The sequence below is a fragment of the Nicotiana tomentosiformis genome, chromosome 10 (assembly GCF_000390325.3).
Source record: "Nicotiana tomentosiformis chromosome 10, ASM39032v3, whole genome shotgun sequence".
NCBI lineage: Eukaryota > Viridiplantae > Streptophyta > Magnoliopsida > Solanales > Solanaceae > Nicotiana > Nicotiana tomentosiformis.
Genome location: NC_090821.1, coordinates 78,420,371 through 78,492,459, shown reverse-complemented (window position 1 = coordinate 78,492,459; position 72,089 = coordinate 78,420,371). Strand labels below are relative to the sequence as shown.

Genomic DNA, 72,089 nt, shown 5'->3' with positions numbered 1-72,089 from the left:
ATATAGCGAAGCTGATCAAGACCTTAAATCACTGAACGGGGTGTAAGTTCTTAAAACGACAAGTCGGGTCGTTACACCTACTTATGCAAGTAAATGCAATTTTCTAAAGTCTAGACACCAACAAAGATGTTATATGTGTTCATTAGGGGTGGTTTGATAGGATGTATTAGAAAAAATAATGCAAGCATTAGTGCTAAAGCTCAATTTCACATTTTAATCAATTTTTCACATAAAAACTTTTCGAAAAAATTTACGAACTGCACACGCAAGTCGAGGAATGCTGAAAGGTGCTATTCGAGGTCTCAAAATACAGAAATGAATGTTTAAAATTAAAGATGACATATTGGGTCATCACAAATCTAAACTCGAATTAGAAGAATGAAGAAGGCATAATCTTTCTTTAAAAACTCAGCGTCAAATATAGTCACTTTTACCTAAAAAATATTTTTTGGAAGTTTTGGCTCCAACCGTGAATCACACTTATTTTAGGTGATATTTCTAATCTCTAGATGCCCCAGTTCAGGAAAAAGCCGCAAAGAGAGCCGGATATAAATGAAATTACCTTGTCAAGTATTCGTCACTTTCAGAACTTTCCAAACATTTTGCAATTATGGTCCTATTTATACAAGTAAATGCAATTTTCTAAAGCCTAAACACTAACAAAGATGTCCATGTGTTCATTAGGGGTGGTTTGGTAGGAGGTATTAGAAAAAATAATGCAAGCATTAGCTCTAAAGCTCCATTTCACATTTTATTCAATTTTTCACATAAAAACTTTCCGAAAAAATTTACGGACTGCACATGCAAGTCGATGAATGCTGAAAGGTACTATTCGAGGTCTCAGAACACAGAAATGAATGTTTAAAATTAAAGATGACATATTGGGTCATCACAGATCTAAACTCGAATTAGAAGAATGAAGAAGGCATAATCTTTCTTTAAAAAACTCAGTGTCAAATATAATCACTTTTACTTAAAAAATATTTTTTGGAAGTTTTGGCTCCAACCGTGAACCACACTTATTTTAGGTGATATTTCAAATCTCTAGATGCCCCAGTCCAGGAAAAAGCCACAAAAGAGAGCCGGATATAAATGAAATTACTTTGTCAAGTATTCGTTACTTTCATAACCTTCCAAACATTTTGCAATTGTCCTACTTATGCAAGTAAATGCAAATTTCTAAAGCCTAAACACTAACAAAGATGTACACGTGTTTATTAGTGTAATGTTAGTTCTTTTTTGAAGGATTGTGACTTTTAATAAAGGAATATGAAGGATGTTCGGACTATATGAAAAGTGAATCAAACGGAATTGGGGGTTGCTAACGGGAAGCAAAGACCGAAGAAATATATTCCTGTAAGTAGGATATTAAATTATTGTTTGGAAGGACATTTTAATAATTCAATTTTTGTTTTAGGGTTTCCACTTTAATATAATTAGTCTTACAACTTGTTTGGATGGTTGTTACCCATTGTATTGTATCGTATTGTTACTTTAAATATGTTGTTTGTTTTGATTGTTACTTAAATTTTATTGTATCATATCGTTAAATCCGCCGTTACATAATGACGAAATGTGCCACTTTATGTAACGACCGATTTGGTGTGGTCGCGTCGTTATCTTGTCTTTTTATCTCAATCTCACCCTTCATTATTATTAAATAATTTTATTTTATTATTTACCCTACTTTTTTATATAGTAATTTTACCTTGTATCATAATTTTTCTTTATAATATTACAAGTTTATTCTTCATATTGCTGGTATATGATATCTTGAAATGATGGCAAACGACACAATCTATCCAAACATTGTATTTATCAAATGATATAGTACAATACAATACAGTACGATACGATATATTATGAAACGATACGTAACAACCATCCAAACAAGCTGTTAAGATACGCGCGTTGCGCGTGTACCCATGTTAATAAAAATAAAATTTTTAAAATAATATAAATGGTATATTTAAAAGATATTTGTGATAAATAAAAATTAGCAAAAATATGCTTTCCAAAGATAATTCTTTTAACCCACACTAATTAACTTTTTCAAAAGCCAAAATTCTCATCATCTTGTGATAAATACGTTTTCTTAGATTTTTGTAATGCTGTTAAATTTTAGGACATATTACGCATTTTGATGTTATAATTATATTATTTTTTTATTAGGCGAATATGTTATTTGATATTTTGTATTCTGCTTAACGTATATATTTGCTGATAAAGTAATTTTGAATAATTGAAAAGAATTAAAATTGCTAGTATTTGGCCATATGAAAATAAAAAGATGAAGAAAGAGAGAAGAATAAAAAAAAATACTTTTTATGCCCAATACCTTGCTTTAAATTGATCTAGTATTTGGAGCCAGATTTCACATTTTTTTTTTGTAAGAAAGCACAAAAAGAAAAAAAGAAACTAATATTTTTCAAAACTGATCTACACCAAACAATGTTGATGGAAAACCTCGAGAAGACATAATAAGCCGCCGACCTCGAGAAATTTTTCAATGTTTATTAGGATTTTTAAAAGTAAAATCATACTTGATTTAAATTTTTAAAATTAGGTATTCGTACATTTTTCAAATAAAAAAATTTAGAATCTTAATTTTTAGAAAAATAATTAAATTACTATTCTTAAATATTAGAAAAATAATTAAATAACTATTTTGTCTAGTGAGTAGTGTCCATAATCAAAGATTTAGAGATCTAATATATGTTACACATGTATGTGTCTGTATATTTTAGAAGGATTTAGAACAAACATTAACAATACAAAAATTTCTTTTTAATTTAGTACAATACATTAATCGTTGGCAGAAGGTTACTCTTCTTAGACTAGGGGTGGCAACTGGGCCGGGCCCGGTCCTAAGTGGGCTTCGCGGGCCCGGTCCTACGTGGGCCGGTTCTAAGTGGGCCGGTCCTATACGGTCCGGTCCTAAACGGTCCTGGGCCTCGCGGGTTTATTGCTGTAACCGGCCCGGGACCGGGACCATGAACTAACGGGCCTGGGTTTAGTGGGCCGGTCCCGGTCCGGTTCCGGGCCTAAACGGGCCCAACAGAAACTTTTTATTTTTAATTTTTTTTTTATAGAAGTTAGAGAAAAAAATAGTAATAAAGATATATAAGCTATATTCGATTTATATACTATATATACATCTTAATATATATATATACACATAGTATACATCTTAAGATATACTATATATATATAGTATAGTATAGTAGATCTTAATATATATATATACATCTTAAGATATATATATATATATAGTAAGATGTATATATAGTATATCTTAATATATATCTACTATATATATCTAGTAGACTATGTATATATAGTATATCTTAAGATGTATATGTAGTATAGTATATATAGTATATCTTAAGATGTATATATAGTATAGTATATATATATATATATATCTTAATATGTATATATATTATATCGAATATAGTTTATATATCTTATGAGATGTATATATAGTATAGTATAAATATAAGCTTATATATATATGTGTGTATACTATACTATATTATACTATATATACATGTATATCTATTATATATATATCTAGTATATCTAGTATATCTAGTATACTATGTATATATAGTATATTTTAAGATGTATATATAGTATATCTTAATATGTATATATAGTATAGTAGATCTTAATATGTATATATATAGTATAGTATATATAGTATATCTTAAGATGTATATATAGTATATCGAATATAGTTTATATATCTTATGAGATGTATATATAGTATAGACTATAGTATAGTATAAATATAAGCTTATATATATATATATATATATATATATATATATATATATATATATGTATACTATACTATATGTATAGTTTAAGATATACTTTATATACATGTATATCTACTATATATATCTAGTATACTATGTATATATAGTATATCTTAAGATGTATATGTAGTATAGTATATATAGTATATCTTAATATGTATATATAGTATAGTATATATAGTATATCTTAAGATGTATATATAGTATATCGAATATAGTTTATATATCTTATGAGATGTATATATAGTATAGACTATAGTATAGACTATAGTATAGTATAAATATAAGCTTATATATATATATATACTATACTATACTATATTACACTATATGTATAGCTTAAGATATACTATATATACATGTATATCTATTATATATATCTAGTATATCTAGTATACTATGTATATATAGTATATCTTAAGATGTATATATAGTATAGTATATATAGTATATCTTAAGATGTATATATCTACTGTATATATCTAGTATACTTAGTATATCTTAAGATATATATATAGTATATCTTAGTATACTTAGTATATAAGCTACATTCGATTTATATACTATATATACATCTTAAAATATACTATATATACATGTATATCTACTATATATATCTAGTATATCTAGTATACTTAGTATATCTTAAGATGTATATGTAGTATAGTATATATAGTATATCTTAAGATGTATATATAGTATAGTATATCTACTATATATGTCTAGTATACTATATATATATATATAGTATATCTTAAGATGTATATATAGTATATCTTAAGATGTATATATAGTATAGTATATATAGTATATCTTAAGATGTATATATAGTATAGTATATATAGTATATCTTAATATGTATATATAGTATAGTATATATAGTATATCTTAATATGTATATATAGTATAGTATATCTACTATATATATCTAGTATACTATGTATATATAGTATATCTTAAGATGTATATATAGTATATCTTAAGATATATATATAGTATAGTATATATAGTATATCTTAAGATGTATATATAGTATATAAATCGAATATAGCTTATATATAGTATACATATATATACTAAGATATACTATATATACATCTTAAGATATACTATATATACATGTATATCTACTATATATATCTAGTATACTATGTATACTATATGTATACTATACTATATGTATATTATATCTAGTATACTATGTATATATAGTATATTTTAAGATGTATATGTAGTATAGAGATATTCAAATCAATGCATTATATTTTTATTATAGCATTAAAAATCATGGCAATATCTTTCTTAGTCTTCCTCCCCCCTATGGAATGAGCACAACAAGGTGCTAATACCACCATTGAGAACAAAAAGAAACTAATCAAGATGTGCCAAAATACAAGTTACATATTAATTTACATGGTATCTCTTACAAATTTCATAAATCCTTCAAGGTTCGGAGGAATTTCCGTTGGTGGTGGCGGAAATGAAGCTTGCTCATCACCGCTTCCAGGCGAAGCATCATCCTCCGCAAGTTCAGCTAGCATTTCTTCATAAGCTTCGTCTACCTCTGGTTGTGATTCAGCAAGTCCAAAATTTCTTCTTTCCGAACGGATCCAATCTCTGAAAAGTACTGATTTTTCCAAGCTCTCCCTCATAGACGCTCTGTAATCACCGAGTTGAAGTCTTGCTTGACTGAAAGCGCTCTCTGATGCCACTGTTGAAGCTTGGATAGTTAAAATATCTAGGGCCATCCTTGAAAGAATTGGAAAGTGTTTTTCTTTGTCCTTCCACCATTCCAAAATATTAAAGGAGCCGTCGGGATTCACTTCCTCAATTCCCTGTGACAAATAAACTTCAAGCTCATTTAGTTGTGAAAAATCACTAGTACTAGGACGGGTAACATGTTTGGGTCGTGGAGCCGGGGGAAGTGGAGGAGGAACATATTGGCCACTAGATTCACCAATCTTCGATTTTCCCTTATTTTTACTAAACATATTTTTTAAGGAATAAGCCATCTTAATTAATCAAGCAAAGTAAATAAAACAATAAAAATTATAATATTAAAACTTAAGAGTTGGAACGAGTTTACCGAATTGACGAACAACTTGTTGGAAATTGATTATCGTTGAAGACTTCAATTCACCAACTTCACAATTGTTTCACAAATTGTAACAATAAAGTAAGCAATAGTAGAAGTAAATTAGAGAGAGATTGATGATTTTGTAAGAAAAAATGAAATAATGATAGAGTATTTATAGTTGAAAATAGGGAAAAAGTGTAATTATAAAAAGTTTGGGATTAAAACAAAGTTGAGGGGTTAAATGGCTATTTCATAAATAGCCAACGGCTATTTTTTACAGCCCAACGGCTATTTTTTTTACAGTCAAACGTTTTAAAAAAAAAAAAAAATTAAAAAAAAAATAGCCGTTGGGCCCGCTAGGCCCGCTAAGGGCACCGGGCCGGTCCCGGTCCGGTCCCGGGCCCTGGCGGGCCAAGCGGTCCCGGGCCTAGCGGGCCAAATCAGAGGACCGGCCCACGAGACCGGACCAGGCCCACTAAAACCGGACCAAACGGTCCTGGCCCGTTTAACCGTTTGGCCCGTTTGGCCCGCGGTCCTGGGCCGGTCCCGGGCCTGGACCGGCCCACTTGCCAGGCCTATCTTAGACTATCAACTACATTTACTTTATAAATTAATATGCTTGATTTTTAAATACCCAATAGAATAACAATGTTTATATTTAGCGTAGAAAAGAATATCAACTAATTAATATAGCCTAAACCTAAAAGGAATACAAAGTGGAACAACTTTGTATAGGTACGCGCGCGCACCATAATTTAATGAGTAAAACTTTTAAAATTATATGAAAATTTGTGTTTGACTAATAAAAGAAAAGTATATTTTTATGAAAAAGATGATTATAGACCTTATATAGCTAACTCAATAAAGAAAATTATCATATAGAAGTCCTTAATCATCTGTTGATATGTTCAACTTAGAATTTGTTTTGGTTTTATAATTTTATCACTTTAATTTCACAGGCCATTATGCTTCCTTTTCAATTTCAACAAGAATACGCAATCCTTGAAGATTTAAGATTGGAAAAAATTTAAAGTATGTTTTGAAGTATTAGCTTAGAAGAAGCTTACTTGAGAATCTGACATTACCAAAAAAAAAAAGAATTATTAGTCTAAAATAGATATTTACTACCCGAGAAACTTATTTACCATCACAATTTAAGATTCTTTTTTTAAAAAAAAATTATAAAATAACTCTCTTTCGTAGCTTCACAAAGATAACTATTGTCCCATAATAAGAAAAACAAAAGCTTATTTAAAGAAGAAAAAAAACAAGAAGGGCTGAAAAATATGTTCAAAGTGAAATAAAACAAATATGTTGATTTTTCTATCTTAATAATTTCTTTGAATATAGATCAATTCATAGTAAGTTTGATTTAATAAAATTTAAAGAGAATACTTTATTATATATTTTATTAAAAAATTATACTATCAACATATTTCACTATGTCCTTTATATTTCTATCATATTGTGTATAAGTTATATGAATTGTGTAGAAAGTTAGCACTATCATGTAACTTATAGATAATTACATGTAATCTCTTTATAAACATAGTAATTATATTAAAAATATTACCTAATAACTATCAAAGGTTACAATTTACTAACATTATAAAAAGAATATGAATACTATACAACTTAATCCATATCACAATCACCAATGTATTAAATCTTTACAGATGTACTTTTCTAACTTAATATAGTTATTAATTTATGCATGATTAGGAATAGGATACCCAAATTTAACTGTATAGATGACATAAAACTAACGGATAATTAGTATGTGGTATATTTTATATATTTATTGGTACAATGATATTAAGTTTTAACTAATAAATTTATTGATAATTAAGTTAGTTTAAGTTAGTTATTTATTGGTAATAATTAAATTAACTATAACAAAGTAAGAAAAGGAAAAAGAATAACTTGGGAAGAAGAATAATCTCACTGATCAATACGTTCAACAAATTAAAGCTCTTCCATATCGAAATTCTAAATATTTGAATTTTCTACCTAGTTAAAACAAGGAATGAGCAAAAATTTTATTGTTTTCAAAGCCCTAATATATTAAGAGAATAAGTAAATGATAACGTTGAACTTTATTTTTTAAGGATATTCGTATGATAGAAATGATAAGTTTTACATTGCCTATCTACCACAACCTTCCTTTTTTATTCAAGTTTGAGATGGACAATGTGAAAAAGCTCATACGAAGGGAGTTAACAGAGGAAAAGAAAACTTGCTTTGACTAAAAGCTGGATCAAGCTTTCTCCTTCATAACTCTTATGCTTTGAACTCTAATTAAAGCCATTGTTGTAATATTAGAAGAAGAAATAACAAACCCCTAATCATATTATTAATCCTTTGATCACAAACTGACGTTTTCTTGGAAAAAATGTCAAGAATATGCTAACAAAGAGGAAGAATAATTTCGCTGCCGTTTATTTTGGACAAAAGTTGATTATAAATGTGGGAAAATGCAAACATATAATTTTTTCAACACAAAAAAATTATGGCTATTTTTGGGTTTTGGAAGACTTTGAATTAAGTAGTTTCTAGAAGTCATAAGTTGAATGATGAAGTGTTGGCAGACATTTTAGATTTGGGGAGGAAAATGAACATATCATTTTCTTTCAAGTATAATATATGATATAGTTAACCTTTTTCTCAGTCCAAATAATTTTCTTTTGCACGCATTAGTTATCTGAGATTATAATACAATGATTGCTTATGTGGTAATTAATAATTAAGAGATTGTCAGAACAATAATCAGAAATTATTACAATGATTAATCCTTCATTAAACTTAGCTCCGCCACTAGAACCAGCTATCTCGGCTACCAACTAATGCGAACCTAAAAACTTGCATTTAGCAAGAGTATGAAATTTTAGGGAAGAATATAGAGAGCGATTGGAACAATTTCATAGCTTGTAGTTTCGAATGTAACATACTATAGCTCTTACACTAATTGGTCTATAGCTTATTACCATTGATTGTATTTAACTAATTGTATATCTAAACAACTACAGTATCTATTAGGCAATACATGCATGCAAGATTGACATGAAATTGGTGTAATTTCAATCATTCATTTGAATACTATACCACAAGATTTATAACTAAAGTTATTTCTTAATCCTTACTCTCCCTCCCCGCCCACAATCATTATTCTTGGGAGGATCAACAATGATTGGTCACCACCATTTTTACTTTACCTGGTAAGTCGAACTCTTAGTCTTTATAATTTGCAGGAGCAACTCTCATAAGTTATATACGATTAAACGATAACAAACGTTATAATTTAGAAAAGAAATGCCTTATTTATTTTTATACATTTATTTATTTATCACCGTTGTTATTGATCTTTTGTCTCTGAACCGATGTTTTCTGAAAACAGTCTCTCTACCCCTCCGGGTTATGAATAGAGTATGCGTACGTTCTACCATCTCAAACCCCAAGATTATTAATGGATTGTTGTTGTTGTACATTTATTTATTTATTTATCTGCCTATCAAATGTTGTATCCTGTTTCTTTAATTTGATATATTCTGAAAGGCATATGTTAATTGTTCGCAAAATCAGGAAAAGGGAAGTGAAAAATAACCTATTGTGGTCACCCTGTTAAACCATATAGACCAAAACAACCACAAATTCACATAATTGGAGGACTATTTTGTTAAAACAAAAGTCTTCACAGAAAGCATTAAGCTCCGCAAAAGCTATTTGCTACAAAATTCCTTGCATACCCCAAAATTTCAATGTTTAAAGTTCTTCCTTTCACTGCAATAGTCCACCCTAATGCAATTACAGCTCCAAGGTTTCTTTAAAACCCCTCAATTTAACCCAGAAGCAACAACAAAAAAAAGGATTCTTGAAAATCATGTTTTTATTTTTGTTATATACTGATAAAGATTGTTCTTTTATGCAATTACAGCTCCAAGGTTTCTTTAAAACCACTCAATTCCACCCAGGAAAAAAAAAGTCTTGAACATCATGTTTTTATTGTTTTATACTGATAAAGATTATTCCTTTATGAGTTTCTGATTAAAATTTGTTTGTAAATTGCAGATTGGTTGTGAAAATGTCAGCAATAGCCACCAAAAATGCAGTGGAGTCATTTGTAGTGAAGCCACCAGCACACCCAACTTATGATTTAAAGGGTGTTATTCAACTTGCCCTCTCTGAAGATGCTGGGGATATAGGTTTGGTTTTAGCTTATATTGTTTTTTAATCTTATGTTTGTCAAATGGGTTTCAATAAGTTTTTATACGTGGGGAAATGCTGTTAAAGAAAACTAATGGTAAACGTTTTAATTAATTGGGAGGTGCTTTATGAAGTTTAGCTATAGTCTATTTTTTTTTTGTGAACTCCAAGCTTCATTCTTTCTTGTGTAGCCTCAATTAGTTAGAGCTAATTGTGTTCTTTTTCGATAAGGACAGCTAATGTGTTCTTAATAAGTATTATCTTCAGTTTAAGGAAAGAGGAGGGGGGAGGAATAGTTCTGCCAAAAGTTGCTTTCTTTCTTGTTTTCCATCCGCTGTGAGGCCCAACTAATCCAGATTCGCGCTAGGAAGTCCCACGTTGAGGTAAAGGTGACTTCATTCTCAGGCTTGAACGTGGGACCTCTTGTTAAGGATTGACGTATCGCCCCACCACAACCTTTGGCGTTAAAAGTTTTTTTTTTTAAGTTCAATATCAGGATGATACTGTCATGTACTGTCTGACTCTCTGCGTGATGGAAAAGTTTGTTTGAGTAAATTTCTTGGAACTAGCAATATTTTCAGCACCTAGCTACCATTGTGAATTTGAGTACTCAATTATACAAAAACCAATTTTTCCTATGTATTATTTGTGTGAAATGCAGGAGATGTGACTTGTAAGGCGACAATTCCTATTGACATGGAATCCGAAGCTCATTTTCTAGCAAAGGAAGACGGGATTGTAGCAGGAATTGCACTTGCTGAGATGATATTCGCAGAGGTTGATCCTTCACTAAAGGTATTGATTTTTTCAATTAGGTTGTTCTGGTAACCGGTATTTCTACTTTGAAGAAATGTCTGAAAAAAGGGTTTTTTAATTTCTTCATGTTCTCATTATCAGATGGAGTGGTCTATAAATGATGGCGATAAAGTTCATAAAGGCTTGAAATTCGGCAAAGTACAAGGTAAACTATATGTGAGAAATGATGAATTGCTAATGATTCTTTGACTTAATAATAATCTTGCCTTAACGTTTGTAGGAAAGGCTCACAGCATTGTTATAGCTGAGAGAGTTGTTCTCAATTTTATGCAAAGGATGAGCGGAATTGCTACACTAACTAAGGTGTGTTTGTCCTCATGTAAGTAGCTCATCATTAATAAAGATCTGGAAAGATATTGCAATGAATGGAAATGGTTATTGTCATTGATGTGTTGGTTCCAGTATTCCAAAGTTAAGTCAAGCGTACTAGATCTGTGACTGGTCAATTGTTCTATGTCCGAAATTACTGAATTTTGTTGCAGAACATATGTGTTGATCCAAATTTACACATTCCTGTATGAATTATGATATATAAAATCAATGAAATATCCTTCAACGTTTCGAGTACAATAGTCCAGAGTGCAAGTCTTGGAAACAGATTCCCTGTACTCTTTATAAGGCTGTGTACGTTCGCTCTTCTGATACGTTAGATGGTGTGAGAGCCACACACTGAAAACAATTCTGCAATCAGTCTATGACAAAGATTCCTCAGTTTAATCCAGTGTTGCGCGGACTCTCAAAAATGATGCCGCACCCGTGTCGGATCCTCCAAAAATACACTTTTTTGGAGGATCCGACACGCACCCAATAACATTTTCGGAGAGTCCGAGAAACATAGGTTTAATCCATCACAAACAATAGGTGCAAATGCACATGCAAAGACGTAACTATACACATGCCATTTTCTAGAACTCAGTAGATGAGAATAAATTAACGAATGAATGTTAACTTAAATTATAAAGTACCAACAAAATTTGTAACTAATAAGAACGGTTCAAATATTCACCCGGAAATGAAATAATGTGTGAAATCTAAACAGAATTGTTGTTGGAATTTGCAAAAGGAGCTGTGAGTTTTGATACTTTTGGTACAACTACTTGCGTTTACCTTTCAATGGATCCCCTTTGGTTCTCTAAATCAGGTAACAAATATCAAATATTTGTCCACAAAAATTAATTCCATGTGTTCCTTTTTCAGGATATCGACACTGCTGCTGGTGTCATGTTTTAAAAGAATATGAAAAATTTCATTGAACCAAAAACAAAATATCTTCGACTCTCTAATGAAAGACAATCTAGATGTTTTGTACCTGATAATGCTATTTCAAGATGTCATGGAGTTCATTGTCTTGCCTCTGTATTAATGATTAGAATTTAGAAGAGAGTGATTTTTTTAATATTTGCAGGCGATGGCAGATGCTGCTCACCCTGCTACCATCTTGGAGACTAGGAAAACTGCTCCAGGATTACGTTTGGTGGATAAATGGGCGGTAAATATTTACTCGCCAAAATCATCCATTGTGAAAGGCTATCACATGTATATATAGTTTATCTTGGCTGACTTTCTACCTGGCTTTAAGTGAAGGTATTAATCGGTGGGGGGAAGAATCACAGAATGGGCTTATTTGATATGGTAATGATAAAAGATAATCACATATCTGCTGCTGGAGGTGTCAGCAAAGCTCTAAATTCCGTGGATCAGTATTTGGAACAAAATAAACTTCAGATGGGGGTTGAGGTTGGCCACATATACCTTTGGATTAAATTGTTCGATATGGTTATAGTTTGCGCATATGATATGTTTGTTTCGACCTGACAGTTCAATTACCTATTCTGCTGGAATATATTAATCATTTAATCTTAGCTTCTGCCATCAGTTGTGCAATACTCTTTTGTCAATTTTGTATTTTGTCAGATAAACATTTTTCTAGAGCCATTTCAATCATAAACTATTTATATTGTTGATAATATAAACTTTATGATTGATGCTATTTCTGATATCCTTTCACTGAAGAACTGAATTCTTATCTGTTGAAATCAAATGTTAGTTCAAGTTCAGAGATGTTTGCCCTACACCTCAAGACTTTTATTTTACATTTTTGTATCTAGATACACTTTAGGGGTTGAGAGTAGTATCCCAAAATATATCATGATTTCGGATAACTGAAACAAGAGTGGAAAATTGTTTTATTTGACCATGTTAAAGCAGTTAGCGAACAAAATAGTTTGTCAGGTTACATTTTGGACTAGTTTTCGAGGTCATGTTTTTTGGATTTCGGCACACAACAATGTACATGGGTTCCACTCCCTTGGATATTCTTTCTTGATAATGTTTTGCTTTTGTTACAAAAGTAAAGGGAAAAGTAAAAATAACATTATATATTGCTGAAAAAACTGGGAAAATTTCTGCTTTCGGGAATTTTTCAATGTTATCATCCACCCTAATATAACCTAAGAGGTTTGGGAGAAACTGTATATTTGGTCTGTCTTTGCATAACACTTAATAGTGTTGTCATTAAGTTGGTAATTTGCACCTACTTTGGATAGTTAAGAAGACTAATTATGTAGATACTTTTTTTTATAAGGCAAAATCTTATAAATGTGTCACCATCAAGAATATGCTGGTAGGAACCCAACTTACGTTATTGTATTTAGCAGTTTTGAGCGTATGGTCCTTTCTGAATGTGCTCAATATCTGGTAATTATTGTCAGAGTTTTAAACCTTTTCTCTTATCCAACAGGTTGAAACCAGGACAATTGCAGAAGTACATGAGGTTCTAGAATATGCATCTCAAACAAAGACTTCGTTGACTAGGATAATGCTTGATAATATGGTTGTTCCATTATCTAACGGAGATATTGAGGTATCCATGCTTGAGGAGGCTGTAGATTTGATCAATGGGAGGTTTGAGACAGAGGTACTTCTGGTTTCATTTAAAATTTTTACTGCTCCACAAACTGTCAGTATATACGAAGCTTAGAAATAGCATTTAAGATTTGATTTTATGAAAAAAACTCCTAACTCATAAAAAAAGATACTGCGCGGTTTCAGAGGCGAATCCAGGATTTAATGCTTATGGTTTCCTGCAACAATCTCGAGTAAATTTTCAATAATAACTGAGTTCACATTCAAACATTTATAGATATTTAGTAAATTTTCGAACACATTTACACTGTTTGGACAAAATCTACTAGATTCACTTGAACCCTTAGGTCGGGAGGTGGATCCGCCCCTTCTTGGTTTCCCGTTTATTATTTTTGTCAGCGGATATCTTGTGATGACATGCTTTGTTTGCTGTAATGGTGGCAGGCTTCAGGAAATGTTACCCTTGAAACAGTGCACAAGATTGGACAAACTGGTGTTACCTACATTTCTAGGTATGTATTTCGCTCTTGCTATTTTTTAGACAAGAGGGGTTGCTCTGATGATAAGCAACCTCCACTTTCAACCAAGAGGTTGTGAGTTCGAGTCACCCCAAGAGCAAGGTGGGGAGTTCTTGGAGGGAAGGATGTCGAGGGTCTATTGGAAACAGCCTCTCTACCTCATGGTAGGGGTAAGGTCTGCGTACACACTACCCTCCCTAGACCCCACTAGTGGGATTATACTGGGTTGTTGTTGTTATTTTTTCAGAAGATCTTCATTAAAGAAATTGGAAGATAATAAAAATAGAATAGACTTCTCATTGTGTGTTATTTGTATTGCTGGGACGTCTTTCTTTTCCTCTTTTTTTATACTAATAAGATGGTTAGTTTACTCGCACACATCAGACAAAAGCTCCCATTAGATGGTCTATGTTATGCATAATTTTCTTGATAAAATTGATAAACAGGAGAACTTACATGGATTGCTAAAGTACAACAACAACTATAAACCTAGTGTAATCCCACAAGTAGGGTATGGGGAAGGTAGTGTGTACGCAGACCTTACTTTCATCTTGAAGGTAGAGAGGTGGTTTTCGATAGACCCTCGGCTCACGAAAGACGAGAAGAAAAGCAATAGCACCAAGCAATAACCAATAAGATAGTAAGAGAACGAAACGAAAGGAACAAGTAATACTAAAAAAATCTAACAAAAATAGAATATAGGACTAATACTCTCGACGACCTACTTACCGTCTACCTTGATTCTTGAGCTTCACACATTCCTATCAAGGGTCATGTCCTCTGTAAGTTGTAGTAAAGTCATATCCTGCCTAATCACCTCTCCTCTATACTTCTTCGGCCAATCTCTACCTCTTCTCAGCCCCTTTAGCTTCAACCTCTCACACCTCCTTACATGGATTGCTAAAGTGCTGACAATTAGGTTGTTGACCTCTTCGGTTATTTATAAGTTAACAAAGGCTTTACTTTTAAGCACATGATTTAGTGTGGGGTACAATTTCCTCGCTAGGAGTGGACTCAATACTTGAGAAAGTTCAATATATGTTTGTTTCATCCAGTAATGATACCCTTTGTCAGATATTAGCCTGTTATTTTGATAAAAACGAATCTATCTTTTGTTTGGTCCATATGTATTAGGCACCTGAAGGTTTTGTTATGATACTTATAGTATGAATATTTGCAGTGGTGCACTAACGCATTCTGTGAAAGCACTTGACATTTCCCTGAAGATCGATACAGAGCTCGCCCTTGAAATTGGACGACGTACAAAACGAGCATGACCGCCATTACTTTTGTTGTAGGGTTGGAGTAAAAGCAGGTGAATGGCACAAAGTGCAAATAAGAATCATTTTACTAGTTGTCAAACAAATAAGATATAAGTTGCTGGAATAATTTGGTGGCTCTTTTACAACCTAATTGCTTGAGTTGATATTTCATTATAGCTTTGCTTTCATGTTTTGGTGTGTGTGAAGTTCTGTGTTACTTCAAATCTTTTATGGCTCTCTTCCAACCTGCCTACCTCTGAATATTTTGGTGCTCTACTTTGTAAAGGAAACAGCAAAGTTAAGGGAAGAGCCCCGAGTATGGAAAAATACTTAGCAGGGAACGCTTCCCCCGAATGGGGCCTTACGTAGCGCGAATCCGGATATAGTCGGACTCCAACGTGGGTACAAAATACCGGGTGGGAACCAACAAAAAAAGGGTGTCAATCCTTTCTTGACTGTGCTCCTATGCATATTACATTGATTATATTAATATTAGAAAGAAAGAGTAGTGAATTGTATAAACTTCTCTACTATCTACTACGAGGCAACTATAAAGATATGATTTGAATAAATTAAAGAAAAATGAAATATTGCATTAGAAAATGGGAAAGTATAATTCATTGTCCTTAATGCAAAACAAGTCGTGTCAGCTATATGAATACTCACTAGCCATGTATTTTGATCGGCTTTATAAAACCGGATCAGCCCATGTCTCATAATATTTGTATTATGAGAAATAATTAGTTTTATATCGACTACTTAGCCACAATTCTAACACCTTTATTCAAGCTTGAGACGGACAATGCATCACTTTCAATGCAAACAGAGTTAAAATGCATCACTTTCTACGTGCGCGCTAGAGCTGTCAAAACGGGTCAGCCCAGCCCATGCCAAGCCTCATGGGCTTTTAAATTTGGTGGGCTAGGATAGGCTGGCCCGCCATATGAATGGGCCTTAAAATGGCCAGCCCAACCCAACCCTAAGAAGGTCGCGGGCTAGGGCAGGCCGGCCCTTCAACTTTTTTTAGAAAAAAAAAATTCTTTAAATCCTTAAATATATTTTCGTGACGTAGTCGATTAATCATATAAACAACTTCTGTTTGCTTAGAGCGTACAAAAAGCTTGATATTTGACGAGGAATCTCGTAATTGAAATGTAAATTCTCTATATCTCTAGCTCTTCTTTTTTAAAGTTACATGAATATTTTCTTAATAATTTTCTTTCATTTTTCTCAGATTTAGAGATTGCTTCAATAAGTTTATATGCTGAGATTTTTTAATTTAGGATTAACATCATTTGCTGATTTCATCATTATAGTCCATAAAATTTTTAAAAATCCTAAAATTTGCTAGTGGTCAATTTTGTGTGTATTTAAAATTGCTATTTTTCTATACTGAAGAGCAGTTTAAATATTAATAATAATTAGAGTAATCCAAACTGATCATTGGACGCTTAAAGTAATATTTTCTTTTGAAAAAAATGTTATTATTAACCACCTAAAACTTTTTAAGATTGTTATTAATTAAATAAAAGAAAAACTAATTTTGTCATATTACATGCATGTCAAAAATCTAAATTTTAGTTGATATGGAAGGGTAAATGAGCAATCTAGGGTTGGGGAATGGAGATTATAGTTAATAGTTTTTTAGTTTTTACTTTTAAAATATTTAATAGTTAATTAATTTGAATTAAAAAAAATTTGGCCCACGGGCCGGCTCAGGCCCAGCCTCAAGGGCAAGTGAGCTGACTTGGGTTGGGCTTATAAGCCTCCGTTTTAAATGGGCTCAAAAAATCTTAGTCCAACCCTACCCAAGTAGCGGGCTGGATTGGCCTCACGGGCCAAGCCTATTTTGACAGCTCCTAGGAATTACATTTATCTCATTTCTCCTTTTTTCGCCACTTTTTCAGTTTTTGCCTATTTTTCCCACTTAATGTGCTTATCATTTTTTACTCTTTTTTTCCCACCAATAGTCACTTCAATACTTCTACTCGCTTACCACTGCCTGTTCAATTAACCGTCACACCTTTCCTCTCTTGCCCTCCTTTTTTTCTCCTCAAATCCTTTCTCTTTATTGTATATGCGTCAAGAAACTTTCCCACTTCCGATGAAATTCCAGATCTGTAAAGAATTTTTTCAAAGATCATAGTTCTTTACCACTTCCGATGAAAGTCCCGATCTAGCTGTGAAGAAATTTCTCAAAGATGGTAGGTTTTTACCTTTTTAGTGTTATTATACATTATCCTTAGTTCACTTCTTCAAAGGTATCTCCACTTTATTTTGGCATTAGTGGGGATAGAGTCTGGGACTAAGTATGAATGAAGAAATCGATAAAATTGCTCGATTTGATGTGATGGGTAAATTGCTTCAAGAACCTATATGCATTCTTTTCTTTTTGTGTAATTTTTTGGTCCTATGAACTAAATGCTCCAGTTCGACTATGAAATTTGTATCTTTCATAAGTATGTTGTGTCATCATTATCATACTTTTTGAAATTTTGCCACCAATACTGATGATGATATATATATTATATATACGAAAAATACGAATAATTTATGCTAAATGTTGAACGACTAAAATGTTTTTGAAATATATATCAACTTTTATATCCTTAAATATTTATATAATTTAAGGATGTAAATATAAATTATTCTGAAATTCTTTTGCAATCTAAACTAAAATTGTAACATCAAAAACTTCACCGTAATACAAAATTTCGTTGAATTCTTATACCAATCAAGTATCCTACTTATTGTTGAAATTTTAAAACCTTACCAATTCCACGTGAATAAGAATACTTGGAATCACCTCTTGCCATTATAAAAAAGGTTTTGCCGTGCCTTTGTGCCATAGATAATATTTTCATAATTTATGCTAAATGTTGAACGATTAATATATTTTTGAAATATTGATCGACTTTTATACCCTTAAATATTTATATAATTTAAGAATATAATAGTAAATTATTCTGAAATTCTTTTCCAATCTAAACTAAAATTGTAACATAAAAAATTTCACTGTAATACAAAATTTGCGTTGAATTCTTATACCAATCAAGCATCCTACTTATAGTTGAAGTTTTAAAACCTTACCAATTCCACGTGAATAAGAATATTTGGAACCACCTCTTATCATTATAAAAAAGGTTTTGCCGTGCCTTTTGTGCCGTAGATAATATTCTCATAAATGTTAATCACGTCATTTTTAAACAAAAAAAAAATTAAAACTGGATATTTTTCCATAGAGACTAGCAGCTTATTTGCAATCACTTCCATTATTTTTTGCCATTTGATCTCCATGTTGATATGTTCTCTCTCTAAGTTAAATTACTCCAAGTCACTCTGGTAACTAAAAATGTTATTTCCTATGATGAATGTTGAGGCTTCTTATTAACGAAAATCTTTTAGCTCCAAATATATTAATTATTAAGTCATTATTGCTACCTATTTTATGTACGTGGATGTGAAAGATGATTAAGATGAATGATACTTGGACAGAAAGTACGATCAATGTGGAAGATTTGATATGGACTATCTAGGGCCATTTGTTGGTACTTGATGATAAGGCTTAGCCTCTACATTTAAATATTAGATGAATAACAAATTAATAAATCATAGGACATGATTTTTATAATACAAAATCCAATAACTTGGTACAATTGTAGAAAAATTGTATTTGCACTCATCTTTATTTGTCTTCTAATACTCTGTAGAGACAACGCATTAAGTATGATTAAGCTTTGGATTGGTCTGAGATTTGAAGTTATATGTTATTTTTCTCATGTTTTTCATGCATATTATTTTCTTGATTTTTGATTTTATAATGTTAATGTGTTTATTATGTGGATGTGCATACGTATGTTCGAGAATATATAGCTTATTTAAGTTATGAAATTCCAATATTTATTTCTGTTTTATTTTCTTTGGTAATTACTAGAAGTTTTTGTTTGGAATCATTAGGAAATTGTGATTTCGATCGTACGCTAATAAAAATTTATTCATATTTTTATCTGCATTAGAAATCTTTGGGGAAAGTCTGGCAATCCTATTATTTTTTTATTTACATACAAAAAAGTTCTATGGAGATGGAACAGGATTCAATCAAAGAATAACATCGGTTAATTTGAAACATAAGGTAATCATATTTTGGCTCCAATAAGGTAAGAACATTTTCCTTTTTATACATACCAATAGCAAACTTTGACAAAATATGAAGTGAAATATTGTGGAGATCTTTTGATAATGATCTTACGAAAATATTTAAAGAATTTAAATCATCTGTAGATTAGTGGCTGCTTTTAATCGGAACCATAAAGTACAAATATACGTATGATGCGTTTTAAAGAAAAGAGATTTGCTGATTTCAAATTGGCTTTCTTTTTCTTTTCTATTGTTAACTTGATATACACTCATATGAAATTTTAATGAGTGACAAGAAACACTCACTTGAATATAGAAACAATTACTGCCCATACTCAGATAAACTTTGACTCTCCTAATAGTAGATTCTGACGATATCTAATCACTTTGAACTCAAGTACTATGTTGATGTAATGACAATAATTATTAATAAATTTAATTTATTAATATTTCATATAAATAATTGGCAACGTGCAACGCACGTATATAGAAACTAGTATTATATGAAAAGCACGAAGGCCCTTAGCGAAATGTCGTTCGCTTTTTTTACTTTTAAAATTTGATTTTATATTGGACAAGATTGTCATTTAAATTATCTCCTAATATTTAGAAGTTTTAAATCAAGTAAAATTTTACTTATTAAAGTTTTCCTTATTTAAACGGTTACATATAAGTCTAAGATTTAGGACATTAAGTCAATTAAAATTTGACCTTGTATAGATCGAACAATTCATTTATAATAATTTGTTCCTATTTTTTTTGGACCTACAAATTAGGAACGTGTATTTATAAATTTGATAAAGCATGTTAAGATTCCATTCAATGTACAGTTTTCTTCCAAATTAAATATTTAAACTTTTCGTTATATATCAAACTTATATAATTATTTTCTTAAAAAGATACTTTACCGTTATGTTTATTCCATATTTTGACTATCTATAACTTTAATCCATTATATAGATTTGGGTGAGAAGTAAATGAATTAAAAAGGTAAATTAAAGACTAATGTCTCCTTTATTGACATGTTTTGAGAGGCAACCAAGTTAAGAATTAAATAAATTAGAAAACAACATTTCCTCTTAGAGGAATAATTCACAATTACATATTATATTACCATCGTGTGCTTCTAATATATATATATATATATATATATATATATATATATATATATATATATATATATATATATATATATATATATATATATATATATATATTAAAAGCACGAAAGCCCTTATCGAAATGTCGTTCGTCTTTTTACCATTTTAAAATAGAGTTCACACTAAACAAAATAGTCATTTGCTTATTCTCCTAGCTAATATTTATGAGTTTTAAATTTAATTAGATTTATTACTTATTAAATATTAATTTTTTTCTTATTAGAATTGAGTAAGAAGTCCTTATAATTAGGACTTTAATATTTAGGCTTTTCAAATTAATTTAAATTTTGACTATTAAAACTTTCCTTATTTGAGGTAGGTAAAAACTCTTAATACTTAGGAATTTAACATCGATTAAGATTTTACTTATATATAAATATAAATTCTTTCCTTATTTAAATTATTTTTTTGTAAGAATTATTACTTAAGTTTTTTAATATCTTCCAAAACAATAGAAATTAAATGACTCTAGAAATTGTTATTCAAGTTTTGAGAAAATAATTTTTTGAATGGGATACAAAAATGTGTGTCTGTCAAAAAATAAAATAATACTATAATAATTATTCTATTTACTTAAACAACGTAGTAGGTGGCTTTAAGAATTTCAAATATGTTGTCAATTTCTAAAATTTATTACAACTCCGTTATTTTGGCCATACCTTTTTAATCAAGCAAGAAAATAATAAAGCTCTAGCTAAACTTTTTTTATTGATTTGACCCAAAAATAAAAATACACAATTAAGATAGGTAGTTATTTGCATCTAAAAAAATAACAGATAATATACAATTGGTATTTTATTATTTTAGCTAAACTATTTTTATGCTAATGTGTTGGAATTCGGTCTAAGTTTTTTTTAAAATAAATTTGACCCGAAAATAAAATAAAATATACAATTGGATCAAATAGCCATTAAATCTAAAAAAGAACTTAAAAATATAAAACTGGATAAAATATGTTGTATATTAGATGCATTAAGAATAAATACATAATTATAGTGTAGTAAATAAATAATTATAGGAGAGTGTATGTATCCACGCTCTTTATCACATTAATATTCCGGAGTAACAATCAAATTGCCAACTTCGAGGATAATTAAGAATATACTTTATTTAGGTGTGTAACGATTTCGTGCAAAGTTTAAGAATTTTTTTTTAACATAATCTCCATATTTTTGGCTCATAGATTGATATGGTCCTTTTAGAATCTATAACGTTTATTAATTTCATTACAATCTTAGCTTCTTACTTTCATAAAAGAAAATATTAGGATGTATAGTTGTGTGCTTGGACAAAAAAAGAAAGTTCCCTCCAAAAATAAATAGTAGATTAATCAAAATGTAGTGGTTGAATAATACATTTTGTAATATTAATTTAGTCTCTTTTAATATGTTGGAAACAATTCATATGATATATCTTCTTGATCATAAAAATAGAAAATTTGTGTTTTGGTATTGAGAGTTTCTTCCTTCGTTGAAGTTAGCTAATTAGAATCAACAACTTCTAGAAACTTAAGCTTTTGTTAATTTTAATTTTATAACTCAAACCCAAATTCAAATATAATATTTATGTAATTTTCTAAAATTTTATATTCATTGAGATAGGTAACACACGCAGCGCGCGTATCCTAAGACTAATATATATATATATATATATATATATATATATATATATATATATATATATTGTAGCCTTGTTTATTCAAATTAAGAGATTCATTACTTCCGGTCCACTTTAATTGATTTTTTTGGCTATTTTTACATATATTAAGGAATTTATCTTTTAATATTAATTAATAATAAATCGACTAATTAACCTTTATTTGTTTATTGGAACTATAACAAATACTCCTAGGCTCTTTACTCCAAGAGTAACTTTGAAAAAAAAAGTTAATTTCTTTTTTATATCCAAAAAGATCAAATATTGTGGACCACAAAAAAAAGTTAAAAAATCAATTAGAGTGGGTCAAATGGAGTAATAATTAACAAGCAGTTAGTTCATTAAGGTGCTATTGCCAGCAGTAATATAACAATAAGAAATACTTCCTCTTATCCATTTTAATTGATTTTTTGGTTGTTTTCACACATTAAAAAATTCCTTAATAATAAAATTGACTATATTAACCTTAATTTATTCATTGAAAATATAACAAATACTCATAGGTTTTTTTACTCCAAGAGAAACTTTAAAAAGAAGAAGTTAATTTTTTCTTAATATTTAAAAAAATTAAATATTATGCACCACATAAAACATGCCAAAAAATCTATTAAAATGGACTGGAGTCATGAGGGAGTATACTATAAAATGGTACCTGAATGATACGAAACATAATAATGTGAGCCTCGAGTCATTCAACATATATAACGTGCTTTAAAACTCTCTTTAATTATTAAACTTAAAAAAGGACAAATTAGCAATGGCAATTAATGAGCAATTAATTTAGAAGACTTAACCCAAATAGTCGTCCACCTAATCTCTTAAACTTAAAATAGTTGGCGGATATATATATGTTCATGTATAATATATGTTTAGCTATGTATAATCTATGTATATCGATTAGAAAAAATAAACATTAAATCTTGACGACTATTTGTGTAACAATCCCATTAATTTATGGTGTCCCATTATGTATATCTGCTAGCTTTGTTCATTAATAAGAAATATTTCAAAGTATTTGCAAATATGGCTGCCAAACATCAAGTGAACAAGTTTGCTATCTTATTCATTGCTCTCTTGGCGATAACTATGGAATCGTAAATCGTAATTTTACTTTACTTTATTTGTAATTTTATGAAGTCGTGCATTATATTACTTAGAGACGGACCTATGCTATATCGAGAAGAGTTATCGGCACCCGTAAAGTTTGGCAAAAATTCCACGTATACACAGAGGCGAATCTAGGATTTCAAGAAGATGGTGCACCATCAACGACGAGATTGAGACAAGTCATGGATACAGGATGCTGAATGTATAATTCCAGTAATTTCTAAGTTAAGGTTTAAAGAGTGATTAATTTTCTTAACGACTTTAGTGATTAATTACACAACAAACATGTAAAAGGTTTTCTCTATCTATCTAGAAGTCAATTAGCGATAATTATATGTAGCATAACACACGATTGATTTACGACCTCTAGAAGGCATAAATAACAAATTACAATAGATGAAAGTGCTTTACACGTAATATGCTAGACCATATATACTCTAAATCTTCAAATTGCGGCTCCGCCTCTAATAATATTGCATTAAACGTACATATGTAGTCAATATGCATATCATGATGTGCATGAGCTTTTTGTACATCCACTTAGACATGTATGTATATATATTTTTACGAATGTTTCTACGTCCACTCAGACATGTATGTATATATATTTTTACGAATGTTTCTATGTACAAATCTGTACAGTGTCGGAGCCACCTTATCCCAAGAGTGTCAACTAACACATCTTTGTTAGTATATATTGACTCCCCTTAATTTCTTCTTTATATTTTGACATTCCTTAGTGAAAATTCTGGCTCTGCCGTTGCATATGGACATTTATATTTACATTGTTTACATTATGATTTATACAGGATAACAATTTTCTTAACGACTTTAGTGATTAATTACACAACAAACATGTAAAAGGTTTTCTCTATCTATCTAGAAGTCAATTAGCGATAATTATATGTAGCATAACACGCGATTGATTTACGACCTCTAGAAGGCATAAATAACAAATTACAATAGATGAAAGTGCTTACACGTAATATGCTAGACCATATATACTCTAAATTTTCAAATTGCGGCTCCGCCTCTAATAATATTGCATTAAATATATGTAGTCAATATGCATATCATGATGTGCATGAGCTTTTTGTACATCCACTTAGACATGTATGTATATATATTTTTATGAATGTTTCTACGTCCACTCAGACATGTATGTATATATATTTTTACGAATGTTTCTATGTAAAAATCCGTACAGTGTCGGAGTCACCTTATTCCAAGGGTGTCAACTAACACATCTTTGTTAGTATATATTGACTCTCCTTGATTTCTTCTTTATATTTTGACATTCCTTAGTAAAAATTCTTGCTCCACCGTTGCATATGGACATTTATATTTACATTGTTTACATTATGATTTTTGGATTCTTACGTTAATCTTAATCACAATATATGCAGTTGATATGTTCGGACCATCAAGTTTACAAGTGATGGCTGTTCGAGACTTGACGCCAGAAACAGCAATGATGAGAAAGAAGCTATTTTGTATGGCAAGTTGTGGCGATTATTGTAGCTCTAACAGTGGCTGCGGTGGCATTACTCTCTGACCCAGAGACGGATACAGGATTTGATGGCTACGAGTGCCACTATTTTAATGTAAAACAATCACTAGTGAAGAAGATTGAATAAGGGTGTACAGGATTTGATGGCTACGGGTGCCACTATTTTAATGTAAAACAATCACTAGTGAAGAAGATTGAATTAAAGTGTACCTTCAGTCGATTCGATCCGTTTTGGATTACTTCAGTTCGGTTCGGTTCGATCCATTTTGAATTTATTCAATCCAATTTAAAATTTATTTTATGCATAAACGAATATGTGATACATCCCTTCCATCTACATGTAGCTGATTAATATTATATTATGTATTTGATTCATCACTATAAAAAAAATTATAATTAATAAAATAACATTATATGAATTAAAAAAGAAAATGATTAGATTACATCCATCCAAATAAAATACGAATATCCAGAAAAAGACAAAGGAAGCAAATATACAATATAAATAAATAATAAAATTGGAAATGTATAAGAAAAGTGAATATTTAAGATGAAGAAAATAAGAGAAATTAACAAAAAGAACATATAGAAAAGAAAGGCAACACGAGAGCATCTAGACAATCTCGATCCCAAATATTGTGTATGGAATTTCAGCATTTCAACCATGGCACCTTCGGTCATCTTGTGACTTGGAGTGCCACTTGTTCCTTATGTAGGTGTTTTTGTGAAAAATACTAGTATGCATATAAAACTTTATCCGAGCGACCGGGTGGCATGCCACCGCCAACTCCATACATAGATCCGCCCCTAGGCCGTGTTGCCATGAAAAATATCACGGAGTTGTAAACATCCTTGCTAAAAATGCTTTGATATATGCTCCAAATATGTGTGTTTAATTCTAATTTAAGTATTGTATTTGTATTTCTTTTCACCTTTAACAATATGCTGAGGGCAGATATGTGTATTGTCTTTGTATGTCTTTTCCCTTCAACACTCAGTAGTGTTGTCTTTATTGTATATCTTTTTCTTTTAACACTAAGTTTGATGTGAACTGTGAAGTAAAGGAATATGAATAGAGTGTTATAATTGGAGCAAAAGCTATGAACATGACAAAACTACACAACTAAAACTACATTTAAAATGTTATTTATGTCTTTAATTACCAGCTTAACTGAACTTTTGATGTTTAATAATGATCCAACGTATTTTACCTGCTATATAGCAAGTAATATGTTCAATCTAAAGATTTCTCATTACATTGTTCAATCTGTAGCTGCATTTCCTCAATTCAGGCAAGTCTTATCATTTTGTGTCTCGTTCGTGCAGAAAAATCTCTTCTAATAGCAAGTCGTGCTTGCTTACTATCACTTAATCTATTATTGTCTACAATTACATTCAACCTTTTAACGATACTGTTGTTCGTTAACCTTTTTTACAGCTAATGGGAATTAATATTGAATTACTAAAAAGATAAACGCAGGAGGACAACTTGCAGTAAATCATACTCAAGATTTCTTCATTTAGTCTCCAATCTGTTCCATCGAATGCAAAAGTTGCTTTGAACACCTCGAGATTGGGTAAATTAGCTTTAGCACAATCATATCTTCCCATGGAAAATCAGTCCAAGCTAATTTCAATTTCTTGAGATTAGGCAGGAAATTATCCCTAGAAAGAGTTGCGTTGCAATCAATGGATTTTATATGGAGTGTCTCAAGCCTCGGTAGAAGAACGAGACAATCAAGAAAACTAGACCACTCAGTATTAGATACCTCTGTAATCTTTAGCTTATTCAGATTGGGAGTTCTTCTTAGGATTTCCGGCACAAAAGGAGAGGAATGGAGACAAAGGGATTGCAAGTTATTGAGAAACAACGGTTTTTGTTCTTCATTGGAATGAATGATCATTCTTTGTTCATAATTTATGCTTTCTGAGTTACTGAAGTCATCATTCCAATCCTCTTGTAACTTAGACTTCTATCAATTAACTCTTGTAAATACTCCTCGAGACTTAGAAAAGACAGGTCATGAGAAGGAAAATCATGGCAGATGACATAATCTGATAATCATATTTGAGCCGAGTGGTTAATAGAATTCGGCTTTTATTGTCATCATTTGGAAATATTCTTTGCATTTTGTCCCAAGCCTCATCTATGACAATTAGAAATCTCTTACCCTTCAGATCTTTATACGCAATATCCGCTAGCTGATCACTGCTTATATTTTTTATGCTTTCATCAGTCCTGTTGATCCGCCTAATTGAAGAGACAACATCAAGAAGCACTTACTTACCCATGTGAAGGGGAGCCTTGGCGTAACTGATAAAATTGTTACCATATGACCAGGAGGTCACGGGTTCGAGCCGTGGAAACAACCTCTTGCAAAAATGCAGGGTAATGCTGCGTACAATAGACCATTGTAGTCCGGCCCTTCCCCGGACCCTGCGCATAGCGGTAGCTTAGTGCACCGGGCTGCCATTTTTAGAGACGGTAACCCATGCATGTGTATCAAATCGATGTCGAATAGATGAATCATCATAAACAATTCTAGCAAGAGTTGTCTTTCCTATACCTCCCATACCAACAATTGATATGACTGTTAGCTCCTTTGTTTGGGCAGTGAGGCGATCTAGTATGATGTTGAAGTCATCCTCCATTCCAACAACAGTATTTTTCTCAGTTGCATACTTTCTTGATGAGGAAGAAATTGTTGCTAATTCTGCACATTTGCTTTGTATCACCTCTTTCCTGCTTTTTCCACTTGTTGCAATTCATTATTGAAGGCTTTACAAGCCCTTTCTCGGTCATCTGCATTATTTGCTAGAATGATGCTTCTTAGGCTTGAATCAACTCTATCTTCTGCTTCGTAGACAACATCGGTGATCCTCATTTCTAAAACCTTCAGAGTTTCAATATTATTAATTTCCTTTGTACTATCCTCAAGGAAAATCTGAATAGCACAAAGACTTTGATAAACAGGTTCAGCATGTTGTTGTATAGAGCTTCCAAAAAACAAACGTTGGTTAGGTAGCAAGAGTTGCTGGAGTGTATGCATAAGCGACGAAAGAGCAGCATAAGCCATTTCTCTGAATTTGAGTGTAAAAATATGAGTAAAGGTCTCTACACCCTGAAGACAGCAATATGTAGAAAATACTAAGCTAAATGCGGAAGGACAAAGAGTGAAAGAGCTACTCACCTACCTCCTTGTTGGCTTATTTATTTATTTATTATTCTTATATAGAAGGGGAGCTTTTTGGAGGAACGGTAAAATTTAGTCCACGTGATATATAGGTCACGAGTTCGAGTCATAGAACCAACTACAAATGCTTCCATTAGGGTAGTCTGTCTACATCATACCCCTTGGAGTGCATCCCTTCCCCGAACCCTGCGGGATGCCTTGTGCGCCGGGCTGCCCTTTTTATTATTCTTATATAATTTAATAGTTTAAGGTCTTTGATTTGCTTTAATTTTGTTTACTCTAGTTCGAGTCGTGGAACCGGCCATTAATGATTTCATTAGGATAGATTGTCTATATCACACATCTTTAAGTGTGGCCATTTCCCGAACCCAGCGGGATGCCTTGTGTATAGGGCTACCCTTTTTATTATTCTTATATAATTTAATAGTATAAGGTTCTTTAATCCTGTTTCCTCTGGATAATCCACGTGAACTGATTCTAATTTGCCGCACCATTTCATAATTAGCAATGGGACAAGAGCCTACTGTAACTATAAAGTCTTAGGCTCTATCTATGTACCTTTTCTTGTTTTAATTTGGGGAGATGATAAGGTGTAGCCTACACACTATTTGTTTCTTCAATAAATTTAATGGATAGTAAAGACAAGAAGACTCCTTTCTGGCAATTACAAACAACCAAATAAAATAGTTCCACTCACTCAGTGATTAATGAGATAAACCAACAGAATATTTGCTCTCTTTAAAGGTAATGCACTCAAGAAAATCAGTTATCCAAATATTCAAACATAGTAGTATTCTAATAAGAGCTATATCTTCTAACTTCATTCAATTTTTAAAGATCTAGCTACTATAAGCTTGAAGTCATCTCAATGTACAACAACAACAACTCAGTATAATTTCACTAGTGGGGTTTGGGGAGGGTAGTGTGTACGCAGACCTTACCCTTACCCCTACCCTGGGTAGAGAGGCTGTTTCCGATAGACCTTCGGCTCCCTCCTTCCAAGAACTCCTCACCTTGCTATTGGGGTAACTCGAACTCACAACCTCTTGGTTGGAAGTGGAGGGTGCTCACCACTATAGCAACTCACTCTTGTCATCTTACTGACAAGAATGAAAATAGCTGTTGGGATCAAAGATTTAACATGCTACTACATCTACTTTACTCAGTGTTAACACCAAAATATTATCCAAGTTTCACAATGCTAGAAGCTCTGAGATTGAGACTGCAGTAAATCATACTCAGAATTTCCTCAAATGCCAGTTAAAAGCTTATTTGTAGCAAATCTTGCAGGTGGGGGAAAAGGAAAATAGCATCCAAAAAGTGATTAAAAGTACAATGTATCTTAAGATTCTGACTGTAGATAACAGTTCTCAAAGTTTACTAGCCTTTTTATAAGAAAAGAAAGTAAAGAGGAAAATTTAAGAACACAGAAAACCACATGAGCATATTAAGAAAATTCGCTAATAATCAAAGATGGAATTTTAACATACTTAATAATCAAAGCTAGATAATTCGAACTTGAAGCCCATAATTTCCCCAGCTTTCTTGCTCTTGTTGAATTTTCTTTGCACTAGTGACTGCTGCAGCGCTGCAACGTTCTATTTGGATCAATTTTAGTATCATTATTTCTCCAATACTCTGAGGAATCTCCTCCAGCTTCCGGAATCCATACAGGAGTAGTTGCTCAAGCATCGGAAAATTATCATTAGTTGCTTCCCACCTTTCCAGACTTCCGTACTGAAGTCGTAGATATTTTAATTTTTGAAACACAACATCTTCATTTAGTCTCCAATATGTTCCCTCGAATGCAGAATATGCTTTGAGCACCTCAAGATTGGGTAAATTAGCCAGCACAACCATATCTTCCCATTGTAAAGTAGTATACGATAATTTCAATTGCTTGAGATTAGGAGGGAAAATATCCCTAGAGAGAATCATCGGGTCACTGCCTAAATCTGCTTCTATAGTTAGTGTCTCCAACTCCTGTAGAAGACTGAGAGGATCAAGAATAGCAGGACAGTCAGAATGCCTAGATTCATCTAAAACCGTTAGCTTATTTAGATAGGGAGTTCTTCTTAGGATTTCCACCAAATAAGGAGAGGAACAGAGAACAAGTGTTTGCAAGTTATTGAGAAACAAAGGTTGTTCTTCAATACTATTATGACTTTCTGCCGCAAGAGGATTAGGCATATGTATTGACCATCTAATATCAAGATGTCTTATCTCTGACATTGTCCAGATCTCTTGTGGGAGATGCAAGTCTTTGCTTGCAAAATTACGAAGAATTATGGATTGTAGATTCCACAATTTGGCAAGTGAAGGAGCTTCGTCAATGTTTGCAGCAACATATCTCAAATGTATAAGTTTAGGTATTACACATGAGAAATCGCAACGGACATTATATACGTCCAACACCTTAAGCAGCTTGAACTGTGAAACAATGGAACAAAAACGTTCTGTAAAATCTAAATCAGAATATTTCGTAAAAATAAAGGTCCGGGTCATACTTGTAAGGACACTGCTATGCGTTGTAGGGTAAACATGCTTCTCTTTAATATCAAATGGAACAATTACTCGTCGTTGATCATTTATGGCTTCTGAGAACATGGGGACATTTGCATTCATGGCATGCACCACATTCTCATTGTGAGCTTCTATTATGCACAGCTGCCGAAGAAGATCGTGAATTTTGCAAGTTCTCATCCTTCCATTAGCCCTTCGTTTACCAGCCAAAATGAGACTTCTATCAATCAAGTCTTGTAAATACTCCTCTGCCACCTCCTCTAACCTCCTATAGCTTCTTGCCTTTATGAACTGCTCAGCAATCCATAGCCTAATCAACTTGGAAACATTAATCTCCATGTCTTCAGGAAAACCTCCAACATAGAGAAAACAAGCCTTCAAATATTGGGGCAAGTAACTGTAGCTCAATGAAAGAATTGATTGACACTGTTCAGAAACCGTACCAAAGAATGAGTTCAAATTTTCCTCAATTTTCTTCCAATTATCATGTGTCGGGTCCATCTTGCCAAGAATTCCAGCAATGACAACGATCGATAGAGGTAATCCTCGACATTGTTGTATGATATGCTTCCCTATTTTTTGTAGTAGTAGAGGACAAAGATCTTCTTTGAATAGCATTTCAGTAAACAGATTCCAGCTATCGTCTAAACTTAGAAAAGACATACTATGAGGGGGGAAATCAGGGCTTGCATAATCAGCAACATAGTTAAGGCGAGTTGTTAATAGGATTCTGCTTTTGTTGTTATCATTTGGAAATAGTCTTTGCATTTGGTCCCATGCCTCAGTACTCCAAAGATCATCTATGATAATTAGAAATCTCCTACCCTTTAAACCTTTATACACAATCTCTGCTAATTGATCTGTGCTCATTGTTTCATAGCTTTCATCAGTTCTATCCCGACTTATTGAAATAATAACATCTAGTAGCACTTGTCTCTCATTGTAGTTCTCTGAGACTGTGACCCATGCATGTGTATCAAATCGATATCGAATAGATGAATCATCATAAGCTTTTCTAGCAAGAGTTGTCTTACCTATACCGCCCATACCAACAACTGATATGACAGTTAGGTCATGTGTTTGTGCGGTGAGGCGATCTAGTATGTTGATGAAGTCATCCTCCATTCCAACAACAGTATATTGCTCAATTGCATACCTTCTTGATGAGGAAGAAGTTGTTGCTAATTCTGCAGATTTGCTTCCGTGTTTGTTAAACTCGATCTGTATCACCTCTTTCTTGAGAGAATCAACTTCTTTTTCGACTTCTTGCAATTCTTCATTGAAAGCTTTACAAGCCCTTTCTCGGTCATCTCCGCAATCTGCTACAATGACACTTCTGAGTCTTGAATCAACTCTATATTCTACTTTGTAGACTACATCTCTGATCCTCTTTTCCAAACTCTTTCGAGTTTCAATATCTTTGGCTTCCTTTGTAGCCTCCTCAAGGAAAACTTGCAGAGCAGAAAGACTTTGATAAGTGGATTCAATATGTTGTTGTGGTATACAGCTTCCACAAACCAAACGTTGGTTAGGTTGCAGGAGTTGCTGCAGTGTATGCATAAGTGAAGAAAGAGCTGCATAAGCCATTCTTCTTCTCTGAGTTTGAGAGCCTAAAATTGTTTGGTGTATTGTATGAGTAATGGACTAATGGTTGTTGCAGTTTTGCTGGAATGCCTAAAGACAGAGCTGTGCAGATCTAATCTCCCTGCTTCAGTAGCTTAGTTATTAGGTCTCGAAGTTCTGTCCAAACAGGTGTACTACTCAATCACTTACAATTTATACGAAAGTGTTTGATTAAGCACGTAATTTAAAAAAAAAAAAAAAAATTAAAATTTATAATCATAAACAAGTCAAAAGTAATCCAGATTATTTGTGTGATTTTATAAATTTAACCTAAATTGTTTTTAAATTTAGAAAGACCAAAAAGTAAATGGGAGGTAGTATTTATTTACACCTTGTTTTTCTAAATGGGAGAACAAGGTCGTAGGACACTCCCTTTTGTCATTTTCTTTAATAAAGTTGATGGATTGCCAATTGGTTGACAAATGACCACACAATCCGGTCCACTTTGCACTACACCAGAAACAAGAAAATCAAATTGTTTCACTTAACTCACTAGTTAATCTACTATTAAAAGTAGGTTGAGAAGATTAAGCCCCCGTTTCGCGGTAGATTTTGCCAATTTTTTTCCAAATAAAATTTGACAAAACATATTTGTTTATAGATTTTATACGATGTTTTGGCATATTACGAAAACAAAATTTCCAAATCCCAAAACTATCTCTAGACCTATTTTTGTTCACTGTTTGATTTTTTAACAATTTCAAAAATTATCCTAAACTTTTGTATTTTATAAAAAAAGTTCACCATCTATTATGACCCAACTAACCAGCAGCTAATTACTATCAATTTTTTTTGGACTGATGGATCTTGTAATATTATTGCAATTTGACGAATTATAGTGGCTAGTAATTGTGTTATTAGCAGTTGATATTAAAATATCATGTTATAGTTTTAGGATAGTGTATTATATAATTCATTATAAAAATGATAATTTTTGTGCTAAATTTATCTATGTTCGGGCTATGTTTTGTGATAATGATAATGGATGTGATCGATGAAGGTTCTACATAATCAGGATTATCAAGTTTGTTTGTTTGGTATTGTTAGGTATTTTTAATAGTTTTTATAACTTATGGATATAAGTCATATTTCATGTCTATAGTATATGAGATGTAAGTCTTAACAATGTCCTATTCAACCTTTGGTCCTTTCATCTGCTTTCTTCTTAACTAACAGGATCCTGGCTGCAGCCAGTAGTAAAGTGACAAATTGCACACATGTTTGACCGAAGAATATTTACTGAATACAACTTGTGCACTAGCCTCAAAACATATCAGTGCAAGTTCTAAATGAAAGAGAAATAGACGGGAAAAAGTAACAAAGCTTATGAATGCCTATACATAGCAGGAAATAGTCAAGGCTATGATAAATTAATTCATACATGGCCTAATTTGTAGATTTTACATTGGCCTGTAATTTCAATCTGGAAACCCCATGTTAAAACAAGAATGCCTACATTTTTAATCTAACAATAAAACAATGTAAACAGGGAGAAAAGGGGATAAACTTGATCTGAAGAATTACAACACTAGCCTCTTCAATTTCTATAACCATCTCCCTCAAGGGAAGTGAATAGGGAGAGAAAACAAAAAGAATGAAATGCAAATGCAAGTTAAGGGCAAGAAAGAAAAGTCCAGTAGACGTAACTGATCATGCTACTGCCTTCTTCCTAACGAAACGCTCTAAAGATTTTGGAAGCTGAGTTTCCTCAGTGAGTTTCCTTTTCTTGGAGAATTCATTCATCTGTTGCTCCAGGAACGGCTTCTTAGCTTTCTCGACAGCTTCTTGCTTCTTCTTTGCAATCTTACTCGGCTTGCTTCTACCTTTTGTTTTCTTCTTCATAGGCATACTTTTAGCTTCATCAATAGCAGCTTCCATTTCAGCTTCTTTATCCTCCTTTGTTGGCTGTTCCTTCTTTCTTGTTGACCTCACTGTACCAATCTTTGTAGGATCTAACATGATAGTCTCTGGAGGAAGCTTGTCAAGAAGAGATCGGACTTCCTTCTCTCTCCTTTGTTTAGATGTTTCGAATGGATTTGCCACCCAAGAATCGAAGTTGGGTTCTCCGGATCCTGGAATTAAGATAGAAGACCAACCCATAGAATGCCCTATGCCTAGAACGTCTTCATATGGTCTGAACGCCACCTTCTTTACTTGGTATCCTTTCGCAATAGAATGATTCATATAACGGCTATAATTCTGAGATCCAGAAAGATCTCCAAAAACTTGTACGAAAGATCCGGTTGCAGCAGCAAGTAAACCTTTTTGACTAAAATCCAAGGCCTTGCAATGTCCTGGTAAGGTTTGGAGAACCTCAAACTTCCTCAAATCCCAAATCTTTATTTTCCTCTCCATACCAGCGGTTGCCATTAGATGGCCGTTAGAATGGAATGCAAGAGCAGTGACTGGTCCAGGATGACAGAGCATTTTCACTAGGGGAGCAGCGCTTGTAGGCTTCCACATGCTGACTGTTCCACCAGAATGGCCGACAGCAACCACACTGTTGAAGGGATTCACCTGCATCACATCAGTACGGCCCAAGCCAGTTCGAAGATTACCTACCATCTGTCCAGTAGTAACATCCTGATAATGGAGCTGACCAAATTTGTTTATAGAAGCCAAAAGGAAGTGATTCCTTAAGAACTGAAGCTTTAGCACAGCACCATGTTCCTGGAGTTTTAAGGAAAGAACATAAGCGAGCACCATTTTTACTTAATAATTGGCTAAAAACCTATGAATCGGAATGCAAAACAGATGAGCATGCATTTGTTTCAACAATAACATCCTAAAATAGCAATCGACCACATGGAATCCATAAATATTTATTTTCTGGGGCAGTCAATTATAATAGACTAAACGGGTCAAACTAACCTTCAGGCAGTGGAGCTCTGTGCCATCTCTATTGTATATATATGGGTACCTGTGACATGCCAGATATTTAAATTTAGAAATGAAATCTGTCAAATTTGTGATGGACATGGGAATGAAAGAATGGTGATTGGTGAGATGTGGAATATAATTATAAGAACATGCACAAAATTGCTGATAAAAGTACTGAGCTTCAGATAGGATCCAGCAGTAAAATTCAAGTTGACGGAAAGAGAAGAAAATGCTAGAACAAGTTCATCCGAAAGTCATCCATTTTATTTACAGTCCAAACCAACTCTGAGATCTATGTGAACTTTTAAGAAGAGCGTAGGAACTTATATAATCTTTATACCCTGTGAAACATAACCAAAGGATGAGAGTTCCTTTGCAACCCAACTTATAACACATTACAATCAAGAAATTTGGACATAAAACGTGTCTTACTTCTTTTGAGCAGCAGCAAAAAATTGTTCATTATGCAAGAATACTACATCACGCACCGTTTCCCTGACCTGGAATAGAAGCAGAAGCTATAAGTACACCTGAGCCTCAAAAAGTGGTGAGGAACTCCTTAATGCAAATGTAGTACAAGACTTTATTTCAACGACGTGTTATAAGATAAAATGATGCTGGCACTTATTCATTTGATAAATTAAGTGATGTATGTGATAATACAATTAATGATACCAAGTTGTCTAATTCTTCAAGCTAAGATTACTCCATACTAAACCGGATTATTATAAGTTACAGCCGACGGGAGCCTTGAAAACCCTAGAAGTAATTTGACACCTTACGAACCATAACAGTACATCTATATGCTTGGTTTATATAATCTTTTACGAGAACAAATCAAACAGCAATAAGTACCTGCAGTTCTTTAACGAGTTTCATGTTTTTCATATCTACAATAGCAAGGTGACCTTTGCGTCCAGCTGCAGCCATGTAGCGACCGCTAGGGGTGAATTCAAGAGTGTAAGGACCAAAATCTGCAAAATACAAGTCAACAACTTATGTGAAACTAACTTTAGTGCGGAAGCATATATGCTTGAGACCAAACATTTCACAATTATTTTTGAAATTCTCTGATAAAGCAAAATAACAAAGGTTTTCATCTCCACAGCTTCCATTAGTGAGGCTTTTACTAAGATTCAAAAAATTATCTGCGCAAAAATCAAATTTAACGGATGAGTAATGACTAAATCCAGTTTCAGTTGCTAGGGAAGAATCACACTACGTTCCACTACTTTGCTTGCAGGTTAAATGGATAAACATGTTGGACATGCCCAAAATCAAATGAAAAGGAAACAAAGACCAACAACTCTGCAGCTTTTTCAGTATTTATATAAGCATCTTCCAAAGGATTAACCTGGTAAGACGATATCATATTGTTTCCTAGAGCTCAAAATGTCAACTTCACGGGCAATTGCCTCTTGCTTTATTCTCCATGTCTTCTCAATACCTTTATCATCAACCTCTAGATAGCCACCCTCACTTGGCATAAGCCACTGACAAAAGCAGAACAGTCAGAGATTCAAGCAAATCTTGATCACCGGCATAAAAGGATATGCAATCGACAAAATCAACTTCAAGAGGTTAACAGAGACAACTTGGTACATGCAATTTAACCTAGGTTTTCTGCAGCTGAGTTTAATGGAAAAATAGATACTGTAGATGCCTAGAAATTTAAGCTAAACTATCTAAACACAGGCTAGACACCTTCTCAGCCTTCGCAGCAGCTGTTGCAGATTTTCCATACAACTCTTCTTTCACAGCAAGCTGACCCTTTAATTTTTTGTCCTTCAATGCCTGCAAATTATTAAAAACAGCTATTTAACATATGATTATCAACAAAAAGAAAAACTAACCAGAACCAGAGTTAAGCGAAAAGCAAGTTTAGAAGTCTTAACAAACTTCAATACCTCCAAATTTGCTCCTTCACCTCTAAGGTATTTCTTTACTTTCATATCCATCTCTTCAGAAATGACCTGCCAATCAAGATATCAAAAAGAATCACAAGGCAGTAGAGTAAGAAAAAGAGAGCAATTGGTCAAGTTCTAATCTTTTTATTCATATTGATGTTTGGTACTTCTAATCAAGAAATATTGTGTCTAATAATCAATTTTAATCCTTTTGATCCTATGACTATTTGGTTCCAAACGCACAAAAAACATGCATTCCCCTTTTTTCAGGACAGAATAATACCCCTCCCCAGCCTGCCCCGTCCCACCTTCTCTTTTCACTAGGTTAAACATGTCTGGATATTCTAAAGTTTCAACATGTCATAGCTTAAGTTTCTAACACTAAGATCTAATATTATTGTAAAGGAAGCAAAGCCCATAAAAATGCTTAACAGTAAACACACAACAAGATTCCTCTTCTCAATATAAGAATAAAGCAAGCAATCCTACTTGGTGTTGATAATAATCATGATTGCCATACGGATCCTGTAGTTTAACCCAACTCAACCAAAACTTAAAGAGTATACGATAATGGCAAAAAAACACGAATGCCAGTAAGTAACAGAAACTTCAAAATTGGCCTGTTTCATTTAGTTTCTGAAATTGATTCTGATTCAAATAATTTGGAAAATTAATCAGTTCAAACAAAAGTCATTATTTGCTAAAAGCTGATTATTTTCACACAAAACCACATAATGATTCTAATGAAGAAACTCATTCCACCACTTATAGCATTTAAATCAGATAAAGAAAATCCAAAAATAAAATACAGGGAATGAAGCATCTCGAGTGTGTGGAATGCAAGCAAATATACAACATTACACATCAACCCGCTTAAATAAGAAATGCGCCAGCTAATAATCAGTCACATTTACACAAAAATAACTTTCTTCTTATTTAATACATCTAATCGATACATAAAGATGCAAAATTTCTAATTTTGAGTGGCCAAGAACAGTAGTATTGGCATACAGTCTCGCTTTATGTTGGTAGTAGGTTTTTATGACTAACCGTTGTTTTCTTTCATAGTTGATCACCTTACTGTCATGTTGTTTTATCTGCTTTTATATGGCTTTTTGGTATTATCCCTTCTTGTCTATATTTTCTTTAATGTAGTGCTTATGCTTTCCTGAGCCGATGGTCTATTGGAAACAACCTCTCAATCCTCACAAGGTAGGGGTAAGGTACGCGTACACACTACCCTCCCCAACCCCCACAGTATAGGATAATACTGGGTATGTTGTTGTTAGCGTCCAAGAACAAATCACTTCTTAATTCAAAAACAGCAACTTTTTCCCGCTACCCTTTACCCCATTTTTGTCTGTAAATTCAGAAAGTAACAACTTTTTTTGTTTGTGAAATTCATCTAATTAATACATAAAGATACAGTACTTCTAATAGTGAGTGGCCAAGAACAAAGTTTCGCAATTCCTGACTTCAAAAGGCAACCTTTTAAGCTACCCTTTACGCCATTTTGTATGTAATTTGAAAAGTAATATAAAACCCCACCTCAACAGGATCACTAAAATAAATTTTATACCAGCTAATAATCAGTCACAACAACAACTATGTCCCAATCCAAAGGCGGAGCCAAGATTTCAATTTTATGGGTCTAAATTTTAGAACAACTTCAAATGCTAATAATTGAGTTCTAATTTTTATTATTTGTACATAATTAAAAAATTCCTTAACACAAATACATTGTTCAAGCAAAATATATTAGATTCGGCCAAACCCTTACCAAGCTTCTAGCTCGGCCCCTGCACTCAGTCCCAAACAAGTGGAGATCAGCTATATGAATCCTCACTTCTCCATTCAACTTGTGTAGCTAATAAATTAACTTTCTTTTTATTCAATACATCTAATTTATATATAATATGCAAAATTTCTAATAGTGAGTGACCACGTTCATGATTCAAAATAGCAACTTTTCTAGCTATCCTTTACACCACTTTGTATGTAAATTTGAAAAAGTAATTTAAAAACTCACCTCATCAGTAGCAGACTTACTTTTTCTTGGAGTTATTTTCTCCACTTTTACCACCATTTCCTCGCTTGAAAAAAAAATTCTCCAAAGCTTTATATGATACTTTTCAAATGTGATAATTATGTGATAATTTTCAAATGTAATTATGTGATAATTTTCAAATTTCCCCAAATGATACTTGATAATAACATTTTAACCCCTTCGTTTTTTGTAAAAGTGATACTTTTAATCAAGTCTTTAAAATATTTCTGTCTAAATAAAAAGAGATGGCCAAAAGGACTCGTACCTCAAAATCTAAAACCCTAAACCCTTTTGCGCCATCCCCAATTTCCGGTGAACCTTCGACGGCGGAGCACCACCATAAACTTCCCAGTTTCTCCATCTAATTTATTTTCCCTTTATCTTTTGATATTCATTAGTATTTATAAAGCTTTGGAGAAAATTTTCAAGCAACAAAATGGTGGTAAAAGTGGAGAAAATAACTCCATGAAAAAGTAAGATTGCTACTGATGAGGTGAGTTTTTAAATTACTTTTTCAAATTTACATACAAAATGGTGTAAAAGGTAGCTAAAAAAGTTGCTATTTTGAATCATGATTTGAGAAAAATTTGTTCTTGGTCACTCAATATTAGAAATTTTGCATATTATGTATAAATTAGATGTATTGAATAAGAAGAAAGTTAATTTATTAGCTACACAAGTTGAGCTTAAATGGTGAGGATTCATCATTCATATAGTTGATCTCAACTTGTTTGGGACTGAGTGCATGGGCCGAGCTAGAAGCTCGGTTAAGGGTTTGGCCGAATCGAATAGATTTTGCTTGAACAATGTATTTGTGTTAAGAAATTCGTTAATTATGTACAAATATTAAAAATAAGAACTCAATTATTAGTATTTGAAGTTGTCATTCTAAAATTTAGAACCCATAAAATTGAAATTTTGGCTCCGCCTCTGGACTGGAACATAGTTGTTGTTGTTGTGACTTGATTATTAGCTGGTATAAAATTTATTGTAGTGATCCTGTTGAGGTGGGTTTTTATATTACTTTTCAAATTACATACAAAATGGCGTAAAGGGTAGCTAAAAAAGTTGTCTTTTGAAGTCAGGAATTGCGAAACTTTGTTCTTGGCCACTCACTATTAGAAGTTTCACATCTTTATGTATTAATTAGATGTATTTCACTATTAGATTTTGCTTGAACAATGTATTTGTGTTAAGAAATTCGTTAATTATGTACAAATATTAAAACAATTATTAGCATTTGAAGTTGTCGTTCTAAAATTTAGAACCCATAAAGTTGAAATCTTGGCTCCGCCTCTGGACTGGGACATAGTTGTTGTTGTGACTGATTATTAGCTAGTATAAAATTTATTTTAGTAATCCTGTTGAGGTGGGTTTTTATATTACTTTTCAAATTACATACAAAATGGCGTAAAGGGTAGCTGAAAAAGTTATCTTTTGAAGTCAGGAATTGCGAAACTTTGTTCTTGGCCACTCACTATTAGAAGTTTCACATCTTTATGTATTAATTAGATATATTTCACAATTCACAAACAAAAAAAGTTGTTACTTTCTGAATTACAGACAAAATGAGGTAAAGGGTAGCTGGAAAAAGTTGTTTTTGAATTAAGAAGTGATTTGTTCTTGGCCACTCAAAATTAGAAATTTTGCATCTATATGTATATGGTGCCCAAACAATGATTATTCAGAGGCGTTGGACAGTGACCTAAAGTCAGGACTGTTATGGGCAATGAAGCTTATACTTAATGTAAAATTAGAATAGTCATGGTCTTCTAATAAACCAGCTGCAGAGCAAATGCTTCTGATCAAATGTTTTTACAAAAATGCCACATTTAGTGCAGTGTTATCAAAGGCGAAAAGCAAAAAAAGCTCTAAGGTCTGTTGGAGCTTTAAGCGCAAAGCGCAAATAAAGTGTGGGCTTTAATGAAAAAGGGCGTAACGGAAGAAAAAGTAAAAATATGCATGTAGTCCAAGACTAATCATTATAAGCATGAATAATAAATATATAGACAAAGAAATTGAAAAAAAACACGATAAAGTGAAATATCAATTGTTTAAGGTCGCCTTTTCAGGATTACACTCATTGGCAAGGACAAGTATGCCTTAGAGTTTTGATGCGACAGTAAAGCGCCCACAAAGCGAGACGAATCGCTCAATGTGTTTTGAGCCTCGCTTTAGGGCTTAACCGCGCTTTAAGCGTGCCTTTGACAACACTTATTTAGTGCAATTATGAATTAATCTTACAGAGACAGCTCCTCTTTGGATCTTCGTTTTATATCACTAATCTACTACATATACAACCACTATATCAATCAACAATAATTAACTTTGAAGTCTTTGCTCCAAGTTCCATTTCATCTGATGCTTACTAATTTTAAAACTGAATAAGTAACGGGTGCTTAATTCCATCAAAACAGTTCAGCAAATCACGTAGCTTGGGCACATGAGATGAACAGATCTGACCACTTCAATGTCAGCTCTGAACACTTCAACCCGCATGAATCAAACTATAATAATAATAAAACAACATTTCAGAAAACAAACATCAATCGTCACAACTAAACTACACTGTTTCAGGCAAAATCTCATTGAAAGTCTAAATTCAACAGGTTTAACCATGAGAAAGCATGCCATGAGCTTTAAACGATAAAGTATCACTAATAATGTCAACACAAATCTTCTTTTAAAACAACATATCTGCATCGAAGAAATAGTACCTTGATTGCAAAGAGTATGACTGATTTCAACAGAAAAATAGAGGGGAAGAAAATGATGGAGCTCAGCTACCAGTCCTAGCAAATAATCAGCAGCAAACCGCAAGGATTTTCACCTCTTAGAACCCAGAAGATGAGAGCAAATAAAGTGCAATTCCACAGCTACAGAAACCCCTCTTTTATGCTGTTATCCTCTTGTTTTCTCTCTTTGTTTTTTTTTTTTGAATATTTTTTCTATGTCGGATCTAAGATTCAATACGAATTCAAAACTTTTGTTTCAGCTATTTGGACTGTGAGTTCTGTGTGTGTGTTTTAGATGATGAAAGAATGACTGAATGTGTGTAAGTGTGTGAATTAGATGAGAGAATGAGGAAAATCAGTAAGAGTAGGAAGGGAGAAGAAGAGGTCGGCGGCTAGGGCTCAAAAAAAGGGGAAGGGTTTGGTAGTTTTAGCTAAGAGATGAGGGAAAACGACGTAGTATTGGGATACTACGTCGTTTTGGGTAATGACATGGGGGAGCTGGACCGGGTTGGGTTTGTGGGGATTGGGCTGGGTAGTGTGCGGTTTGGGCGATTTGGGCCCGCCTGAAATTGGCCCAGTCGGGTCTTCAAGCTTAGAAATGGCCTCTTCTCCCTTCTTTCTTGATTTTTCTTTGAATTTAAATCCTAACCAAATTAATTAAGCACCTAAATTAATTCCTAAATCAAATCTAATTTGAAATTAAACCTAGTTATCTATTTCTAACCTTTGAACAATTAATTTAAAACTAACGAAAGGAAATTAATATCTTAAGACTAAAAACTAAAAATATAAAATGACCATGGTATTTTTGTGATTTTCATTTAATAATGCAACTAATAAACTAAATGAAAGATAAAAAAATATTTTGATGATCTTTTTATGATTTAAAACATTTTCAAATATGCACGAACAACGTGAATACATGCAAAACAACTAAAGAAAAATTCCTAAAACCTTATAAAAGTGATTTAAATTATTTTTGGACTTTTTAGGAGTGATATCCTATGTGGGGGGAAAAATTAGGTGCTCATATATACTAAAGACTTGAAACGAGACTTCTGTTTAAGGATGAATAATTATTTACCTCTCCACCATAACCTTTGTTGGTTAATCATATTGGTTTTGCATAATTAACTAATATATTGAAGTAATACTATATATTAGTTAAATATAATAAAATAATATGTTTATTACATGTTTAGATATTATTAATTTGTCATGTGTCGGTTTCGGATAAATATGTTTTTTAATCCTTCTACTAATAACTCTTTTAAAATTTTCTTTTCTTCAATCTCCATTTCTTTTTCTCCAATACTCTCAGGAATCTCCTCCAGCTTCCGGAATCCATACAGGAGTAGCTGCTCAAGCATCGGAAAATTATCATTAGTTGCTTCCCACCTTTCCATACCTCCGTACTGAAGTCGTAGATATTTTAATTTTTGAAACACAACATCTTTATTTAGTTTTCAATTTGTTCCCTCGAATGCATAATAAGCTTTGAGCACCTCAAGATTGGGTAAATTAGCAAGCACAACCATATCTTCCCGTTGTAAAGTAGTATAGGATAATTTCAATTGCTTGAGATTGGGAGGAAAAATATCCCTAGAGAGAATCATCATGTCACTGCCTAAATCAGCTTCTATAGTTAGTGTCTCCAACTCCTGTAGAAGACTGAGAGGATCAAGAATAGCAGGACAGTCAGAATGCCTAGATTCATCTAAAACCGTTAGCTTATTTAGATAGGGAGTTCTTCTTAGGATTTCCGCCAAATAAGGAGAGGAACAGAGAACAAGTGTTTGCAAGTTATTGAGAAACAAAGGTTGTTCTTCAATAATATTATGACTTTCTGCCGCAAGAGGATCAGGCATATGTATTGACCATCTAATATCAAAATGTCTTATCTCTGACATTGTCCAGATCTCTTGTGGGAGATGCAAGTCTTTGCTTGCAAAAATACGAAGAATTATGGTTTGTAAATTCCACAATTTGGCAAGTGAAGGAGCTTCGTCAATGTTTGCAGCAACATATCTCAAATGTATATGTTTAGGTATTACACGTGAGAAATCGCAACAGACATTATATACGTCCAACACCTTAAGCAGCTTGAACTTTGAAACAATGGAACAAAAACGTTCTGTAAAATCTAAATCAGAATATTTCGTAAAAATAAAGGTCTGGGTCATACTTGTAAGGACAATTCTATGCCTTGTAGGGTAAACATGCTTCTCTTTAATATCAAATAGAACAATTACTCGTCGTTGATCATTTATGGCTTATGAGAACATGGGGACATTTGCATTCATGGCGTGCACCACATTCTCATTGTGAGCTTCTATTATGCACAACTGCGAGTTTTTGGCTAATATTGTCTCTTATCTTTGAGGGTAGGTCTATTTTGGTCCCTCAAATATAACCCTGAACATATTTAGTCCCTTAAGTATGCTAAACTAGAGCACCTTTAGTCTCACTGACACAATGTGTTCAAAAACTAATGGTGTTAAACTTTCGTTTAGGGACTAAGTGTCTCAAAACACCCCAAAAATCAAAACAAAACCTCATAGCAAGTCACATAAGCTAAAACAGATACAGAGAAAGCTAGGGGATCGGGGCTATAACTCTCAAAATGATCGCTCGGGTCGTTACACCTCCATTCCAACAACAGTATTTTTGCTCAATTGCATACCTTGTTGATAAGGAAGAAGTTGTTGCTAATTCTGCAAATTTACTTCCGTGCTTGTTAAACTCAATCTACATCACCTCTTTCTTGAGATAATCAACTTCTTTTTTGACTTCTTGAAATTCTTCATTGAAGGCTTTACAAACCCTTTCTCGGTCAACTCTGCAATCTGCTATAATGACACTTCTTAGTCTTGAATCAACTCTATATTCTACTTTGTAGACTACATCTCTGATCCTCTTTTCCAAACTCTTTAAAGTTTTAATATCTTTGGCTTCCTCTGTAGCCTCCTCAAGGAAAACTTGCAAAGAACAAAGACTTTGATAAGTGGATTCAACATGTTGTTGTGGTATACAGCTTCCACAAACCAAATGTTGGTTAGGCTGCAGGAGTTGCTGTAGTGTATGCATAAGTGAAGAAAGAGTTGCATAAGCCATTCTTCTTTTCTGAGTTTGAGAGCCTAAAATTATTTGGTGTATTGTATGAGTAATGGACTAATGGTTGTTGCAGTTTTGCTGGAATGCCTAAAGATATAGTTGTGCAAATCTAATCCTATATTGCACGGACTCTTCAAAATGCTGCTGCACCAGTGTCGGATCCTTCAAAAATACACTGCTTTTGGAGTATCCGACACACATTCAGCGACATTTTTGGAGAGTCCGATCAACACAGATCTAATCTCCCTGCTTCAGTAGTTTAGTTATTAGGCCTCGAAGTTCTGTTCAAACAGGTGTACGTACTATTTATTTACACCTTTGTTTTCTAAGGCGTAAGACACTCCCTTTTGTCATTTTCTTTAATAAAGTTGATGGATTGCCAATTGGTCTGTTGACAAATGATCACACAATCCATTCCACTTTGTGTCACACCACTTTTTTACCTCACTAACCCTCTTTAAAAGAGATAAAAGTAATTTTGAAGCTCAAAAGGGTTTTTCAATTAAAAAGTAATGAAATGTTTGTTTAAAAGGGATTTTCTCAGAATCGCCACTTGGCATATAATCTCGGTATGCCAAGTCACCATTTAAAAATAATTTTCCCTTAAAACATATTTAACTCTAAACCTGTTTGCACCAGAGATTCTAGACAAGGGGGTTCATTTAACTCAGGGAGAAAGTGTTAGGCATTTCCCGAGTCCCGTAACTAGTACGGTTGCATACATGATCTAGTTGGCTTTAAAGAATACTCTAATTGAGGTAAAACATACAAAAAAGAAAATAAATACAAAAGAGGTTCGAGGTTGTCCCTACCTAATAAAAGAAAAGAAGACAACAAAAATAAATCTAATTATCCTACTATGCCTCCATGAAATTGCCTCGGCCTCCTTTTACATTCACTTCGGGGCATTCCCCTGATAAAAATACTTACAGAGTCTACGGGGCATTCCCCTGAATATGAACTAAAGGGAACGACCTCTCACCTCGAATAAAATAAAAGAAAAGATCTAAAGTTTGCATATCTGAGTGTGGTCGGCCTAGGCATGCTACTAGCGATTTAATTAATAAATAAATAAAATAAAAGCAGCAAGATCATTTAAGCTCAATTTCCTTCACAATTTTAAAGACAATTCCCATGACCCATTTGTCTCATAATAAGATTGTATTCATATCATATTAAAATCAAACAACTAAAATCCAAAATATTTATCAAAACAAACAAGATGTTGAGCCACAGTAATAAAAAAAAAAGCATCGGACAACTGAATATTAATCTAAGAAACAAACCATCAAAATCATACCACAAAAAAATACATGAAAGTGATGAGAATAAGAGAATAGAAAAAGAATTAGACCTTAAGCAGCAAAAATCTTTCCCAATGTATTCATAAGAGTCTCTGAATCAAACCTTATACCCAAACGATCAACGGACGAGATGGAAACTCAAAAGTAGCAACAAAACTTTAGACGAAAAACTGGACCACGATCGGAAATAAAATGATAGGAACTAAGCCCGAACCTCCAACGGCAGCCTCGCTGCTTTTTTACTTTCTTGGATCTGAGCTCCTAAAATGTAAAGCCCACTGAATTGTAACTTTGTTTTATCAATCGGAGAAGTCTTTCGGGTGGAAATACGGTAGTCTTCAGGTGGTTTCGACGATGATAATGACGAAAATAAAATGGGCAGTGAGGAAGGGGATCGAAAGCTTGCTTCTGCTGCGCCGCTATGGATTTTCTCGCGTCCGTTCTATTTTTCTATTTCGTTGTCCGTTCCTCTCTCACTCTCGTTGTGTGTGCAGCTCCCTAGGGTCCTTAGGGTTAGAAAAGGTTATAATTAGGATTTTAAATAGGTGTGGGGAAATAACAAGGGTCATTAGATTAAAAGAAATGAAAGGGTAGGATTGAAAGGGGTGTTGAGCGGGTCGGCAGATCTAGTGAGCTAATGGAATTGGACTAGCCTCTTTTGGGCCTCTTTTGTCCCAAAACGAGATAAAATAATGAGCCTAAACTATTAAAATACTACCAAAATGTTAATTAGTCATATGTAAGTAGAGTAAACTATTAAAATAAAACTAAACACTAAAATAAAGCTGTTTTTGGTATTTTTTAAATATTATATTAAAAATAAAAATAGGATTAGGTTAAAAATCATAGCGAAATTAAAATAATATCACTTCCAAAAAAAACTAAGGACATTAAATAAATATATGTATAAAAATGAGATATATTATAAGGATGAAACTATTTTTGTAGTATTCAATTTGTATGTTTTAAAACTAAAATTAAAATTAATAATAGAGTGAAATCCTATAGAAATAAACTCAAATAAATATTCTAAAAATACTAAGACTACTAAAGATAATCCTAATGTGCGGGTCAAAAATTACGTGCTTACAACTGCCCCTCTTTGCTCGGAAACACAAAGTATTTTTGAGCAAAGAATCAAGTAAGTGATGTAATTGATTTCTGACCCGGTACTTATTCAAAAATAAAATAAAGATGGATAAAAATTTGTGACCGAGCCCTCGTATCTGAGTTGCCTACATATCCTTGGCTATAAAGGAATCATACCACGTGTAGTTCAGAAGTGAATGAAGTGATGGAATATGATTAGATGATGAGAGAGTCGAGTGAGGTACTGTTCGAGGTTCCGGTCCGCGGTGCCAGCCATTACATCAGAAATAAAAGCAAAAATGACTGCAAAAATAAAAGAAAAATACAAGATCCTATCTACTTCTTGTCTCGAATCTTCCTTGAATCTCTACTTGAATCTTCAACATGAAACTAAAAATCAACCCTATTCTTCAGGTGGGCATCCTGCTGACTTGAACTTGAAGAAAACTGAAAGTTGACCCTATTCTTCAGGCGGGCTCCTGTCACTTCTCTGACTTGAACTTGAAAACTGAAAGTTGACCCTGTTCTTCAGGCGGGCTCCTAGCACTTCTCACTTGAACTTGAAAACTGAAAGTTGACCATGTTATTCAGGCGGGCTCCTGGTACTTCTCACTTAAACTTGAAAACTAAAAGTTGACCTTGTTCTTCAGGCGGACTCCTGGTGCCTCTCCGACTTGAACGTGAAAACTGAAAGTTGACCCTGTTCTTCAAGCGGGCTCCTGGTGCTTCTTTGACTTGAAGCTAAAACCAATTTCTGAAATATTTCCCCTCTTTCTCTAGGTGGGTGCCTGCTGCTTGAACTTAAAGGAAACTAAAAGTTGACCATATTCTTCAGGCGGGCATCCTGCTGCTTGCACTTGAAATAAACTTGAACTTGGAGTAGACTTGAGCTTGCAAACCTTGTTCTTCAGGCGGCTTGTGCTACTTCTGTTTTGAAGTGAAAAAACTGGAGGTTAACCCTATTCTTCAGAAGGGATCCTGCTGACTCTGACTTGAGCTTGAAAACTGAAAGTTGACCCTGTTCTTCAGGCGGGCTCCTGGTGCCTCTCTGACTTGAACTTAAAAACTGAAAGTTGGCCCTATTCTTCAGACGGGCTCCTAATGCTTCTGAATTGAACTGGAAATTGACAGTTGACCCTGTTCTTCAGGTGGGATATCCTCCTGCTTGATCTTGAAAGAAACTGGAAGTTGACCCTGTTCTTCAGGCGGGCTCCTGGTATTTTTGACTTGAACTTGAAAACTGAAGGTTGACCCTGTTCTTCAGGCGGGATCCTAATACTTCTTTGACTTAAATCTGAAACCAATTTTTGAAACATTGACCCTCGCTCTCCAGGTGGGTGCCTGCAATCAAAACAAACAAAATAAACAAAAAAATTCTGCCCCAGTTTGCACTAGGAAGATTTGTGAGTTGTTAGGAAAGCTGTAAATCACCTATGCTATTGATGAAGGATGCAGTGATGAAACCAAAACTGAAGACTCGACTAGGATGTGCGTCTCCTATGAGATTGAGCTTAAGGAAAACTATATACTGAGCTTGACTAAACTAAAAATTGACCCTATTCTCTAGGTGGGACCCCTGAATTCAAGGAAAACAAATGATTACCAACTTAAAGAAATTGAGAACTAACCCTATTCTCTAGGCGGGTCCCCTGAACTTAAAGAAAGCTAAAGATTAGTAACTTAAGGAAACTAAAACTGATCCTATTCTCTAGGTGGAACCCATGAACTCCAGAAAAACTAAAGACTAACAACTTAAGAAAATTAAAAGCCGACCCTATTTTCGAGGTGGGACCCCTGAACTTAAAGAAAACTAAGGATTAATAACTTAAGAAAACTAAAACTGACCCTATTTTTTAGGCGGGACCCTTGAACTTAAGAAAACTAAATATTAATAACTTAAGGAAACTAAAAACCAACCTTATTCTCCAGGCGGGACCTTTGAACTCAAGTAAAACTAAAGATTAACAACTTAAGAAAACTAAAATTGACCATATTCTACAGGCGGGACCCCTGATCTTAAGGAAAACTAAAGATTAACAACTTAAGAAAACTAAAATTGACCATATTCTACAGGTGGGACCCTTGAACTCAAGTAAAACTAAAAACTAACAACTTAACGAAACTAAAAGTTGGCCCTATTCTCCAGGCAAAACCCCTGAACTAAAGGAATGCTAAAGATTAACAAGGTAAGAAAACTAAAAGATGGCCCTATTCTCTAGGCGAGACCTCTGAACTTAAGGAAAACTAAATATTAACAACTTAAGAAAATTAAAATTGACCCTATTCTACAAGCGGGGTCCCTGAACTAAAGGAAAACTAAAGATTAACAACTTAAGAAAACTAAAATTGACCTTATTCTACACGCAGGACCCCTGTACTTAAGGAAAACTAAAGATTAAAAACTTAAGAAAACTAAAATTGACCCTATTCTACAGGCGGGACCCCTGAACTTAAGGAAAACTAAAGACTCTTCCGACTATGGAGAATGTCTAGGAGGTATGGTTCTTCTCAACTAGGAAAATACCTAGGAGGTAATGGTCTTCTCAAATAGGGAAAATGCCTAGGAGGTAATGGTCTTCTCAACTAGGGGAATGTCTAAGAGGTAAAAACCTTCTCAAACAGCCTTTGTGCTAACAAAATTTAGGCACGACACCCAAGATTTTCAAGCTTCCAAGCTTTGATTTGGACATAGTCTTCATCCTTGTTTCAAACAAAGAAAACTTGTGAGTTATAAACATGGTGGTTGGTTTGTGTCCTTGACCTTGAGGGCGGTTGCTCCTTCACTTGCCATGATAACTTTGATTTCAACTTGGAAGACCTTGCTTGTTATTGACTAACCATTTTTCTGTCAACCCTTATCACAGAAAACACCTCTAATCCATTCAAGCCCAATACCCTCTATCTATTGTATTTTGCTCATGGATTGACATCTACCGAACCTTTGTATTTCACATGAATCCCAAAGCGGCCCAATTGTCACCAACTCAGTATGCATACTACTTTTCTTGATTTATGCCACCTTGATGTGCTATCCAGACTGCGCTTTGTGCAATTGGAAAGCTGGTAGAAAATTTTGAAGTCATTTCTCACGTATTCTGACAAAACAGACTCAAAAAGAGGACTTAAACAAAGCAAGAAGAACATAGTAAGGGGACAATAGAAAGAGATGACATCTAACAAGAAAGTTACCAAGTAGAAACTTATCAGATGTGGATACCAACTCTAATGACCGTGACATGCATTTTGGATTAAGTGGCCTGATCTGTCAAGCAAGTCTGATCTTCCATTCTTGTCATACCTCTAAGCTGTGAAACTAGGCTTCAATGCTCTAATTGTCCTATCTATTCATGATCCTCAGTCGACTTGTAGTGCCCTGATGTGTTTTCACCATCAAGCCTATCTTATTTTGTTCTTTCTCTCAACTCACCGTCGCCTTATGGTGCCCGTGAGGGTTTTTACCAATAAGACTCTCTCATTTTGTTCTTTTCTTCTTATTTCCTCTGATTTTGCAGATGACATGGCATTAACCATGGTAAAAATATCATATGCTCCTGGCATGTCTAATTCAGCACTCTCAAAGATTATTTGGAAGGTCTTTTTTGGACTGTAATATAGCTTCTGGAAAGGGTTAGAAAGAAAGGATATCATAAAGGATCAAATTAAAATTAAGACAAAATGGGGTATAACTTTACAACTTTTGGAACCGTCTTTTATAGAAAATAAAACTTCTACCCCAGTTTCTTTTGAAGTGAGAAATTTTAGAATTTTTGACTTGTTGTGACCGACCTTAAGACTGCCTACGTATCTTGTTGACACAAGAATCAGGTCGAACGTAGTTCAAAGGAATACTTTTTGTTGTTGCTATTTTTCTTTTTCTTTTTTTCCTTTTTTTTTCTTTATCTTTTTTTTTTTGAATTTTCTTTTGGAATGAACTTTACAAAATAAACCTATGGGGACATGAACTTTTTTTTATGACTCTAGCTTGATTCCAAAAGAGGGGAGGTCAAAGAAATCATCACAGACTCAAAATGGGTACCGAAGGGTATAAAGTGTTTGGGTAGCTGAAACAGGGCCTCCCAATCTCTGAAAATGCTAAGTACAACACATGCAACTTCAGGATAAAAAATGAAGATCATGCATAGCATTTCTTTTGCAGCATCGGTATTGATATCACAGATATGCCTTTCATCTCTCTTTAGTGCCCTGTCAAGTACATAACTCTCGTTGGGTGATTCTTTCTTCACAATGGATACCCTCCGTTAGTCTGGGACAAACTCCCTTAGATTTATCTTATAACTTGAGATGCACTTGAACTCAGAGTTGCTTGCTTCAAATTGTCTCGGACACACTCTCTTGTAATAAATTCTTGTCGTCCTATTAACTTCCCAAACTATCTACTCCAGTTTCACACAATTCGGGCTTTAAATGATCTCAAAATGTCCAAATCTTTAATTATTTCCCTCAAATGTCCCAATTATCTTCAAACCTTGTTTCATTATTTCATGATATGTAACGACCCAGCCGATCGTTTTGAGAATTTAAGTCCTGTTCGGTGGCATAAGGCCTTGAGCAGCTTCGTATTATATGTATTGACTTGTGTGCATGGTTTAATTCAGTTACCGGATGATTCAGAGTGACTTAGGACACTTAGTCCCTAAAACGAAGGCTTAAGCCTTAGGATTTTAACCGTAGTCGGACCTGTATGAAGATGACTCTGGAATGGAGTTCTGTCGGTTCCGTTAGCTCTGTTGGGTGATTTTGTACTTAGTGACGTGTACGAATTGTATTTTGAAGGTCTGTAGCTCATTTAGGCTTAAAATGACGAAAGTCGAATTTTAGGAGATTTTGATCGGTAGTGAACTTTTTGATAACGGGGTCGGAATCTGATTCCGTAATTTGGAGTAGGTATGTAATGTTTAATATGACTTGTGTGCAAATTTTGAGGTCAATCGAGCGTAGTTTGGTAGGTTTCGGCATCAGTTGTAGAAATTTGAAGTTAAGTTTATTAAGTATGAATTGGAGGGTGATTCGTGTTTTTAGCCTTGTTTGATGTGATTTGAGGGCTCAACTAAGTTCGTATAGTATTATAGGATTAGTTGGTATGTTTGGTTGAGGTCCCAGGGACCTCAGGTGTTTCGAATACTTAAGGGATTGAGTTTTGGACTTGTGCAATTGCTGAAGCTATCTGAGTTCTGGTGTTTTCACACCTGCAGTGGGGAGACCGCAGGTGCGGGATTGCACGTGCGGAGGGAAGGGTGCAGTTTCGCTGTTGGTCAAGAAGGTCTGTGAGCACAAGTGCGAGAAGGGAGCCGTATCTTCGCATCCACAGATGCGGAGTGATGGTCGCAGGAGCGGTATGGGCGGCCTAGATAAGAGTCACAGATGCGGAAGTCAAATCGCAGGAGCGGGCTCGCAGGTGCGGTCCTAAGCTCATGGATGCGGTCCCAGACATTTCAGTCATTTTCGCACCTGCGATGGTTTTCCCGCAGGTGCGGTTGAAGGCTCGCAGAAGCTAGTTTGCTAGGCAGAAAATAGGATTTCTATGGTTATTTTATCATTTCGATTTTGGGACTTTGAGAGCTCAGATTGGGCGATTATTAGAGGGATTTTCAGAGAAAACTTTTGGGTAACGATTCTTAACTCATTTATGGTTATATTCCACTAATCTATGGTTGATTTCATCATTTAATTTCGGATTTGGGTTGAAATTTTCGGAAAATGGGAAGAAGGTCTTCAACTAAAATTTTGGGTTTTGATTAAGATTTTGACATCAGATTTAGATAATTTTGGTATGAGTGAACTCGCGAGTGAATGGGTGTGCATATTTTGTGACTTTTACCCGATTTCGAGACGTGGGCCCGGGTCGATTTTTTGGGGTGATTTTCTAATTTCTTGTTTTAGTTTTGATTTCATTAATTAGAATAATTTCTTATAGTTGTATTTATGGTATGTAATTGATTTTGGCTAGATTTGGGCCACTCAGAGTCGGATATTCGTGGAAAGGCATTGTTACCGATTGATTGAGCTTGGTTCGAGGTAAGTATCTTTCCTAACTTCGTGTGGGGGAACTACCCCTTAGGATTTGAGTCTTCTATGCTAATTGTAGTCCGTGTACGCGAGGTGACGAGTACGTGCTCGGACTTATTTGTGGAAAGTTGGCACTTTAGGGTTCTTAGGTCCTTGTATTCGCTGAGTATGCGGTTGTTCTCGTTATGATTACGTTTCTTAATTACTAGTTTTACTTCTATTTGCTTTAATTAGAATTAATTGCTTCATGATTCGCCCTTGATGCTTATTTGAGTCATCAATGCCTTAACTGAAATTGTTATCTCTTCTATTGCCATGTTATCTTTCCCCTAACTGCTTATCCTTATTTGAAGTTATAATTATCTCTTTTGTAATTTTTCATCCTTAATTGAGGCTATGATTATCTTTCTGCTGCTTATCCCTAATTGAATTGGTTGTATCTCTTTCTTAATTTTCCAACCTTAAAAAGAAGTTAGATATCTTATATTTTAGTTGACTTGTCCTTATTTGGAATTATTCGCCTTGTGTTAGCTCCCTCGTTGTCGAACTGTACATTGTGGACCGTTATTGCATAATATTTCCTTTCTTGTTGAACTGTCCTTATTATGACTAGCATTCTCTATTTTGTCCACTCCTTGTGAATTAATTCCTTCGTTCCTTTGAGTTTTGGAATTTCTGAGTTGATTTATTTGTCGTACCCTTGTATTAGTGTTATTGTTGATGTTGTACTTGTTGTTCTTGCATATTTACTTTGGGACTACGAGGCGGTTCCTCGGGAGATCCCCCTGTCTTGCATATTTACTTTGGGACTATGAGGCGATACCTCGGGAGATCCCTCTGTCTTACATATTTACTTTTGGGACTACGAGGCGGTACCTCGGGAGATCCCCTATTGAGCATTTACTTTTAGAACTACGAGACGGTATCTCGGAAGTGCCCTTTGTTGACATCTCTTTGTTATGGGGTTGCACTAGGTTTCTATCATGCTATTGTTATTATTGATATTTTCACATGCGGCGTGACAAGGCGGGATACATATATGTGGGTTGCGCATGTGTCAAGACAAGGTGGGAACATTATTATGCACGTGTGGCGAGAAAAGGCAGGCATTTACTTTACTATTGCACACGTGGCAAGACAAGGCGGGCTATGTCAGGGATAGATTTGTGATGATTTGTTAAGGTCTGGGGGCATTCTTGTTGTTGCTATTTCTGTAGTGGTACATTTATCTATGTGAGCTTTCTCTTGTGAAAGTTGTGAGAAAATATTCTACGACATGTCCGTTCTTTTCCTTTTGCTCACTAGCTGGTATGAACTATGTTAGAACACTTGTACAAGCATACACATAGTTAAGCACTCTTATCGGATAAGATGTTTCCTTGATATTGTTGAGTATAGATGCACACCCTTGCTTACTTGCCTTCTATGTGAGAATGGCTCTATTTGGCACGCGAGTCGTCAGTGCCGTTATGAGATGTAATGAGGGCACATGATGCCAAGTGTTAAGGTTCATGTATTGAGGCCCGTGAGTTATGATTTGTCCGAGGTTCGGTACCTCGTGGAGTTTATTAACAAAAACCCGGTGTGAAAGATGTCGTATTGTTGAGTTGCTACTCGTCCTTTCTTTATCCGTGATTATCGGACTTAGGTTGTGTTTTCGTTCATTCTTCTAATGTCATTATTATGGTGTTCCGATGATAGTTGTTGTTTTCCTTCCTTATTGCAATTACCGTATTAATTGCCACTTCGTGTAGTCTTTAGGTAGATATCATACTCTGTTGTTTCTATACTTATACTTGGTCAGGTTATTTAGTCTAGTAGGTGTCTTTACTGTACCTCGTCACTACTCTACTGAGGTTAGTCTTGATACTTGCTGGGTATCGTCGTGGTGTACTCATACTTCATTTCTTCACATTTTTGTGCAGATCCAGGCATTTTCGAAGTCAGTTGATCATTAGCTAGTTGTGCGGATTGTTGCTGTGGAGACTCAAGTAAATGTGTTGCTACGTTCGTAGGCTTCAGAGTCACCTTCTGATTTGTATTCACACTGTTTACTTTATTTCAAACAATTGTATTTAGAAAATTGTAACAAACTCTGTAGAGCTTATGACTTGTACTACCGGTTTTGGGAATTGTAAATTTTATGGAGATTTCTATTTCATGAGTTGTTAGATGTTATTTATTATTGTTGTTATTTAGTAAATGTTAGGCTTACCTAGTTCCTAAGACTAGGTGCCATCACGATACCCAACGGATGGGAAATTGGGTCGTGACAAGTTGGTACTAGAGCTCTAGGTTCATAGGTGTTATGAGTCATAAGCGAGTTTAGTAGAGTCTTGCGGATCGGTACAGAGACATCTGTAGTTATCTTCGAGAGGCTATGGAACTATTAGGACAGTTTCACTTCCTTCATTCCCATCGTGCGAGTTCATTGATCTCGAAGTTGAACTTTTATCATTCCATTCTCTCACAGATGGTGAGGACACGAGCTGCAGTTACTGATGACGTTACCCCCGAAGCAGATGTCGCTAGGGGCAGAGGCCGACGAGGAGCACGTGCCACAACTAGGGCACCTACTAGTGCAGCAGTTGAGGAGACGCTAGTAGTTCAAGTTGGGGGGCAGGTACCAGAGGTGCCTGTTGTTACCCTCAGACTTTAGGAAACCTTAGCACAGTTCCTGAGCATGTTTGGTACATTGGCTCAGGCGGGGTTGATTCTGGTTGCACTAGCTATTTCATATACCGGGGGAGGAGCCCAGACTCCCGTCGCCCACACTCTAGAGCAGCGGGTTCATATTGGTCAGGTTCCAGGTATCATGGCGACACAGCCTGTGGTCCCAGTTCAACCCGTGGTTAGGGCAGCAACATCTGAGGAAGAACAACTTAGACTTGAGAGGTACAAGAAGTACCACCCTCCTACCTTCAGTGGATTGGCGACAGACGATGCCCAGGGTTTCCTGGAGGAGTGTCACCATATTCGCCATACTATGAGAGATTTTGTACCTCAGTCCCTTCGGGATGCATGGCGCACGGAGTTTGAGCAGCTGCGTCAAGGCATTATGTCAGTATCAGAGTATGTTGTTAGATTCAGTGATTTGGCTAGATATGCCCCTGCTTTGGCCGCTACAGTTAGAGAGCGTGCCCGTAGATTCATTGAGGGGCTCAAGCATGATATTCGGTTCAGCATGGCTCGGGAGTTAGAGTCAATTGTTTCATTTCAACAGGTAGTAGGGATCGCTCGCCGAGTAGAGGGCATGTGGGATCAGGAAAGAGGAGACATGCGAGGTCAGGAGAGAGATGACAGGGAGAGAGGAGGCCTAGTAGACCGGAGAGATCTACTGGTCCTTATTTTGGAGGCAGGGTACGACATGGTATATGTTTTGTGGGTCAGCCAGTTCAGTTTGCACTTCAGGCTTCGCATAATATTTCAGGTGCTCATGGGTCTCAGAGTACCCGTACCGCACAGTTCCCATAGCCACGTCAGCAGAGAGGTTGCTTTGAGTGTGGAGATACCATCCACAAGGTGAGAGATTGTCCTAGGCTCTGAACAGGTGTGTCACATCGGAGTATTGAGGCGAGTAGAGGGCGCCCAAGAGGGGAAGGCCCGACCCGTTGATGTGTTTCATATAGTAGGATTGAGGCCACTGTGCCAAATGATGTCATACATGTATGCTTTTGATTTGTTACAGAGGGGCACCATTCGTATTTTTGATTCGGTTCTGTTTATCGGGGCGAGTTCCCCTATTTGTTGTCCCACATATGGGTGAGTTTATGACCTAATATTATGTTTATGTGTTTGCCCTTATTGGAAGATTCTATGAGTGATAGCCGTGTTTATCATTATTTTAATTTATTATTGAAAGTTACGAGACTAGAAGTAAATTCATGTTGTCTATTATGGCAGGTTTGATGTAATTCATGAGTAATTTGGTTACGATTTGTGATTTGATACTCTACCGGGGTGAGAGTTCAGTAAGTGTTGTGATTTTATTAGTAGAATTAAGTTAGTGGAAGATTTCAATTTGGTATGATGTGTATTCAGCTTGTGATTCAGAGTTGAAGGTGAGACCCTCGCAATTCCATGTGATTTGATATGTTTGAGTCGGGCTGCGTGCCGCGATAGATGTTATATCAGGATGAGGTCCTTGTGATTTATTCATATACTTAGGTTTTTCCTTTTAAATTGATTCGTAGTATGGTACTGATAGAGAGTTTTACCTGTCGGGCTTGTTTGATATTTCTCTTATGTGTTTCTCTTTACATATTCGATCATTTTCATTCTGTGCTTCTTGAGTTTTAGCTTACGCAGTGTGTGCCCGGTGGTGTTAGTTATGACTTGTTGATTCGGGTGTATAGTTAAAAGGTCTTTATGTTTCTTGCATCGTTGTCAGTATTGTGGAGGTTTGAAATAGCGTTCTAACGGATATGAGGCTAATTGCCGGTGCTGGTTTTGATTACGGGCAACTATTGTGATCAGAAATATTATTACGGGCCTATGTGTGGCGTGTCATGTTGAGTGGTCGTGCCTTGTAGGTGTAGGCATGAGTTGTTATAGCTGGTTGAGACTGATACCGGGTATGGATTTAGAATCGGGTCTTTTGGAGATAAATGAAAGGTGAGAATTTCGACTCTAAAGCTTATCAGAATTGGTGGAAAGGGTGAATTACAGTGGAGATGGTGTCGTCAAGTCTATGTGGATTGGGGTGACATGGGGCCACCCGCGGGTGTATGTTGGATATGTGCTTTCAGTGATTTGAAGACTTCAAGGCGATTCTTGGCACGTTCGAGGACGAACGTTTGTTTAAGAGGGGAAGGATGTAACGATCCGACCGGTCGTTTTGAGAATTTAAGTCTCGTTCGGAGGCATAAGGTCATGAGCAACTTCATATTATGTTTATTGACTTGCGTGCGTGGTTGAATTCAGTTACCGTATGATTCAGAGTGATTTGGTACACTTAGTCCCTAAAATGGAAGCTTAAGCCTTAGGATTTTGACCGTAGTCGGAACTGTGTGAAGACGACTCCGGAATAGCGTGTCCGGATTGTGTTTTGAGGTCTATAGCTCATTTAGGCTTGAAATGGCGAAAGTTAATTTTTTGGAGATTTTAACCAGTAGTGGACTTTTTGATATCGGAGTCGAAATTCGATTCCGGAAATTGAAGCAGGTCCGTAATGTTGAATATGACTTTTGTGCAAAATTTAAGGTCAATCGGACGTTGTTTGGTAGGTTTCGGCATCGGTTGTAGAAATTTAAAGTTTCAAGTTCATTAAGTTTGAATTGGAGGGTGATTCGTGTTTTTAGTGCTGTTTGATGTGATTTGAGGGCTCTACTAAGTTCGTATGGTGTTATAGGACTGGTTGGTAATTTTGGCTGAGGTCCCGGGGGCCTCGGATGTGTTTCGGATACTTAACTTATTGAGGTTTGGACTTATGCAATTGTTGAAGTTATCTGAATTCTAGTGTTTTCGCACGTGCGGTGGGGAGACCACAGATTTGGGATAGCACGTGCAAAGTGAAGGGTGCAGTTGCGCTTTTGGTCAAGAAGGTCTGTGAGCACAGGTGCGAGAAGGAAGTCGCATCTGCGCATCCACAGATGCGGAGTGATGGTCGCTGGAGCGGTATGGGCGACCTGGGCAAGGGTATTTATGCTGGGCAGAAAATAGGATTTCGATGGTTGTTTTATCGTTTCGATTTTGGGACTTTGAGAGCTCGGATTGGGCGATTATTTGAGGGATTTTCAGAGAAAACTTTTGGGTAACGATTCTTAACTCATTTATGGTTATATTCCACTAATCTATGGTTGGTTTCATCATTTAATTTCGGATTTGGGTTGAAATTTTCGGAAAATGGGAAGAAGGTCTTCAACTAAAATTTTGGGTTTTGATTGAGATTTTGACATCGGATTTGGATAATTTTGGTATGAGTGAACTCGCGAGTGAATGGGTGTGCATATTTTGTGACTTTTACTCGATTTCGAGACGTGGGCCCGAGTCGACTTTTTGGGGCGATTTTCTAATTTCTTGCTTTAGTTTTGATTTCATTAATTAGATTAATTTCTTATAGTTGTATTTATGGTATGTAATTGATTTTGGCTAGATTTGGGCCACTCAGAGTTGGATATTCGTGAAAAGGCATTGTTACTGATTGATTGAGCTTGGTTCGAGGTAAGTATCTTTCCTAACTTCGTGTGGGGGAACTACCCCTTAGGATTTGAGTCTTCTATGCTAATTGTAGTCCGTGTACGCGAGGTGACGAGTACGTGCTCGGACTTATTTGTGGAAAGTTGTCCCTTTAGGTTCTTAGGTCCTTGTATTCGTTGAGTATGCATTTGTTCTTGTTATGATTACGTTTCTTAATTACTTGTTTCACTTCTACTTGCTTTAATTAGAATTAATTGCTTCATGATTCGCCCTTGATGCTTATTTGAGTCATCTATGCCTTAACTAAAATTATTATCTCTTCTATTGCCATGTTATCTTTCCCCTAACTACTTATCCTTATTTGAAGTTATAATTATCTCTTTTGTAATTTTTCATCCTTAATTGAGGCTATGATTATCTTTCTGCTCCTTATCCCTAATTGAATTGGTTGTATCTCTTTCTTAATTTGCCAACCTTAAAAAAGAAGTTAGATATCTTATATTTTAGTTGACTTGTCCTTATTTGGAATTATTCGCCTTGTGTTAGCTCTCTCGTTGTCGAACTGTACATTGTGAACCGTTGTTGCATAATATTTCCTTTCTTGTTGAGTTGTTCTTATTATGACTAGCATTGTCTATTTTGTCCACTCCTTGTGAATTAATTCCTCTGTTCATTTGAGTTTTGGAATTTCTTAATTGATTTATTTGTCGTACCCTTGTATTAGTGTTATTCTTGATGTTGTACTTGTTGTTCTTGCATATTTACTTTGGGACTACGAGGCGGTTCCTCGGGAGATCCCCATGTCTTGCATATTTCCTTTGGGACTATGAGGCGATACCTCGGGAGATCACTCTGTCTTGCATATTTACTTTTGGGACTACGAGGCGGTACCTCGAGAGATCCCCTATTGAGCATTTACTTTTGGGACGACGAGACGGTATCTCGGGAGTGCCCTTTGTTGACATCTCTTTGTTATGGGGTTGCACGATGTTTCTGTCGTGCTATTGTTATTATTGATATTTACACATGCGGCGTGGCAAGGTGGGATACATATATGTGGGTTGCGCATGTGGCGAGATAAGGTGGGAACATTATTATGCACGTGTGGCGAGACAAGGCGAGCATTTACTTTACTCTTGCACACGTGGCGAGACAAGGTGGGCTATGTCAGGGATTGATTTGTGTTGGCCTGGGGGCATTCTTGTTGTTGATATTTGTGTAGTGATACACTTATCTGTGTGAGCTTTATCTTGTGAAAGTTGTGAGAAAATATTCTACGTGTTGTCCGTTCTTTTCCTTTTGCTCACTAGCTGGTATGAACTATGTTAGAACACTTGCACAAGAATACACATAGTTACGCACTCTTATCGGATAAGATGTTTCCTTGATATTGTTGAGTATAGATGCACACCCTTGCTTACTTGCCTTCTATGTGAGAATGGCTTTATTTGGCACGCGAGTCGTCAGTGCGGTTATGAGGTGTAATGAGGGCACATGATGCCAAGTGTTAGGGTTCATGTATTGAGGCCCGTGAGTTGTGATTTGTCCGAGGTTCGGAACCTCGTGGAGTTTATTGACAAAAACCCAGTGTGAAAGTTGTCGTATTGTTGAGTTGCTACTTGTCCTTTCTTTATCTGTGATTATCGGACTTAGGCTGTGTTTCCGTTCATTCTTCTATGTTATTATTATAATGTTCCGCTGATAGTTGTTGTTTTCCTTCCTTATTGCAATTACCGTATTAATTGCCACTTCGTGCAGTCTTTATGTAGATATCGTATTCTGTTGTTTCTATACTTATACTTATTTAGGTTATTTAGTCTAGTAGGTGTCTTAACTGTACCTCGTCACTATTCCACTGAGGTTAGTCTTGATACTTGTTGGGTACCGTCGTGGTGTACTCATACTACACTTATGCACATTGTTTTAGAGATCCAGGCATTTTCGAAGTCAGTTGATCATTAGCTAGCTGTGCGGATTGTTATTGTAGAGACTCAAGGTAAACCTGTTGCTGCGTTCGCAAGCTTCAGAGCCACCTTCTGATTTGTATTCACACTGTTTAATTTATTTGAAACAGTTGTATTTAGAAAATTGTAACAAACTCTGTAAAGCTTATGACTTGTACTACCGATTTTGGGAATTGTAAATTTTATAGAGATTTCTATTTCATGAGTTGTTAGATGTTATTTATTATTGTTGTTATTTGATAAATGTTTGGCTTACCTAGTCCCTAAGACTAGGTGTCATCATGATACCCAACGGATAAAAAATTGGGTCGTGACATGATTAGACTAACTTTTAAGACCAGACTGAGAATTCCGTGTGCATGTCATGTCACTAGAGTCACCATGAAAGAACTATAAAAGGAAAAGAGGACTAAACAAAAACTGACTAGAAGTAACAAAAAATAGGATATTGCATTAGACAGACGGCGAAAGGGTTTGCAAAATAAACTTGGGTTACAACCCTGGAACAATCCTAGATTATACTAGACGAGTTACTACAACTAAACGAACCAGGCAAAATAAAAGGATAGAAGAGTTTGAGTCACAAGACAATTTTCGGACTACAACCCTGAAATAACCCGGACAACAGAAATGACAACAAAATAAACCACCAAGACTCCTCCCCGGCTAGTCAAGGTCTTTCCAATTACCAAGCTCGACATCTTAGCCACTGAGTTCCACATCTATATTACCAAGACCATTACCAATTTCAATCACATTGACCTCAGCAAACAGCTTTTGGGTCCCTTTTACCGACTCGTTCTTAAGATCAACTTCTGGAACCGAGACCGATAGCGCTGAAAACTTTGTAGCAAGTGGCCCTCCAAGGAGCTCAGAAGGGTTCTCATATTCCTTTTCAACACAAATCATGCCCACCATATGCGTCTCGTTACGAACAGGCAATGGACTTTGGCTAGTATCCGTTGCATCTGGATTTTGCACGGTAGTATCACCTGCATCAATAAGCTTCTGGATTGCTCTTTTTAGATGCCAACACTTTTCTATGTTGTGCCCCGGGGCATTAGAGTAATATGCGCACCTTTGAGAATAATCCAAATTCTTTGGAAGGGGGTTCAACATTTTTATTTGAATCAATTTCAACATGTCCAATTGCCTCAACCTTTGGAACAAACTGGCATACGATTCTCCAATAGACGTGAAAGACTTTTCCTTCTGTTGTTGCCTTTTCATTTTGTACTCCAGCCTCGGTTGGAACCTCTTGCGGGTAGGTGGTTGATATGCTTGTAGAGGTAGGTAAGACATTTTTGGAGGTGGTGCAGGCCATTGCGGGTCTGGTGGATGCGGAGCATATGGCGGTGCATTATGGATAGTGTACTGGGAAGGTGAGGTATAACTTTGGAGATTTTGTGGAGAGAATTAGCATTGGGGAGGATTATCTAGAGTACGAGGATATTCATGGGGTGGATATTAAGGCTGAAAGCATTGAGCAGGAACGCTCACTGGATCTTGTCATTGGTTAGGGTCAACAACATCTTTTCTATTTCTCTTTCTTCCTTCCAAACTTACTAAGATGTTCTGAATGTCTTCCGTTGTATCTTTCAATGCATAATAGCTCATGATTTTGCATGACTTGATTCCTTCTTCTACCATCTCCCCTATTTTTACCACATTATTGAACGATTTTTCTAAAGTCGGGATCAAATGATTGAAGTAGGTGGGTCCCTGAGCTTGTAGGAAAAGCTTAACCATTTCTTCTTCATCAATCGGAGGACTGACCCGAGTAACTTGTTCCCTCCATCTAAGCCCAAACTCTCTAAAACTTTCCTCGGGTTTCTTTTCCATCTTAGATATGGAGGAGCGGTCTCGGACAATGTCTATATTGTACTGAAAGTGTCGAACAAAATCTCGAGCTATATCATCCCATGCATGCCACTTCCTGGCATCTTGTCGAGTATACCATTCCAAGGCTACCCCACTCAAGCTCTCACTGAAATTCGCCATCAACAACTCATATTTCCCACCAAAACTTCTTATTTCACTACAATAACCCCTGAGATGGGCTACTGGATCTCCACGCCCATCATACAAATTAAACTTTGGCATTTTAAACTCGTCAGGCAGATGAATATTAGGGAACATACACAAGTCATTGTAAGACATGTTAATTTGATTTCTCATCCCTTGCATATTCTTTAAGGATTGTTCTATACCTTTCAAGTTTCTGGATATCTCATCTCGCTCTCCCGTCCTCGCAGACTTTCCATTTTCAATATGAGGCTCATTCCGAGGGCTATGATTATATGAGTCTGGAATCTTGTGGGCCAACTCTGGGGAGTAGTATTGGGCATCATGAGGTTTGAACTGGTGTTCACTGTTGGATCTAAGGAGAAGTTGTGATGGTGGAGGTAGTGGATATGACAGGAGAGCTATTTTTGGGAAATGTAGTTGGAGGACGAATGATGGAGCTACTAGAGAGGTTGGGAATGCTGTGGTAAGCGGGAAAATCTGGAGAGTATGGTGGATCATCTGACACTATGACTGGAGCTTGGGTGAGGGTAGCATCTAGGAAGCTAGTTGGTGGCGGGGGTGGTGCCTTCCCAGTCATCCAAGCTTGATACATGTCCGCCATGTGTCGTCTTAACGTCCTTACCTCTTCAACCAACCCGGTGTCCTTTTCAACCAATTGCTTTGGGGCACCAATATCAATGAACTCAATTCTGTTGTTATCTGCCATTGCCTTTCGACTTTATGTTGTAGGGAAGAGTTACCAGTTTAAGAACCACAAACCAACCACCCTTCTGTTATAATGAAGATAACAAATAGGAACAAAATGAAGTCATTAAGTTGGCGTTAGGGCATTTAACATAAGATAATCTCACATTATGTGCAATGCACCTAGTCATAATTATCGGTTCTAAAATGACTTCGAGGGTACGAAGGTCATCTTGGCATCGTCCCCATTTTATTCTCCTTGCCCTTTTCCTCTTTATTTTCCTCCCTAGCACTCCTTGGTTTTTCATTTTCTTTCCTCTCTTTTCTTTCTGATTATCACACTTTTTCTTTTCTCTCACTTCTCACATCCCACAATTTCATATTTCTTTTTATTTTAAAAATGATTCGATCAAACCCGATGTAAGTTGCCTTCGTATCATGTTCCACATGAATCAGACCAAGAGTAGTTCTGGAAAAGTAATGGACAAAATAAACTAAAAATAAAAATCTTTTTGGATTTTTTATTTATAACTTTTTTTGGTTTTCACATACAAAATAAGAAGTATGATAACAAAAGACTCGATGAATCCAACTAGACTATGACAAACTATGACACCACCTAAAAGACTCAATACTACTGCACAAGACTAGAAAGTAAAAGACAACATAAAACAGACTTAAAAAATAAAAAGTCCCCTCAAACAACTTTTGAAGGCAATAGTCCTGGCGGGGATGGTCCTGGGGGGTCTATCATGATCAAGCTCTGGTAAATGAATCCATACCTGAATGAGAAGAATAAGATTAGAGTTAGTGACTCAAGACACTATGCGACGCCACAACACCTTATATTGGACATATGCGAAACATGATCAGACTATTTTTGCAAAATGGCCTACGTGGCCAAGGGTGGATATTAGTGAAAACTCAACAAAAATGACCTCTAAGACATGGAAATATCTTACTAAGGCCTATATGGCTTCAATCTCCCAATAATCATGGCCCTAGAAATTACTTTGCAAAAATGACCTATTTCGCAAAACTGGCCGATGGACCAAACGTGGCTAGAGATGCAAATTCAACAAAGACGGCCTTAAAGTAATATGACACCTAGTTGAAGACTCAAGATTCCAAGACATGGGTCACTGGACCACTTTTCACAAAAATGAACCCATTTCGCAAAAACAACCGATGTGACCCAAGAGTGGCTAGACATGCAAGATTTAGCTACGACCTCCGAAGCCAAGAACTTAAGACTCACTAGGAAGACTGGACCCTATGTGGGTTTCCTACGTATCCCGCTCCGAAAGACGAGAATCAGGTATGCGTAATTCGGGAAGATTAGACACGGGAGAGAATTTTAAAAAACAACTGATTTGGAGAAAACATATTTTATTTTTATTTTTTTTGAAAAATGATGGGAAAGTGCAAAATCTTTTTGAATTTTTCATTTTCATTTTTTTTGGGTCTTTTTCTTAAAAGAGTTGTGAAAGAAAAATATAACTGGGCCCTACTTGCTTCATTTTTATACTTCACCCTCTTTTCTTTCTCATTTACCCTCAACCATCATTGGTCCGCCAAATGACCTATTTTCCCTTAAAGAATGCAGTATGTAGCACATAGAGATGATTAAATATCTTTTTGGGCCACGAGCTCATTTTGACATAATTTGGATAAGCCTCCTACAAAGGGACACGGTGCCCGGGACCGAGCCCTGCTAGGTCTAAATGACATGATGTAAATAAGAATAACCTAAAGGCTGACCTAAGTTTGGGGTTCACTAGACAAGGTAATTCGGGGGAGCGTATGGTCGATGGTGGTTGCTCAAGCTTTTCACCCACTCCATACGTCTGACGCCCCCCCCCAAAATAAGGGTGACTCAACGAAGAGTTCGTGTACGCGATGCGTACTACGAGACTTGTTGCAGAAAGAATTAATCGGGTAATGCATATGATGATAGTTATAAAGAAGTAATACACAAAGAAAAAACTATAAACACATAAACAATTAGCAAATAATAAAACGACATAAACAAAATAAAAATCAAATAAAGGAAATAAAAAGCATAAAAACCTCAACCGAATATTCTAAAAAGCCAACAAGATCAAGTATCAGTTTGAACCTGCAAATCCTCAACAGAATCGCCAAAGCCGTCACACCCTTTTTTTACCTCACTAACCCTCTTTAAAAGAGATAAAAGTGATTTTGAAGCTCAAAAGGGTTTTTCAATTAAAAAGTGACGAAATGTTTATTTGAAAGGGATTTTCTCAGAGTCGCCACTTGGCATATAATCTCGGTGTGCCAAGTCACCATTTAAAAGTATTTTTTCCTTAAAATCATATTTGACTCTAAACCAGTTTGCACCAGAGATTCTAGATAACGAGGTTCATTTGACTTGGGGAGAAGATGTTAGGCATTCCCCGAGTTCCTTAATTAGTACGGTTGCATACATGATCTAGTTGGCTTTAAAGAATACTCTAATTGAGGTAAAACATACAAAAAAGAAAATAAATATAAAAGAGGTTCGAGGTTGTCCCTACCTAATAAAAGAAAAGAAGATAACAAAAATAAATCTAATTATCCTACTATGCCTCCATGATATCGCATCAGCCTCCTTTTAAATTCACTTCGGGGCATTCCCCTGATAAAAATACTTACAGAGTCTACGGAGCATTCCCATGAATATGAATTAAAGTTAATAACCTCTCACCTCGAATAAAATAAAAGAAAAGACCTAAAGTTTGCCTATCCGAGTGTGGTCGGCATAGGCATGCTACTAGCGATTTAATTAATAAATAAATAAAATAAAAGCATCAAGATCATTTAGGCTCAATTTCCTTCACATTTTTAAAGCCAATTCCCATGACCCATTTGTATCATAACAAGATTGTATTCATATCATATTAAAATCAAACAACTAAAATCCAAAACATTTACCAAAACAAACAAGATGTTGAGCCACAGTAATAAATAATAATAAAAAAGAGTACCGGACAACTGAATATTAATCTAAGAAACAAACCATCAAAATCATACCACAAAACAACACATGAAAGTGACGAGAATAAGAGAATAGAGAAAGAATTGGACCTTAAGCAGCAAAAATCTTTCTCAATGTATTCATAAGAGTCTCCGAATCAAACCTTACACCCAAACGACAAACGGACGAGATGGAAACTCAAAAGTAGCAACCAAACTTTTGACAAAAAACTGGACCACGATCAGAAATGAAATGATAGAAACTAAACCCGAACCTCGAACGGCAACCTCGCTGCTTTTTTCCTTTCTTGGATCTGAGCTCCTAAAATATAAAGCACACTGAATTGTAATTTTGTTTTATCAATCAGAAAAGTTTTTCGGGTGGAAATACGGTAGTGTTCATGTGGTGTCGACGATGATAATGACGGAAATAAAATGGACAGTGAGGAAGGGGATCGAAAGCTTGCTTCTGCTGCGCCGCTATGGACTTTCTCGTGTCCCTTCTGTTTTTCTATTTTGTTGTCCGTTCCTCTCTCACTCTCATTGTGTGTGTGCAGCTCCCTAGGGTCCTTAGGGTTAGAAAAGGTTATAATTAGGATTTTAAATAGGTGTGGGGAAATAACAAGGGCCATTAGATTAAAAGAAATGAAGGGGTAGGATTGAAAGGGGTGTTGAGCGGGTCAACAGGTCTAGTGGGCTAATGGAATTGGGCTGGCCGATTTTGGTCCTCTTTTGTCCCAAATCAAGATAAAATAATGAGCTTAAACTATTAAAATACTACCAAAATATTAATTAGTCCTATGTAAGTAGAGTAAACTATTAAAATAAAACTAAACACTAAAATAAAATTATTTTTGGTATTTTTCAAATATCATACTAAAAATAAAAATAGGAGTAGGTTAAAATCATAACAAAATTAAAATAATATCACTTCCAAAAAAAAAACTAAGGACATTAAATAAATATATGTATAAAAATGAGAAATATTATAAGGATGAAACTATTTTTGTAGTTTTCAATTTTTATGATTTAAAACTAGAATTAAAATTAATAATAGAGTGAAATCCTATAGAAATAAACTCAAATAAATATTCTAAAAATACTAAGAATACTAAAGATAATCCTAATGTGCGGGTCAAAAATTACGTGCTTATACTTTGCACTACACCAGAAACAAAGAAAATCAAATTGTTTCACTTAACTCACTATTTAATCTAACTTTTAAGTAGGTTAAGAAGATTAAGCCTCGTTTCGCCATAGATTTTGCCTTTTTTTTTCAAAACAAATTTGGCAAAACATGTTTGTTTATAGATTTTATCCATGTTTTGGCAGATTTTAAAAATAAAATTTCCAAATCCCAAAACTAACTCTAGACCTATTTTTGGCCCAAAATATTAGGGGTGTACAAATCGAACCGGAAAACCAACCAAACCGAAAAGCCAAACCAAACCGAAAAGCCAAACCAAACCCATTAAAACCCGATTAGGTTTGGTATTGAGTAAAAAACCCGAATCAAACCGACATATAAATATATAATTTTTATATATATTTTTACGAATTTATATAGAATTTTCTTTTAAAATGTCTAGAAATATTTGGGATTCTCTTACGTGATATAATATTTAATAGAATATGAAGTGCTCCATATTTATTAACCGTAAATAATGGGTTATATGATCACTTTCTAATCAAGTGTTACTTAAATGTGCCAATCTCTTTGTTCTTCTATGATGACCCAAAAATATCATCTTTAATTTAAACATGTCACGACCCGACCGGTCGTTTTGAGCTCCAACGCGTCATTCAATGGTTTGAGACCCTGAGCAGTTTCACTTCAGGTATTATGACTTGTACGCATGGTCGAAATTTAATTTCAGGAAGTTCGGAGTTGATTTGGAAAGAAGATTCTAATTTCGGAAGCTTTAAGTTGGAAGAATTGACTAAGGTTTGATTTTTGAGTAAACGACCTCGGAATCGGGATTGAAAGGTTCCAACGGGTTCGTATGATAATTTTGATTTCGGCGCCTATTGTGGAAGGTTGGCGTTTTGGAAGAATTTCATAAATTTGAGTTGAAGTGCATTTCAATGATATCGACGTCCATTTGGGATTCTGAGTCTGGGAACAGCTCCGTATGATGATTCCGATCTTAGGAGCGCATCCGAATGTGGATTTGGAGGTCCGTAGGTCATTTCGGGTCATTTGGCAAAAGTTAGAAATTTGAAGGTTTTTGAGAAGTTGGTCGGGAGTGGACTTTCTGATATCGGGGTCAGACTCCGATTCCGGAAGTTGGAGTAGGTCCGTAATGTCGATCATGACTTGTGTGCAAAATTTGAGGTCAATCGGACGTGCTTTGATAAGTTTCGGCATCGATTGTAGAAGTTTAAAGTTTCAAAGTTCATTAAGTTTGAATTGGAGGGTGATTCATTTTTTTAGCATTTTTTTATGTGATTTAAAGGCTCGACTAAGTTCGTAATGTGTTTTGGGACGTGTTGGTATATTTGGTTGAGGTCCCAAGGGTCTCGGATGGATTTCAGATCGTTAACAGATCAAGTTTGGACTTGGAAGAAATGCTGAGGCTGCTGTCTTCTGGTGTAACCGCATCTGTGAGGTTAGGGATGTAGGTGCGGAGCCGCAGAAGCGGCCATGAGGATCGCAGAAGAGGAGACTGGCCAAAAAGGCTTGGGCCGCAGAAGCGGGCAGAAGCGCTTGGTGACCGCAGAAGCGAGAGCGCATGAGCGCTACCTTGCGCGCAAAAGTGATGAATGTTGGTATGAGCTGGAGCCGCATCTGTGATGGGTCTTCTGCAGATGCGGAGCCGCAGGTGCGGAAGGTCGGCTGGACAAATTGATTTAAGAACAGGACTTGGCTCATTTTTCTCCCATTTTTCACTTGATTGGGGAGATTTTGGAGAGCTTCAAGGAGGGATTTTCATCATCTATGTCAAGGTAAGTGATTCCCGCGTATTGTGAGTTATATACAAGATTTATATATGGATTCAAGCATGAAAAATGTAGAAATTTAGGATTTTGGTAGAAACCCTAGAAATTGGTATTCTTGGATTTTGGTCACGAATTTGGGCATGAAATTGAGAATAAATTATATATTTGAGTTCGTAGTTCTATGGGTAGTGTTTGCCTTCGAAAATTTTCAGAATCCGGGCCCGTGGACCCGGGGTTGTTTTATCGATTTTTCGAGTAGAGTTGGAAATTGTTATAAATTGATTAATTATGAGTATTAGAGTATATTTTGATTGGGTTGCATCTTATTTGACTAGTTTTGGATCGGCGGTCACCGGTTTGAGGTGTTAGGGCGATGTTGGAGCCGGTTTTGGAACGTCAGAGTGAGGTAAGTCTCCTTTCTAAGCTTGTAATAGGGAATTAACCCCATAGGTGAAATAATTCAATATGTGCTTCTATTTGTGGGGGCTACGTAGACGAGAGTCCGTGCGTAGATACTAATATGCTTATGTCCGGGTAGTCTAGGACCCAGATCATGTTATAATTGTGATGCTTGCATCCTACTTGCTAATTTAAATTGCTTAAATCATATCAAAACTTGGTAAAGGAACTTTAAAAGGTTAAACTCCATTCTTCTTGACCGTAAATGAGAATTTGTATTTCTTGAATAGTTGCCTTAATAAATCATGAATTTAGTTGTTTTAAATTGTATTTTCTCTTTTGTGGAGCGGGCCGAACGCCACGACAGGTTAAATAGATGCATCTATGGTTCACGCCGTTCGACCCTCGGTAGAGCACAGTTTAAATATTTATGTTGGATCGGGCCGTACGACCTCGGCATGATTTGCGCATGATATATTTTTGGAATTGATAATAATTGATATTGCTTTCACTAGCCCGAGATACAAAAGGCAAAAAATGTTAAATGACGAAAATAAATTTGGAAATTTCTTATGAACAAAAGAATTGTTTTATTATTTCATAATAATTGAGCTTACAGACGTTCTACGTAATTCATGCTTAATTATATCATTGATATTTTATTTATAGCCCATAGTAAGTGTCGAAATCGACCCATCGTCACTACTTCTTCGAGGTTAGGCGGGATTCTTACTAGGTACGCGTTGATTTACGTACTCATACTACACTTGCTGCACATTTTTGTGTAGGTGCATATATGTCTAGTGGCCTTGTGGGCGCAGAGGCACGGTTATTGCTGGGAATTAGGTGAGCTGCATTCCACGTTACGAGTCCGCAACTAACAGAGTCTCCTTCAGAATATTTATATTTCTCATGTCCGAATTTGTAGTCCGGACAAATGTTGTATTTTATTTTGCATTCCTAGTTGAGGCTCGTGCACTTGTGACACCGGGTTTTGGGGTAATTTGGGTTGTCCTGTATTGAAATTATTAAAAATATTATTATTTACTCTGTAAATTCCATCTTTTACTATTTAATTGAAGGAAATGTGATTTCAAAAATATTAAAATGAGAACCAAATTAAGTATTTATTTTTGGCTTGCCTGACAGTGGTGTCCGGCGCCATCAAGATCTTTAATGGATTTTGGGTCGTGACAAAACATTCATTTATGTGTTTTATGAAGATGTTGGGAGCTTACCTGCTATGAGTTACGTATCACCTGAATAATTGATGTTAATGTCGTTCATTTTCTAGAAATATATTGCTTATGAGGCCACTTTTAGTATTGTTTTCATATTATATTATGTTGATAGGATTATGTATGTGTTGTTAGGATTGGTTACTG

General features: G+C 35.0%; 4 protein-coding genes and 1 long non-coding RNA gene across 8 annotated transcripts; 1 reads left to right on the top strand and 4 right to left on the bottom strand.

The window, feature by feature from the left end:
- Positions 1 to 9,418: 9,418 nt before the first annotated feature.
- Positions 9,419 to 15,750, top strand: LOC104121046 (quinolinate phosphoribosyltransferase [decarboxylating] 1b). Of its 2 annotated transcripts, none has more exons than XM_009632940.4 (10): positions 9,419 to 9,715; positions 9,967 to 10,100; positions 10,763 to 10,896; positions 10,999 to 11,062; positions 11,138 to 11,220; positions 12,323 to 12,406; positions 12,502 to 12,654; positions 13,658 to 13,834; positions 14,227 to 14,294; positions 15,481 to 15,750. In XM_009632940.4, the coding sequence occupies exons 1-10, from the start codon at positions 9,657 to 9,659 to the stop codon at positions 15,575 to 15,577; spliced, it is 1,053 nt and encodes a 350-aa protein (XP_009631235.1). In that variant the 5' UTR covers positions 9,419 to 9,656; the 3' UTR covers positions 15,578 to 15,750. The 2 variants fall into 2 exon arrangements, with proteins under 2 accessions (XP_009631235.1, XP_009631236.1); XM_009632941.4 differs by having other exon boundaries at positions 9,701 to 9,839.
- Positions 15,751 to 29,617: 13,867 nt separating this feature from the next.
- Positions 29,618 to 32,607, bottom strand: LOC104102773 (putative late blight resistance protein homolog R1B-12). Of its 2 annotated transcripts, none has more exons than XM_009610592.4 (2): positions 31,293 to 32,607; positions 29,618 to 31,202 (listed from the first exon to the last, which is right to left on the bottom strand). In XM_009610592.4, exons 1-2 carry the CDS (start codon positions 32,434 to 32,436, stop codon positions 29,830 to 29,832), a joined length of 2,517 nt encoding a protein of 838 aa, XP_009608887.1. In that variant the 5' UTR covers positions 32,437 to 32,607; the 3' UTR covers positions 29,618 to 29,829. The 2 variants fall into 2 exon arrangements, with proteins under 2 accessions (XP_009608887.1, XP_009608888.1); XM_009610593.4 differs by having other exon boundaries at positions 30,617 to 30,756; positions 30,834 to 32,607.
- A 1,179-nt stretch (positions 32,608 to 33,786) lies between these two features.
- Positions 33,787 to 42,481, bottom strand: LOC104102772 (probable U3 small nucleolar RNA-associated protein 7). 2 transcript variants are annotated; one of them, XM_009610591.4, is made up of 8 exons: positions 42,024 to 42,481; positions 37,260 to 37,325; positions 37,057 to 37,146; positions 36,707 to 36,845; positions 36,208 to 36,326; positions 35,785 to 35,852; positions 35,344 to 35,392; positions 33,787 to 35,142 (listed from the first exon to the last, which is right to left on the bottom strand). In XM_009610591.4, the coding sequence occupies exons 2-8, from the start codon at positions 37,308 to 37,310 to the stop codon at positions 34,123 to 34,125; spliced, it is 1,536 nt and encodes a 511-aa protein (XP_009608886.1). In that variant the 5' UTR covers positions 37,311 to 37,325; positions 42,024 to 42,481; the 3' UTR covers positions 33,787 to 34,122. The 2 variants fall into 2 exon arrangements, with proteins under 2 accessions (XP_009608886.1, XP_009608885.1); XM_009610590.4 differs by lacking the exon at positions 42,024 to 42,481 and adding an exon at positions 39,289 to 39,387.
- A 5,355-nt stretch (positions 42,482 to 47,836) lies between these two features.
- On the bottom strand, positions 47,837 to 48,278 carry LOC138900469 (uncharacterized). The gene is made up of 2 exons (XR_011411458.1): positions 48,223 to 48,278; positions 47,837 to 47,925 (listed from the first exon to the last, which is right to left on the bottom strand). It is a non-coding gene; the product is annotated as an uncharacterized lncRNA (long non-coding RNA).
- A 14,908-nt stretch (positions 48,279 to 63,186) lies between these two features.
- LOC138900442 (uncharacterized) lies at positions 63,187 to 63,864 on the bottom strand. The gene has a single exon (XM_070187186.1). It carries the CDS (start codon positions 63,862 to 63,864, stop codon positions 63,187 to 63,189), a length of 678 nt encoding a protein of 225 aa, XP_070043287.1.
- Positions 63,865 to 72,089: the final 8,225 nt, after the last annotated feature.

What these genes read in the sequence shown, in the direction of transcription:
- LOC104102773 (XM_009610592.4), bottom strand. Translation starts at nt 32,436, where the DNA reads ATGGCTTATGCAGCTCTTTCTTCACTTATGCATACACTGCAGCAACTC. An exon ending in AAATTTGAACTCATTCTTTG is followed by an intron (nt 31,203 to 31,292) that starts GTACGGTTTCTG and finishes TCTATGTTGGAG; the next exon opens with GTTTTCCTGAAGACATGGAG.
- LOC104102772 (XM_009610590.4), bottom strand. Translation starts at nt 39,345, where the DNA reads ATGGTGGTAAAAGTGGAGAAAATAACTCCAAGAAAAAGTAAGTCTGCT. An exon ending in GTGAAGGAGCAAATTTGGAG is followed by an intron (nt 37,147 to 37,259) that starts GTATTGAAGTTT and finishes AATAATTTGCAG; the next exon opens with GCATTGAAGGACAAAAAATT. An exon ending in TTTGCTGCTGCTCAAAAGAA is followed by an intron (nt 35,393 to 35,784) that starts GTAAGACACGTT and finishes GGCATGTCACAG; the next exon opens with GTACCCATATATATACAATA.
- LOC104121046 (XM_009632940.4), top strand. Translation starts at nt 9,657, where the DNA reads ATGTTTAAAGTTCTTCCTTTCACTGCAATAGTCCACCCTAATGCAATT. An exon ending in TGAAGATGCTGGGGATATAG is followed by an intron (nt 10,101 to 10,762) that starts GTTTGGTTTTAG and finishes TGTGAAATGCAG; the next exon opens with GAGATGTGACTTGTAAGGCG. An exon ending in GAATTGCTACACTAACTAAG is followed by an intron (nt 11,221 to 12,322) that starts GTGTGTTTGTCC and finishes TAATATTTGCAG; the next exon opens with GCGATGGCAGATGCTGCTCA.
- LOC138900442 (XM_070187186.1), bottom strand. Translation starts at nt 63,864, where the DNA reads ATGCAAGGGATGAGAAATCAAATTAACATGTCTTACAATGACTTGTGT.